Source organism: Odocoileus virginianus, chromosome 6 (assembly GCF_023699985.2).
Source record: "Odocoileus virginianus isolate 20LAN1187 ecotype Illinois chromosome 6, Ovbor_1.2, whole genome shotgun sequence".
Lineage (NCBI taxonomy): Eukaryota > Metazoa > Chordata > Mammalia > Artiodactyla > Cervidae > Odocoileus > Odocoileus virginianus.
This window is the reverse complement of record NC_069679.1, coordinates 25,631,032-25,691,979: the sequence shown is the minus strand read 5'-3', so window position 1 is coordinate 25,691,979 and position 60,948 is coordinate 25,631,032. Positions and strand designations below refer to the sequence as shown.

The window sequence follows — 60,948 nt, the reverse complement described above, 5'->3', positions numbered from 1 at the left end:
TGGAGGTGGGTTGTGGTGGTCAAGGAAGAACCTTCTCAAAGACGTAGATAGTAGTGGATACACGTGCTTATGGGAATGAGCCAGCTGAAAGAAAAGGATGCTTCAGAAGGAAGATGGGATGATCAAAGGAGCAAAGGCAGAGAGAAAGGGGCAAAGGAGATGGATGGTACCTACAGCAGCATCTTCAGACTCCTTGGTTCATATTCCCTGACAAAATATTAATTTTTAAAATGTTCCCTCTTCATTTTTGGTTATTGCCTATATTATTTCATAATTTTTAATAATTATAAAGGACACATTTTCTGCCTGTTGTATATGCTCTGTATTTATTTCTAAACTTATTTTTTCCCTTAATGTTTCATTTTAGGTAATTTCTATTGCTATGTCTTCAAGTCCACTGATCTTTTTTGTCTAAAACACCTAAAGTGTTGATTCCATCCAGGGATTTTTTTTTTTAATCACAGACATTTTAGTTTTCATCTCTACAAGTTCAATGTGGGTATTTAAAATATGTGCTCAGTTGCTTCAGACTCTTTGTGACCCCATGGACCATAGTCCACCAGGGTCCTCTGTCCATGGGATTTTCCCAGCAAGAATACTGGAGTGGGTTTCCATGCCCTCCTCCAGGGGATCTTCCTGACCCAGGGATCAAACCCATATCTCCTGTAACTCCTGCAGATTCTTTATCTGCTGAGCATCAGGGAAGCCCCATTTTATATATATATTCTCTAAGTCTCTACTTAAGCTATGTAACCATATGGAATGCAGTGATGATAATGTTTATATGTTCTTGGCTTTGCTCTCTCAAAGACTTCCTCAAGCAGAACATTCTCAAGTAGTCATTTTATTTATTTTTTTATAGTGCAGAAAATGGTGCCAGGGTAGTAGGAGTCAGAATGAAGGGTCACCTGGGAAAATGGAGGCTGGGGAGGAGAGATTGCTGGCCAAAGACTCCTTCTTAGGCTGATCAATATGAGAAGAGGGAACTTATGAAGGAAGCTCTTGAAATTTACTTCCAAGCTATCTATATCCACCTGCTATAAACCATTGGTGGGGACATTAACTGCTTCCTTCTTTGTAACAGAAGGGATGAGGAAAAAAGCCAGTAGGAGCAGGGTAGGTAAGCTGGGGACTTGGTGCCTTGAAGGTGAGGAAAATTCTGTCTGATGCCTGCAGCTTTCATTATGAATAATGAGTTTTTTGACTACTGAAAGTAGGTGTGCAGAGAGGTGAAGGGCATCTGATGTTGGAAGCAAGTGGAGAAAGTATGAAATGACTGCTGCAAAGAGCTGAAACTAGTAACTAGAATGGAAGCAGGCTAGGCAGAGCTGAAGTTGCAGGCGAGGCTGTGGTCATGAATCCAAATCCACATCATTCTGCCCAGCTGAGGGATTCTCTTTAGTGATCTTGAAGCTCTTATTTGTTGTTTGTGAATTTGGTAAACTGTTGATCTTCCCCTTATGTTGAGGTATAACATGAATAACCACACAGAGGCCTGATGATCACGATAAGTTTACCAAGGTCCTTCCAGGGCTCTTCAGCACAAGGTGGCTTGGGACAGCCCACCATTTACAAAGCACGTGGTGGCTTTCTTTTGTTTCTCACCTTCCCAATGAATTGAGTGACAACTTCTTCTCCTAAGCATAAATACCTCTACACCACCTCGAGCTACTGTCACCCCTGTGAACAAGGGTGAGGGTAGAAAGGGTAAGGAATGTCTGTTTTTTCCCATTCCCAAGCAGATCTTGATGCATGTCATGGATGCCAGAGAGCTCATAATTGCCCACATGTATTATCAAAGGCCAAGATAAGGCCACGAGGAAAGAAAAGATCAGAAACTCTCCAATGTATCCTCTCTCCTGATCCCCTTACCTGCCTTGTCATGGACTGGAAGGAGAGGGATGAGTTGGAGCGGGCTGAGGGCATTTGGCTTATAAATCTCTCCTGAGATGTCTCTTTCAGAATCAGGCTCAAGTTGAGATATTGCCTAAATATCATGGTATAGGGTAGGCCCCGTGCCTGTAAAATCTAAGATTCTACCAGTCAACTCAGTCTCTGACATTGTCACCGAAGTGCCACAGCCATGGAAGGATGGGTTTTCCCATAGTAACTAACTGTACCAAGTTACATTTTTAAAACATACAATAACACATTCTCATGCTCTGGGTATGAGTTCAAGGATCTGTGGCACAAATAGGAGAAATGACTGCAGGTCCCAAATTAGTGTTAATGCAGTGTCTCAGTGTTAAGGAGCCATTTCTTGAATTTTCCAGAGCCTCACAGCATGCTTCTAAGCTTCTCTCCATGTGTGTCCAGGGTCATACACTCTTTGTAACCACCATAATGATGATAGTAAATCTGCTGAAAATACTTCAAACCTTGATTTCCAAAGCTGGGGCAAGGGAGACTTTCCTGGGAGTCCAGTGGTTAAGACTGCACTTCCCCTACAGGGAACACGGCTTTGATCCCTTGTCGGGGAACTAAGACCCTGCCAAAAAAAAACACAAAAAACAAAACAAATACCAAAGTTGGAGCTAGAGATGCAGGTGGGATTACCCACTGCTGTGATGTTTGCTGTCGGTTCGAGCCACTCCAAGTTCGAGTCGCTGACTGGGATTACACTGAGTTCTTCCAGTCCTTTGGGCCCGCTGGTGTAAAGAACAAATCCAGTCAGTACTTTGGCTGCTCTAGCATATCTGCCTTCCTGAAGGGTTGTGTGGCCCTGGCCTGTGAGAAGGGCACCCAGAAGTCCCCGAGGAGGGCTCTTCGTTGTGCTCAGATCCCTGATGCCCACCCCAGCTATCCCTTCATACTCTCTCAAACATGTCAGTGGTTGTGTTCAGGCCAAGTTTCTGCGCTTCAGCCCCAGACACCAATGTCTCCCCCTGTAAGACACAAAAGAGGGTGTGGGGGAGCAGGTTCTTTCAGTCCAGGGCCCTGCTGTCCTCCCACATCACAGGGCAGAAGAGCTGCAGTGAGTCACCGAGAGGCAACTACAATGATGGAGTCAAGGCCAGACTTTTGCTTGTGTTCAGGAGGAAGGGTTCACCTTGCCCTCCCTCTGGGTGATGATCCCAGATGACCAGAGCTCTCCCGACGTGGTTGTGTGATAACAGGAGACGGTCTATAGTGCAGGGAAGCCAGGACTCAAGAGGCTGATGAGCAGCCCTAGGCCAGAGAGGCTGAATTCCTCTCTGACATGAGGAGAGAGAGGTCCCTCAGAACTCCAGGGAGATGGTCCACGTTAGTCCTAGTCACTGTCTTTCCTTCCTGACACCAAGAGTCAGATGGGTATCTTTATCTTGCAAAGAAGCTGATGTACCTGTCATTCCTGCCCATGGTCTTCTGTCACTTCCACAACTCCCATATCTCATTGATATGGCCATATCCCATATAAAGCCCAAACCCTCTAATTTGCCTCCAGTTCTGTCTCTTTGGCCCCAGAAAAATCCTTCCCCTCTGTGATGCTCATCTGTAAGATGACCTGGATCAGTGGTTTTCAAGCCACATTCTTCAGAGCCACCAAGAGCTTTCAGGGTTCCCCAGGGTCCCCTGAGAGGCACAGTAGAAAAGGAGGCTGATCTGGCTCTGGACTTCCTCATCCCCAGCACCCACCAGTGTAGTTGCTTTTTCTCAGCTTTATATGCAGTGTTTCCACACAAGGATTCTTTGAACGAAGGGTCCTGAGGCTCCAAAGCTTGAGAACTGCTGAAACAAATGATAAGGTCACTTCCAGGCTGAGATACTGAAGCCCAGCTCAGGAATCCTTCCTGGTTACCAGTCTTGGGTGCTTGAGCTTCAGCAATGCTCATGGTGACAGGCATATGGCCCTCAGCACGTGCTGTATGGCGCCATTAGTGACCCAATGATGCCTGCATGTATGGTGGGGTGGGGAGGGCTGTTTCCCCAGCTAGATGATGAGTTCCTTGAGGGCAGATGTCTGATTTTCCCTCCATGCCTCTGTCCTCTTATACTGCCATAGGTGGAGTGGTGCTCAGTAAATTTGTTGATGCTCCAGGTATCATGAGCTCTCATGTGAGATAAAACCTTCCAGAGAGACCCTTTGCTTTGGGGAAGGGGAGTCAGCCTTTTGTCTGCTGAGTGCCCCTAGAGAGACTTGTCCTTTGGGAACCAGAACCCTGACCTGCGAAACAGCTTCAGACTGCCATACCCTCAAAGAGGGCAGGCCTGAGTTCCTGCCTTAACTGGACTCTGCTCAGCCTCGACGGCCTTCAGTGCCTCTCCTGGCAGGGGCTCTCTGCACACTGAGGCCACGGACAAGGCCTTCTCCTGACCCTGAACTTGGAAATCAGATCAGCTTAGGTGCCTCATGGATGGTAGGCATCTCAGCTGGAGCTGGAAGGAAGTCCAGTGGCTGTGGGGAGGAACTCCAGGCTTGCTCAGAGTGTAGCTTCTTCTGGAGACAGAGGCCTAAAGTGGTACTCAGAGGCACCTGTGAAGACAGGTTGTTTAAAGGTGCCCAGAGCAAAGATCAAGATAGCTGTAGGTCAACGTCCCTGGAGCAGGTAAACAAGAGGAGAGTGGGAGCTTTGGTGGAGTCAGTTAGGAAAACTGTTCTGCCACCCACTCACTATGGGACTTTGTGAAAACAGTAACCTTAGTTTCAATGTCTTTATCTGTAACCTGGGAGCAAAAGGACCTAACCAACTACAGGCTACCTCCCACAGAAGTGATGAGATTCCCAGGACACAATGGGTATGGAAGTGTTCTGCAAACCAAAATAGGCAGGATATAAACGATTCTTACTAGTGTTAACAGGGGAGAGGACGCTTCCATGCCAGAGCAGCTTCCATGAGGGACCATTATCAATTCAGGGATGCTCTGGGACTCACCATCTCTCCACCACCTACTTTTCTCCCAGAAGCCATCTCTGCTTGACTGGGACAAATTTCTTAACAGATTGGGTAATGTGAGGGGGGCAGGCCATTCAGGACAGAGATCCCAGGCCAATTATGACTCCAGGAGGCTCCCCCAAAGAAAAGGAAGTGTCCTGATAAAAAAGCCTCTGGAAGGTGAGAGGCCCAGGAGGCTGCAGAGGTTTCCCAGGGCTCTTGGTTGATGAAGGGGCCCATAGGATCCCAAGGACTGGGTCCCTTAGTCCCACTGAACTTCATGCCCCTTGGCATGGGGGCCAAGTCAGCCTCCCCTGGTACATGGAGCTGCACACATAACCTTCACCCTTCCAGAGGGTGGGTCCTGGCTGGTACTGTGGGAGCAGAAGAGCCCTTCGCAGGTCAAAAGGAGAGCTTGGCATTTCACTCCAAAGACCACCCCTCATTCCAAATCCTCCAGGTGTGAGGAGTAAGCAGCAGCCCAGACCAGGGCCAGAACATCTGGCAGGGTTTAAAATCCACAGCTGGAGGGCGAGACCTTCCCACGCTGATGTGGGGAAACACTATCAGGCTCTAGCCTGGTGCTGCTCCGGCCATTACATCCCCAACAGGCTCTGTGCCCCAGGTGGGCCTCCCTGGGCCTCCCTCAGCTACTGTAGCCTGAAGTGTGGGTGCTGGGCCTGCGGACCCAAACATCTGGCAGATCTGGCTGGCTGTTAGGCAGCACCACAGGGCTGCCATCCCCCGGCCCACCACGGCCCTTCCAGGACGAGCTGCTCTGGTGTGAGGCAGGCAGAGATGGGTCGTAAACAGTCTCCTTGAGCGCCAGCCACAGCGTGTCCCGCTTCTCATTGAGCTGGCCTCGTTCGGGTACTGTCTGCTCTGTCTCATCCAGGTCCTCTGGGGAGGCACCCACGGAATCTGGAACGCGGGCACTGGGCTCGGAGGTGCTTAAGCAGGTCTCATCAGAGACGCTGAGCCCCTCCAGGGTGCTGGCTGAGGAGCAGAGGCAATCAGGGGGCTCCACGACCTGGGGCTTGGGCCTGGGAGGGTGGGCTGGGGCTTCTAATGAGGCCTGCACCAGCTCAGCCTTCTTCCCTGGGGAGCCCTGCCTGGCCTGGGTTTTGGGGCTGGGTCCAGCTTGCTTGTAGGGAGAGGAAGTCTGCAGGGCCGGGCACTGGCTGAAAACTGCCTGGTGGTCCAGGAACAGCTCCCTTGGGGATGCAGGGCCTGGCGGGGGCCGGGAGCAGTAGGGGCCATCGTGTAGCTGTAGATCTTCAGAGAGCACGGAGGGCCGGTGAGACAGCTTGCTGGTGGCTGTACTGGTGTCAAAGCTGGGACTCCGGCGTCGTGCCAGGGGCTGTAGCTCGTACTGCTCTGAGCAGGTCCCGGGCACCCCTCCCACCGACCCTGGTCGTGGGCGACCTGCCTTCTCCCCACCAGGCTCCCCAGTGCCGGCATCCCACGGCAGGTGTGCACAAGGCCAGAGGATCTGCCCACAGTTCTTCTCTGGTCCGAAGAAGCAGCAGAGAGATTGGAAGAAGAAGCTGGCGAAGCCGCAGCTGACGCACTTCACCATCATGAGGACGATGCCCAGCTTGCGATAGAGCAGCACCGTGGCCGGGAGCATGAGGACGCCGGCTGCAAACAGGGCCGCGGCCCCCACCGCCGTGGCGCAGCTGCTCTGGCGCAGCGAGAAGGCCACACGACTCAGGCGGTCAGGGTGCGGGCACAGGTGATAGGAGATGCAGTAGTTGACAGTGAAGTCCACGGACAGGCCCACTGAGGCAGAGAGAAAGAGGGCCTCGGCAGTGTTGAGCTGCCACTCCAGCAGAACCAGGAGCCCCACGGTGAGCAGCACAGTGCCTGCCACTGCTGCCACTGAGAACAGGCTAAGGGGAACATTCCAGGTGCCCAGCAGCAGTGTGGCAAAGGCCAGCGCCAGCGCCAGGCCCAGCACCACTGCAGGCTCAGTGCTCAGGCTATGCTGCAGGCTGTACAGCTCCAGACGGCTGGTGAACCAACCCCGGCGCAGGCCAGGGGGTGCCCTGCCCAGCTCTGCGGCCAGCCAGTGGTTGACCTCAGTGTAGAAATGGTGAGCCTGGCTGTAGTCTGGACTGTAGGGGAAGTTGGTCTGGAACTGCAGGACCAGGGCAGCCAAGCCGCCCTGGGTATTGAAGCGGGCTCCCAGGTCCCGGGGGCTCTCCGGGCCTTGCTCCAGAGCCATCATCTTGAGGCAGTGCAGGAAAAGCTGCGGGGCCCAAGGGAAGCCCGAGTGGCCACAGCAGAGGCCTGGCCCCAGGCGGGCACAGCCGGGGCTCTCCATCCAGCGCTGGAGAGCCTCCACGAAGCACAATGTGGGCCAGCCCTCCGGCTGGGCCCCGAAGAAGCTTTGATTCCGAGCTCCGCGGCAGAGGGCCAGCAGCCAGCGCTGGGCCTCAGGACCGCTGGCTGAGAAGGCAGGGTCGCTCACCAGCGAGCTGTTGCTGCGAGGGTCCAGGGGGTCGCCCGTGTCCACGGGCAGGATGCCCCACACCAAGACCACCGGCATGTGGCCGCCCTCGCCCTGAGGCAGCCGCTCAAACAGAAACTGCTGACGGTACTCTGCGTCGAAGCGCTCGAAGGGGTGGCTGGGCCGGAAGACCTGGCCGCGGGGCGGCGGTAGCGTGGGCAGCCGCAGGCGGGGGCTGACGCCGGCGATGTAGGCGCCCCCAGCCGCCAGCGCGGCGAACCAGCAGATCCAAATGTAACGGAACTTGATGACGCCGCAGGGCAGGAGGCGCTGGAAGAGCAGGCGCGAGGTGCTGGCGGCCGCCCTCCGGAGGCCGCGGAGCCGTCGGTGGAGGGCCAGTGCCAGTCGCCGGGGCGCGCTGCCGGCCCACGGGCCACGCGCCTGGGAGGCACAGCCGCGCGCCAGGTAGCGCTCGTGGAGCACCGCGGCGGAAGGCAGCCAGGCCAGCGTGAGCGCCAGGTGCGCCAGCACAGCCGTTCCCATATAGAGCGCGAAACAGCGCACGGCCGGGAGGCGGCTCAGGTAGCTGGCGTAGAAGGCCGCGCCCGTGGTGAGGCCCGAGACCAGCAGCAGGTAGCCGAAGTGGTGCATGGTGCGGCCCACGCGCTGCGCCAGCCCCCCGGACGGCAGCTGGCTCTTGCTGAGGCGCCAGAGGTCGAAGAAGATGAGGGTGTGGTTCGCGCAGACGCTGCTCAGCAGGACGAGGGCTGCCAGATTGACGAAGGGGAAGTAGGCCATGCGGAAGGCCACTCGATACAGAAAAAAGGCAACCAGCAGGGAGCCCAGCACCCCCAGCAGCACCATGAGCGTGAGGAAGAGCGAGCGCAGGTAGAGGGCCATGCTGAGGAAAATGGCGGCCAGGGCCAGCAAGGGGTACACCGTGTCCTGGGCCAGGTAGTGTCTCAGCAGTTCCTGCTTGAGGCCCAGATCCATGCCGGTGACGGATGTGTAGTTGTCGGAGAGCCCCCAGGGCATAGCGAGGCGGTCCAGGTAGATGCCCATCATGGAGGCACCCTTCAGGGTGGGCAGGAAGAGCAGGCTGTACTTGAGGGAGGGCACCTGGTAGTCAGCAGTCTGGGGACTCAGAAAGTCCCTGTCCAGCAGGAAGTGCAGGAGTTGGTAGACAGCACTGCTCTGGGAGCACTTGGTGGGAACCTGGGTACAGCGTGGGGGCTTGTCCTTTCTGGGTCCCAGACAGGAGGGCACCAGGGCACCACGGTGATAGTAGAGGGCACAGGCCCGCAGCAGGGCCAGCGTGCGGGTTGTGTCAGCTTGAGTAATGTCTAGGCAGGAGGAGCGATTGGAGAGCACAGCCACGTAGTTGCCCAGGGACCAACTTGGGCAGCACTCGTTGGCTGCCGTACGCTGGCACAGAGCCCCAAAGCTGGGATGGGAGCGGATCTGTAGGGCACACACAGCAGGAGAGAGCTCAGGGGAACTGCTGGGGCCCAGGTTTCTAAGCACTGTCCCAGGCTCTCTCACTTCCTTTGAGGCAGCAGGGCAGAGGCAGAGAGGTATCTTGACCTGACTGGTCAGGCCCCTGCTCCAGCAGCTACATCTTGACTGCTTCAAGGAGGAGCCTCAGGACCTTTTGAAAATCCCAAGCTCTGAGGGTCTGTCTTCCAGCAGCTATGTCTTGGCACTTCTGGAAGCAGCTGACTCTTCACTTTCCTCTTCCCCCACAACCTGGAGCCTCTTAGCAGGGTTGCAATAATTTTCTAAGCAGGGAATGCTCTTTCCTAGCCCAGTCTGGCAACCTTTGTTCAGCTGTATTTCCTTATGATCAGGTCCCTGGTGTCCCTGGCTCTCCCCACCCGCACCAAGCCCCGGCACCTCCTCAGCCGGCTCACCTGGTCACGTTCCATGCGACATATAGAATGAATGGCGTGCAGGTTCCAGAGGCTGCCCGCTGAGGTGGACATGAACACCAGCTGTGCATAGCTCTTCTCTGCAACACACAGCCCAGAGCTCAGTGCTTTGGCCCCAGATTCTGGGCCCACCAAAGGGAAGATGCTTACTCCAGGCCATATGAGGCTCAGATTCTCAGGATCCTCAAACCTGTGCCTGGCTGCCTGATGCTGGGCCTGCATCCCTCCCCTGTGCCACACCCCCGTCCAGCTTGACCCTTCCTGGCTGGAGCAACTGAGACCGGCCTCATCCTCCCAGCTGTAACCCTACTTCCTTGCCTTGAATGTGACTGGCCAGTCTCCTTGCCCTTCTGTCTGCCCAGATTTGTTCTCCTGGGCCCTTCAGTTCTAGTAGGTGGGGAGAGGGAGAACCACCATTAAAGCCAGGAACTGGCCAGGCTGCAGCTTACCAGGGGGGCCACAGAAGAAGCTCTCCTGCCCTCTGTCCTCCAAGGACTCCACCATCCTCCGAGGCCGGACCAACCCCTCTTGGGCACTGCTCCAGGGTGTGGCGGGGCTCAGAGTGGTGTGGGGGGTTGAGCTAAGGTAGAGAAAAAATCTGTATCAGGCACTGTCCAGAGGTGAGGGGCTCAGAAAAGGCCAGATACCATTACCCAGGGGGTTCCAGCAAGGCCCTCTGACCTGCCTTTTTTTTTTTTTTTTTTTTAGTTTTTTTTTTTTACTACGCTACATGGCATGTGGAATCTTAGTTCCCCGACCAGGGATCAAACCTGTGTCCCCTGCAGTGGAAATGCAGAGTCCCAACTGCTGGATAGCCAGGGAAGTCCCCTGACCTGTCTTTGGCTCCTCTCTGGAGACCTCGTTCTATCTCCGGTTGCCCCCAAAAATGGAAAGATAGGAATCCATTACCTGTTCAGCTCAAGGTCTGGGGAAAGGGAAAGCAGCTTCTTGGGGCCTGTGAGGGCCTGCAGTGCTCTCCAGACCACTAGCTTGTGCCCAATGTCCGTGTCCCGAGGCTCAAAGCCCTGTAGGGAGGAGGGCAGAGACGATCAGACCAGAAAGAGGGGGAGTTCTTCCCTCTACTCCTTTGGGTCCCTGGAGCAGGGAGGCCTGGCTTGCCTGCCTGTATGGTTGGACATGAGGATCACCTCTGTACCCTTTCTGAGCTCTCACTGGAGAGTCCACTCCCAGCAGGGCCACTCCAAAGTTCTGCCCCAGATCGATCTGAGGTGGCCAGGCATGGGGGCCCCGTCCCTCCCTGTGGCCCCTCACCAGTAAGGGCTTGGAGAAATCAGGTAGCTGGCCCCCCAGCAGTCCAGCCAGGGTGCAGAGGAGGATGAAAGCCAGACACAGCAGCAGCACGGCCACTGGGCACTCCGCAATCAGCTGGGAATAGCTGGGAAAGAGGAAGAGATCCCACATGAGTTGGTGTTGGGCATGGTAGCAGGGAATGGGTGAGCTTAGAAGCCACCAAGAAGGGATTGTGGAGCTAAACTGGGCCTGGTCACCCCATGGGTCCAGAGAAGGCCCAGGCCTACCTCTTTGGCATCCGGAAGGCCCGTTCCTGCCTATGGGAGAGAAGAAAAGACACTTGCTTGCTGGAGTCCTCTTGTAAGGTGGGAGGTTGGAGTAGGGGTGGAGGGTAGAGGAAGTTGGCATCGACCCTTGCAGGCCTCCCCACTCCCGAGTTCCAACCCTTCCTCTTCCTTCCAGGCTGCCTCCTCCATCAGAGGCAGGAGACACTTGGGCTGCCTCCTAGTGAAGGAGTCTAGACCCCGGGGAATTGGCCCCACTTTGAAGCCCTGCCCTACCTTTCAGGGCAGCTGGCCAACTGCTGGACTCCTCCTTACCTGACGCTGACCACGTGGTGCTGCACAGATGCTGGCTTCCAGGCCCCATCACGCTGTGAGGGGGCTGGGGAAGGGCTGAGGCTGGAGCCATGGGAGCACAGCCCTGCCCGGTCCCCAAGCCCTGGCAGGGAGCTTCCCCCCCGGTACTCCTGCGGTGCTCGGGGATAGGTAAAGTGAGCAGGGCCCAAGGGGCTGGATGGGCCCACAGGCTGGAGGGTGGAAGTTGCTGGTGGTGGTCCAGAAGAACTGGAAGGGTCCTCAAGGGGGCAGCTGTGGAGGGAGCAGCTTCTCTCTGGACTGGCCTCTGGGGCCACAGCCTTGCTCTGGGACCTGGTGGAGGAGGAGGCAGGGAAAATGGGAGTGGGACAGTGGTGGTCCATACCATGCCCCAGCAGTGTTCAGTGAGCTGAGATGGATGGGGCTTGGGTTTTTCTGTTACTGGTTCTGGCAGGAGGCAACGAGGATGGGGACTCTGGGTCTACACCTCCAGCCTGCTTCTTAGGGTTCATTGTCATTCTCTTGTTGGTCCCTGCACCCCAAACACATATGATCTTATTTGCGCCTTTAAAAACCATACAAAGGAAGTACTTTCCTTTTACAGATTTGAGAACTGAAGTTCAGTGAGCCCTGAAGAGCTGGGCCTTGAGCCCAGCTCTGTCTGCTGCAATCGTCTCTTCATTCTCTTGTCAGATGCTGATTAAGCACCTGCTGCACTTTTGTTCCCACCTTAAAAGCCAGGGAAAGTTTGGCATAAGCAATTACTGCCTTTTTACCAACGCTGGGACCTGGGGAAGAGGTTTGCTGTGCAAAGGTGTGCACAGTTGGGAGAGGGAGTTAGGACCCCCAAGGAACTTGTCAGGGAGTAGTCAGCAATAGATTCGTCTTTCCAAATTACTCATGGGGGCAGTATTCTGTGCATTGACCCAGCCCCACTCCTTGGGTGCAGGGGGAGTTGGAGTCCTACCCCAGTGGCAGGATTGCTAGACCTAGGACAGAAGATGGTCACAGAACCAAGTGCCTGAGAACCATGGATGATTCCCAGAGGGTTCTGGGCCCACCAGTGAGTCTCCTTCCTTCATCCTTCTGGCTCACCTGGCCTGCTAGAATTTGCATAGCTCCCATGGGACAGTCAGATGTCTGCTGAGCCAACCCTGGCTTCCAGTCTTGCCTGCTGCACTGCTGAAGGGGCCATGGGCCAGAGTCCTGGCTGTGATGGCAAGTGGACATTGCCCACAGAGGCTGGGTTCTGCCCAGAAACCAAGTAGAAGAACTGAAAAAAAAGCAAGCTCCTTCTCTTCCTGCCAGAAAGCTGGGTGTCAGACAGTCGAGGGGCAGGGGATAACCCTCATGCTGAGCCTAAAATGGGGGAGCAGTGGAGGTGGGATCCTGGCCCCATCATCCTTTAGCTCTGGGTCTTGGGAAAGATACACAGTTCTTGGAACATTGGCATCCTTGTCTGCTGAGTGAGGGTATGAGGATAAGGTCCCCCTCTCAAGTTAGTATGGGAATTAACTGAGGTAAGATCTGTGAGGTGCCTGGCATGGAGCCTGGTATGTGGAAGACATTTGCTTTCCTGCCTCTTCATATTCAGTGCTGCAGGAAGTGTGTAGATTAAGAAGTATATTTATATTTACAATTTGAACTCTTTAGGCACTTCAGATAATATGTCTCCATTTGAGAACTTCTCACACCTTAAGAATCTCTCTACATACATAATTATAATTACTTTTCTTTTTTTTTAATATTTATTTGTTTCTGGTTGTGCTGGGTCTTAGCTGCAGCATGTGGGATCTAGTTCCCTGACCAGGGATAGAATCCAGTCCCCCTATGTCAGGGGCATGGAGCCTTAGCCACTGGGCCACCAGGGAACTCCCAGTACTTTTCTTTTTGTTATCAAAAGCTGCATTAGAATTTGTCTCATGATTTAAACCACTACTTTTTCTTCTTCTTCTTCTTCTTTTTACTAACTGTGCATTTAGAAAAATAGGAATTTGACTGAAGTTCTCAAGCAAGACCTCAGATGACCCCATAAAGTTAATGACATAGCAACCAGTGTCCTGGCAGATAAATCCCTCATATCTCCCTCCCTATGGGCCAAAGGGAAGCTGGAAAAATGACCTGGGTTTCATATGTATAAGTGGGGATATCTATTTCTTTAAGATTTTTACTCTTTTCTGAGCACTTGCCACATGCTGCGCCCTGTGCTTGGTCTGGGTTGGACCTTGAAGGCATGAAGGTGACCCATTTTATTTTGTATACTTTTTGGTTGCACCCTGTGGGGTGTGGAACCTTAGTTCCCAGATCAGGGATTGAACCCATGCCCCCTGCCTTGAAAGGTGGAGTCCTAACCACTGGATCACCAGGGAAGCACAAGGTGACCCATTTTAGTCTTGGTCTCCCTCTTTAGACTAGGGCCTGCTTTCCAGAGTCATGAGGGTGGGGCAGCCAGGGTGCCTATTTCAGCTGCCCGTGATCTTAAAGCATCACTGAGCTTGGGCTTGTCTTAGGAGTCAAGTCCCCACTTGGAGTGTCAGTTTCTTTTTCATGAAGGGAAGCCAGAACTCCAGGGGGTTGTGGCTGAGAACTTAACTCAGTCCTCCTTAACCAGCCTACCAAATCTCATCAGCAACCCCCTTGCTTAGCAGGCTCCTGTTCAAGGGGGATTTCAGTCTCCACCATTGGTTTGCTTCTACTGGGATCTCCCTAGCCCAGCCCCTTCCTGTCAATCCCTTTTATCCCTCTCCAGGAACCTAGGATCAGCTATCTGCCTTGCTTCTCCTGAGGGCTTTCTTTCTCACCCTCTCAGTTCCATGGCTCTGACTGGGATGAGCAGTTTCCTGGGCTGCTTGCCTGGGCACATTGGCCTGTAGGCCAAGTGACTGGAGCAGGTAGGAAGGTTAATGAAAAGTGAAGACACAGGTCTGACTCATGGCCATAGAAGTCAGGGCCTGGCTAATAGTGCCCCAGACCCTCACTTGGGAGCCCTGTAAGGGGCAAATATACAGGAGTATTAACCATGCCCCAAGCCCACAGACATATAGCTATATGAACATCCATGTGATCAGGCAGAATGATCAGGACAGATGAGGGAGCAGTTCATGCCACCAGGAAAATAAAAAGTAATTTTAAAGATGCAAAGAATGAGCTGTTTCAAATTGCCCTGTTGTCTGTACATTAGTAAATTGTGTGTGTGTGTGTGTGTGTGTATACGCGCGCGCACGTGTGTGCGTGCATGTGCTGTCTTATTCACTCTCTAGAGTGCTGCTTAGTTCAGCAGGAATAATTTTTGTTTCTTGGACTGAAATGAGTCCCTTTGCCTGATTTGTCCAGGGTCTCTGGGGAGGTGCAGAGAGGGGTCAGAGGTCTCAGGGAGTTACTAGAAGACAGCAAATAGTTCCTGTGTCCAAGTATGAGCCCTGCGTGCAGGGGAAGTGAGTAGACCAAGATAGGGCTGAGCCTGGGTGAAATATCTGAGGCAGCAAAAGACTCTCCAGCCCCTTCTAAGGATGCTCCTGGCCCCTGCCCTGTCACTGTCTCTGCCTTGGCCATCCTTGGCTCTTTGGTTGGGCCATAGTGCCAGGCAGTCCCCTGGTCCAAGGAGCACATTGATCCTGTCTCTCATCCCATTGAAGAAAGTTCTGTGCCTTTCAGTCTGAAAGGTGGCTAAATCTATCCAGGCTGGATTGACAGCAGAGGGAAGGAAACATTTCTCTCTGCTTGTGGGGTCTCTTCTTCACTCTGAGGTACAGAATATACATTTAACTGGGGCAGTCTGGAGATAATGTGTCCACCTCTGCTTTTGCCCCCAAAGAATGCTTCGTATTTCAGTCCAGGCAGGAGAGAGAGGCAGCGTCATGTCAGGTGAGGGATCCTAGGGGCGGCAGAACAAGCAGGGCACAGAAATTGCGCCATATTGTTACCTGGCTGGGCTGTTCCCTCACACATATGGTGGAGGAAGGGAGAGGAGAGGCACCAAGATCTGGGCTCTCAGCGGGTAGGTGTTCCTTCTGTCCTGCCAGCCTGGTGCTCCTTCAGGGAAGGTACTGACCGCGACCTGAGTCCCAGAGCCTGCCAACCCATCACATCCAAAGAGTGCAGGTGGCTGCCACATGTGGGGACTCCAGCCCACACGTGCGCAGCTGGCATGCAGGGCGGCAGACCGGAGACTGATGGTGATGGACAAAGACAAACCCTAGTTTGGTGGCCGAGTGTCTGCCCTCTCCCTAGGATATACACCTTGGTGAGCCCATCTATAATACACACGCATCCTCGAACACATTGACATGCTGGAACCCGGAGTGAGGTTGCTGCAGGCTTGGGGCTTACAGAGAAGACGTGGGGGCAGGGGGAACTCGGGGTCTTAGAGGTAAGGTAGAAACAGTGGGTGGGGCAGGTCCCGGGGGCAGCGAGGGCGAAGGGGGTTGATATTAGGGGGTATCAGGGAGAGTGAAAATCGACCCGGCAGAGAGAGGGCGTGGCCTGGGGGCCAGGAGTCTGGAGGCGCCAGAACGGGCTCTGGGAGGGTCTGGGGAATGAATGGGGCGACATATGGCGGCTACTGGGAATATCTGGGGCGCGGGTTCTGGGAAGGACTGAGAGCTGGGTCTGCGGAACAGTCCGCCCCTACCTGTCCGGGGAGCTGCCTTCTGGGGCCAAAAGCTCCCCCTCGGGCCGCTGCTCCCCTTCCGGACCCGGGCCGGGAACCGGATCGCTGCTGCTGCTGTCGCCACCACCGTCCATGCCCGTGGGCGGCGCCGCTGTCCGGGCGCTGGTGCTGAAGCGGCGGCGGCGCGGCGCGGCGGTGGCGGCGGCGGGTTCCTGCGCATGCGTCGACGCCAAGCGGGCCGGTCGCTGGGCGGGGCCGAGGAAGAGCTTGGCCAATGGGCGCGTCACTGGGGGGCGGAGACAGAGGCTTCCCGCCGCGGCGCTGTAGGAGCTGGGGGCTCCCTGTCTTTCTTTAAAAGACTCCCAGAGCTGGTGCTGTGGGCCCCTCTACCCAGGACATGTCTGACAGCTGCTGTTAGGAGTCTGGCCATCTGGCTGTAGCTCGCACACCGGCGTTTCTAGGGGGGATCGGTCTTACGTGAGGGAACAGGAAACGCGACCCCAGGCTCCGTGTCGAGATCCTCATTACTTGTAACGCTGATTCTTCAAGCCCAGAAGAGCAAGCAGCTCCATGCCGGCACTTAACTGCTCAGGATGCTGAGGGGTTGAAAATTTGGGCTACTTTTACTCCCACATTTCTCTGAGCTTCCCTCAGCAGACTCTTACCACTTCCTTCCCAGTGAGGCTAGGCACCTGTTCAAGTTGGGTCTTTCTCCAAGTTGGTCTGGACCTGGCTCTGTGCCCCTCAAATGTGGAGCCTCGATTCTGTTATTCAAGTGCGAGTATGACCCGGAAGAGAGAGAAGCGACTCAGAGAATCCCCAGCTCCTTTTCTTATAACTACCCCACTTCAACCTGGAAATGTACTCATTAGCCACTCATTTCCGAGTTCTTGCTGCCTCCCCTATCAGGGAATGGATGTGAGAGAGGGGCAGTGTGTTGGGAGGTGGAGAGGCATGGTTGGAGAGCTGTGGTAGCACTAGAATAGGTAGGGTCCCTGTGAGAAGCCTAGGAGTTGGGAAGTAGAGAGGCCCCCAAATGTGGAATTTGAATGGGTAGAACGGGTTTTACAGCAAGCAGGATGTCTGTATGTTTGGGAGACGCCTTGGCTGAAGAATAGGGCTGGGAAGAGTCAGAACCCAGTAGTGTCTGGACTCTGGGTATCCCTAAACTGTGTGCAAACACCACTCTTTGCAAAGTATAGACGAGTAGGGGATGAGGGTGGGGGAGTCTAGAGGTGTAGAAGTGGTGGCCCTTCCCTGAGTAGCCTAATTTGGTTGGAGAGATAGAAGCTGTCCCATTAGTTGATGCCAACTGGGTAGGGTGTGGTTGGGCCCATGAAATGGTCAATATAAGCTGCAGAGAAGGGAGCAATGTGCAAAGACAGAGAGGACCTCATCCTAAAGGGCTTTAGGGAAGGCTTCATGTTGATGGTAGAGCTTTAGTTGGCTTGGAAGGAAGGCATTCCTGACCGGGGCTGAGGTGGAGCTGGTGGTGATGGGGAAACTGCAAAGTTAAGCAGTCTGGAAAGTTCTATATATTTTCAGGGGATAGTCAGTTCAGGATCCGCTGAAGGCTTCTGTGGATCCTTCTAGAAGGAGGCATGCACAGCCCACCGTGTCTGAGTGTATATGATGTGGTAGAGGTGATGAGACCATCCTTGAGACCTTTTAATGGGGCATGGGGCAGAAGTGAAAACAAAGAAGGGGTGACCTTATTTAGTCATGTGCTGTGGACACCACTGAACCAAACTACTGAGTATGCCTGACTGGGTACCAATTTCATAACTAGGAAATTCAGAGACCACTGGGCCCCCTGAGTGTCAGGTTGGATGTGAAGGAAGACAGGCTCTTTTAGGAGTAGAATGTGGCCTCTAGGAGGCTGTTTATTAGGAACAGAAGATTCTGGTTCAGGCTCCATGCTAGATCAGGCTCCACATTCTTGGGTCCTTTTCTTCTGCTTCCTCAGTGATGTGGACCAGGGGGATGCCCAGGGGGCCCTGGTGGGTGGCCCCTTCCAGGACAGTGCCCTGATCCAGGGTGGGGACAAGGAGGGTGGTTTCCAGGGCCAGGGGGGTGCCCAGGGCCATGGCTGTGCCCAGGGCCAGGAGGGTGCCCACCTCCATGGCTGTGCCCAGGGCCAGGGGGATGGTGGTCCCCAGGGCCAGGAGGGTGCCCACCTCCATGGCTGTGCTCATGGCCATGTCCCTGTGGAAAACCAGATGAACAATATTAGAGTCAGAGGTCAGTGACAGTCTTACCTGAGATCAACTCCTCCTCTCCCTTCCCCTTGTCTCTCTGCTGCTCCTCCTCTAGAGGGCTCAGGATTTCTAGGCACTAGTAGGGGCTCATGGTAGAGGTCTGGGAGACAGAGATAGCAAGTGACAGCTCCTAGTTTTAGGCCTTTTGCCTTGATGAAACCAGAGCACAGAGCAGACACAATGGGAGGAAACTAGATTCATTGGGTTCTATTCCTTGAGCTGAGATATGACTCCCACCCTCTGGACCTCGGTTTTTTTTTTATCTGTGACTAAGAAGCTGAAGTATCTCATCTTCTCCCTTCCTTCACCCAAGAACCCGTGAAGAGTGATTAGAGGTTTTGCCATGTTGACTACTTAGAAATGAAGGTAGGGCTGGGGGAAGCTACAGAGGAACTCAGTGAGGGCCAGGGGCACGGAAGAGACAGGAGGCACAGTGAGGAGAGATGCAGGAGCCAAGGGGAAGGAGGAGTCAGCTGAAGGGTGGGAGGAGACAAAGGTAAGGATGTACTAGTTCTCTTTGTAGGTAGTACATGTGTGCAGGTAAAGATATGTACTGCCTCTACATAAAAATAATTATGTCTGTATACATGAGCCTATAAAGGCCTTCTGTGTACACAGGTACATGCCTATGGGTGCATGTGCCTGGCTACGTGTATAAATGTCAATAGGAGTATATGTGAGCCCGTGCCTGTCCCTGAGCAGGTGCCAGACTCATGAAATCAGGAAGAATAGAGGGTAAAATCAAGGTTTTATTGCTTGAGATAGAAGAGTCCTGGAATGGGTGGTTTAACCTTCTGTCTTGGCTGGAACCACTCCTGAGGCCCCGAGGCCAGAAGAGTTTCTTTGCCTGTTGGCACAGGCCCAGGGAAGAGAGGAGACACAATTTTGCTTCTGGTGCTGGGCACTGGGGGCCTGGGACCCCCAAAGGAGCAGGCAGTGGAGGGTTATAGCCCCACTCTGTGTGTGTGCATAAGTTGCTTCAGTTGTATCTGACTTTGCGACCTGACTCTTCTCTTGCCTAGAATACTGGAGTGGGTTGCCCTGCCCTCCTCCAGGGAATCTTCCTGACCCAGGTATCAAACCATGTCTCTAAGTCTCCTGCATGGGCAGGCAGATTCTTTACCACTAGCGCCACCTGGGAAGTCCCTAGGGGTTGGATAACTCCCCAGTTTCTGCTTCTGCTTCGTAGGACCTGATAATGGCCTATAACCTGCGGGAAAGAGGCAGGCTCCAGGGTTAGGAATCTTTCCTGTGACAATATTAAGGCAGCCACTGCCCCATCCAGGCTCAGTGACTCCTGGAAATTGCCACTTCCCATCCTGCTTGCCTCTTCTATGACTTTTGTGGTGAGGGCATTCCAGGCCTAGGAGTTGGGTCTGCTAGTGGTGGGGGGCTGGGGGAGGGGAAGCAGGGAGGAGGGCAGGCAGAGGCAGGTCATGGGAGGCCTGCAGTGTGGTTGGGATTTGGGAGTAAGCCAGCCATCTGAGAGGGCTGTGGGTAGCCAGGAAAGCAGAGAAGCATGGAACAGGAGGGGAAGCAGCAGGAGAGAGGATGAGCCGCTGAGGCAGGGAGGGGATGTGAGAAAAGGAGAGGGACAGATGGGAAAACTGGGGAGGAGTGGAGGAGAAGGCTGCCGCCAGCAGGGGATGGACTTGCCCTGTGATGCCCCCCACCCTGGGGCTAAGACCTCCCTACCCTACATTTGGGGGATGTCCGGGCTACATTTGGGGGATGTCCAGGCTACAGCCAGATGGTCTAGGAAGGGGACTGACAGCAGGGAGGGAAAAGGGAAAAGGGAGATGGCTGGGGAAATTTCCTACCTGTGGGCCTGTGGGAGACGAAGGAGAAAAAAAAAACAAAGAGCTTTGGTTATTTGGTTCTGCAGTGAGAATCCTGTCTTCTTCCTGGTGCTGATTTTGTGCCCACTTTCCACTGTCCTCCCCCAACAAGGCTCCTCAGACTTGACCAGTTGCCTGACCATCATTCCTTCATTCATTCATTCACTCGACACACACACATATGTGTGTGTGTGTGTGTGTGTGTGTTTGTGTGAATGCAAAGCTCAGTTGTGTGTCCCTGTTTGCTCAAGAGTTGGCTGAGTTCTCCTGGGTGGGGTGGGGCTGGTTAGGAGGTGTGGGTTCTTGTTCTCACTCTGTCAGCTGACTGCCTCCTTGACCTTTTTTTTTTTTTTTTTTTAATTTATTTGACTGCACTAGGTTATAGTTGCAGTGTGTGGACTCTGAGTTGTGGCATGTGGGATCTAGTTCTCCAAGCAGGGATCAAACCTTGACCTCCTGCACTGGGAGCACAGTCTTGGCTACCTGGCCCACCAGGGAAGTCTCTCAACCTTTTTTAAAACAAAATAATTTAATTTTATTATTGGAGTATAATTGTTTTACAATGTTGTGTTAATTTCTGTAACACAAAAACTGTACAAAGTGTACCCTCCCAACCTATGTCTAACTCCATGACACTAAAGGAGGCGCCCTGGTTCTTTTATTTCCGCCTTCAGGTGGGCCCCACATAGCCTCCTCCTCTGCCCCCTCTCCCCAGATTCCACATTTCTCAACCTGATCTCTGCTCAGCTCCTCAGCTGTTTCTTTGCTCCTGCTTATGACCTTCTGGTTCCAGCTCTCAGACTTTGCTCTTGTCTCCTGCCACTTGGAAATCTTTCTTGCTTCACTCTGTGTTACATTCCTGCAGGAAGTTCGCTTGGGTTGGACTGTCCTGCCTGCCTTGCCTGCCCAGCTTCAGGTCCAGTGTGCTCATTCTTGCCATGACCTATCTGACTGGTCCTGAGTATTTTGAAGTGCTCTGTTGGTGGGAATCACCTACTTGATGAGATTTATATTGAGGGCCATCATGGTCTTTTGTTCCTTTTGAGGGGAGCCAATGGCATAGCTGCCGAGAGCTGAGTTCTGAACTCCAGATCCTGCCACACCTCCAGGGCCTCACCCTGAGAAAGACCAATAACTTCCTTGGAGCTCGCGTGTAAATGGAGGGAGCCCCTGCCTATTTCATTCCTGAAGCCGAAGACCTAGTAACATAAAGGATGTATGGGCATGTTTCTTAAACTGTAGAGTATATTAAAAACATAGGGTTTGTTTTCATTTTGGAACCCTACCACCACACACACACACACACACAGAGCTCTCAATAGATGTGACTGACTGATTGCCCCTGACTTCATGACCCTCCCTTCCTCCTTATTCCTTCTTCCACGCTATGGCTTCCCACCACAGTACTTACGTGGCTCCATCTTTTTGGAGCAGGCACAGGGAATGACAAAAGGAACACCTATGAATCAATGGGTAAAGTTTAGTTTACTGTAATCTAAACCTCAATCTCTCCTTCTTCCTCCCAGGGATGTACACACATAGTCCCTTAAGATATGAAAGGGATAAACTGCTCCCTCTGGCTTAGCTTGGGACTCAGTATGGAGTTGGGCACTGAGTAGGTGCCAGGCATGGGTCTTGAGTGAATGCAGTGGGCTTATCCATATGGTATGTAGACAGAGACATGAGAACATTATGTATCCCTGAACCATATACCCTTACATGTGACCTCTCAAGATCCAACCCCAGACTCACAATCATGTATTAATTCATTTCTACTTGGGTCAGTTTCAATCATGTTAATTATTTGTGTAGCATGCCTGCCCTGTGTCAGGTCATAGTACTCAGTCAGTCCCTAGAGACTCTTGTCCCTGTGTGGATGTCTGGCATAAAGGCAGAGGGGGAAGCTTGGAGATCAGTGCACCCAGAGCTGGGAGGACTGGGTTAGTGGGTGGGGGCTTCTGGGGGAGGCAGGGGACCCTAAGACCTGTGCCTCCAAGGCACAAATGAATGGAAACCTTCCCTGATCCAAGCTGCTTGTTCCCATCTCTTCCCACTAGGAGTGGAAGCTGGCTTGGTGGTCTGAGTCAATTTGTCATCTGCCAACAAGTGTGCTATCAGAGGATGGAGCTTCTGGGCTTCTGAGGTACTCTGGTGCCAAGGCTGGCATTGTCTTGCATGGGGCTGGTGCATAAGTCATAATGGGCAATTCCAGAATGGACCCAGTGCAAATGCAGTATATTCATTTTTCTTCTGACCCACAACTCAAAATATAATACATAACATACAGACCAAACGCCTGACATCAGGGCACTCTGGTTGTTGAACATAGAAGCACAAATGTTCACACACACATACACATACACACATACATCTATACTGCAACAGCCCAAGCCTCTTGCGAGACAGGACCCTGGTACATTTTGAGTCACCTATGTTGTTGGCTTTTACTTGGGCCACAAATGTTGAGCTGAGGTCAGCCTCTGAGCTATGCTATGATCCTTCTTGCCCCATCCTCCTTCCCCTTAATGAGTGATGAGTCTCGAAGAGATTCGTGGGACTAGTTCTGGGGGACGGAGTGGTAAAGAAAATGTTAGGGCCAGCCAGGATCTGACTTGGAAGAAAGAGAAAAGACTGGCCTTGGGGAAAAAAAACCCATCCCATTAAGAAATGGGCAGAGAACTTGACATTTTTTTTCCAGAGAAGACAAACAGATGGCCAGCAGGTACATGAAAAGGTGCTCAACATCAGTAATCATCAGGCAAATGGAAGCCAAAACCACAATGAGATATCACCTCACACTCATTAGAATGGCTACTATCCAAAAAACAAGAAAGATATTGGCGAGGATGTGGAGAAAAGGGGATGTAAATTGGTACAGCCACTACAGAAAACAGTATGAGGTTCCTCAAAAAATTAAAAATAGAACTGCCATATGATCCAGTAATTCCACTGTTGGGTATTTATCCAAAGAAAACAAAAACCCTAACTTGAAAAAATATATGCACCCTCATATATTCATTGCAGCATTATTTACAATAGACAAGACATGAAAACAGTCTAAGTGTCCATCAACAGATGAATGGATACATAAAATGTATATTATACACAATGAATAGTATTTAGCCATAAGAGAGAATGAAATCTTGCCATTTGTGACAGCATAGATGGATCTTGAGGGCCTTATGCTGAATGAAATAAGTCGGAGAAAGACAAGTACTGTATAATCTCACTAACATGTGGGATCTAAAAAAATCCACAAACAAACAAAACTTTGAGCTTATAGAATCAGAGAACAGATTGGTTGTTGCCAGAGGTGGTGAGTAGGGTTTGGGTGAAATGGGTGAAGGGGATCAAAAGGTACAAGCTGTTGTACACCTGATATCGATATTGATATTGATAATTATAATTGTACCTCAATTTAAAAAAAAAAAAGACAGGCCTTAGACTGTCCCTCCCCAGTTCAGGCTAAGGTGCTTGAGGGATAGGAGTTGGTGGCTCTGGAAGGGAACTAATACAATCCCTTCAACCTCAGTTAAACCCCTGTACCTGGCACATTAGAGGCTGCAAATTCAATTCTAACTCAAGTAGAGAGCAGAGCTAGGAGTGGGAGCAGGGCCAGGCAGGGGGCAGGCACCTAGACACACAGCACACAGACCCACATTGCATTTATGAGAGATACAGACCAACACACACACACACACACACACACACGACACCCGCACAAGACACAGTGACACAGATACCAGTTCAGTACACAGACACACATACCCAGGGAGACCATGATCACACAGGCCCACAGCACAAGCTCACAGAGCCCCTCCTGTCCCCTCCCACAGCCCACAGAACTGGACCCTTACCTAGCAGTGCAGAGCAGGGGGCAATAGGCAATCTAAGGCACTGTCTGTCCTCAGGAGTATTTGTAAAGGATGGGGAGGGGCTGGCATGGTCAGGTCCACAGGGAGGATCCGGGCAGAGGGTGTGGAGGAATGAACAGGATTGGGCTAAACTTAAACAGGGCAAAGAGTGGTTGGAAGCAGGGTGTGTGTGTGAGTGTGCGTGAGTGTGTGTAAGGAGGCGGGGTGGGAGGGAGCAGGGAAGAGCCCAGTACCCCATCAGTCTGGTAACAAGCTGCCACAGAACCAAGGCAGGGGGCCCACCCCATGGCAAGGCTGTTTAGCATCCAGGGGCCATCTCTGAACACTGACGGAGCTCCTACTGGATGTCAGGCCACGAGGTGCTTCACACTCTGTAGTTAACCCACTGACTCATACAGAACAGTGAGCTTATCGCCTGTTCCCATGGGTGGAGGAGGAAATGATGCGCCTGTGGAACCTTTGCCCTGCACAGCAAACCCCAGGCCTGAGCTCTAATACGTGCCAACCCAGCTGAGGGAGCTGCCTGGGGGTGGCAACTGAATGAGTCAGGAAAAAAACAAAACAAAACAAAGCTTGTGGTTGTCAAAGAGGGGAGGGACACATCAGGGGTATGGGATTAACAGATACAAAGTACCATATATAAAATAGAGAAGCAACAAAGATAAGCAACTATACTCATCATCTTGTGGTAACCTCTAATGGAATATAATCTACAAAAATAATTGTAAAGCAACTACATTTCAATTTTTAAAACTGTTTTAAAGCAGGACTAGGGATAAGATTAATCATGTGCCAGGATATTGAAAAACAAAAAAACAAAACAAAACAAAGGCGGGACTTTGGAGATGGAATATCGACAAACAGGAAGGGGTTTTGCAGTCCAGGCTGCCAGCTCGCCAGCTGTCTGTGCTCTGTAAGCCCCCATGGCCTGGGCCTGCAGAGCCCTCTGGCCTCTGCTGTGTGCCACACCCCTTGACCTCACTTAGGCCCTTGCAGACAGACCAGGTGCCCCTGTTACAAGCTCCCCTCTCTCCCTTGGTCCTTTCTTTCCTGTCTCCTGCGCCACAGGACTGTCTGCTCACCTTTGTATTCCCGGGGACTGGCCTTTAGCAGATTTCCTGGCTCTCCACAGGTGTTATCACCAGATGGCAATCTGGTGAATGAAGGCAAGGTTCAAGGGTAGTCGTGTGCTGTCTACTCAGTTGCTTAGTCATGTCCAACTCTTTGCAATCCCTGGATTGTGTAGCCTGCCAGGTTTCTCTGTCCATGGGATTTCCCAGGCAAGAATACTGGGGTGGGTTGCTATTTTCTCCTTCTGGGGATCTTCCTGACTCAGGGATGGAACCTTCGTGTCCTGAATTTCCTGCATTGGCAGGTGGATTCTTTACCACTTTCACCTGGGAAGCCACTAAGTCAATACAGCTGATAATTTAAAAGCTTAATTCATGAGGGAAAAGTATCCACTCTATAGTCCTGGAAGCAATCTTTATGTTCATCAATGCACACCCATCACTTGAATCTGTTTTAGGTAGTTACTGTTGGGTTATAACTGGTCTTGATTTCTGTGGTTTATATTTTGTGCTTATTTTTCTCTCTTTTTTTACAAATTTAAGCTTTTTTTTTTTTTCCTAGAGAAAGGAGCAGGAGGATCTCTCCCAGAAAGGCAGCTCCTCGGCTGACGTAAGTTCAGGCTGCCTACCCTTGGGCTCACCCGTGCTGGATGGAACAGGCCAACTGACACTCCCACTCTCAGCCAGGCCAAGGGGTTCTGTCAGGCCCTGTTTCAATCCAGGAAAACAATGATCATGTGAAATCTAGAATACACAGGAGGAAGCAGAGAGGTTAAAGCAGTTGCTGTCTCCAGGTTGGCCTGGAAAAAGCCTGACTAAACTGGATGCACTGAATTTAACTGCATTAAATTCATTTTTAAAAAGTAACCTAGGACTCCCCTGGTGGTTCAGGGGTTAAGTATCCACTTTTCAATGCAGGGGACACAGGTTTGATCCCTGATCAGAACACTAAGATCTCACATGCCATAGTGAAAGATTCCATATGACCCAAGTATCCTGAGTACTGTAGCTGAGACCTGATGCAGCCAAAAAAATAAGTAAATATTAACAAAAGTGAGAAGGGAAAACCTGGGCCTCACTAAAGTTTATACTTGAATGTTCATAGTAACTTTGTTTGGAATAATTAAAATGGCAGAACTTCTCAAACATCCATCAACACGTGAATGAATAAATGGGTCATGGTACTTGAACTCCATGGAAAGCGAAAGAAAGTGAAGTTGCTCAGCCATGTCTGACTCTTTGCAACCCCATGGACTGTAGCCTGCCACGTTCCTCCGCCCATGGACTTTTCCAGGCAAGAGTACTGAAGTGCGTTGCCATTTCCTTCTCCAGGGGACCTTCCCGACCCAGGGATCAAACCCGGGTCTTCCACATTGCAGGCAGACGCTCTACCATCTGAGCCACCAGGGAAGTCCCTGAACTCCACGGAGCACCAGAGTAAAAAGGAATGAACTGTTGATACACAGGAGAACATGGCGGAACCTCAAAATCACTGCTGGTGAAGAAGGTAAGACATAAAGCATCCACACTATATAATTGTCTATAGAATTCTAAAATGGTGTAAAATTCTAGAAAATGTGAACTAACTGATAATGATAGCAGATCAGTGGTTGCTTAGGGAAAACATGGTAGGAAGGGGAGGGGCTGGAGGGAGCCGTTAGGAAGGGACACAGGACAGTTTTGCGTTTTAGGGATGTGTTCATTATCTTGATTGTGGTGATGTTTTCATGGAGTAAACTTATTAAACTGTACAATTTGTGCTGTTTCCAGTATATCATTTTGGCTTCCATCAGAGCCGTAAAAACAGAAGCAACATAACCACATCAGAACACAATTTGAAAAATGGAGAGGCGGAAAATAGTGATTCTCCTTTATTTCCATGGTGGGCAGGAATGGAAAGTATTTTGTGTGTCAGCTTCTTTTAAAATACCAATTATCTCACATCAGGTCTTGGGGATACGTGTTATTATCTTCTTTTCTCTTCTAGATTAGAAAAAGCCAGGATTCAGAGAAGTTAAGACATTGGCCTGAAGTCACCTAGCCAGTGTGTAGTTGGTCCCAGTTGGGGACCATCTGAGTCTAGAGACTGGGCCCCTTTTCCAGATTATGTTTTCTCTCTTTTCAGGAATGCTCTTCTGAATAATTCCAGCCTGCTTTGGTAACACTGTGGACAAAGGACTTTGGTTTATGACTGGGTGGGGAGCTATTTATCCATCATGCACACATTTGCTGTGAGCCTTCAGGGAGCCAGGGCTTGGAGGGCCGGCAGAGGTTCACAAAGGCAGGGGCCTGGAATGCTCACACCCTGCAGCCGGGGCTGCCTGAATGGCACCACCCACGGCCACCACACCCTGCCCTCCCCAGCCCTTCCAGCCCCCTCTTTCAGGAACCGTCCTGATGACATGAACTGTCACCTCCCTTTAGCTGTAAGTTGCAAAAAGAGGCCTATGACTTCATGGACTCCAAAGGGGAGAGGGGGCTGCAGGGCTGAGGAGGGCAGGAGTGGCTCTGGGCTCAGTACCCCGGTTCCCTGTGTCTCTGGAGTCAGGGTCTGGGTCATGACAGGCAGGTAGGCAGTAGGCAGTACTGAGGTCTTGGGCCAAGGAGGGACACCCATCTTGACGGGGCGGACAGAGAAGTGAGGATTGTCTGAGTGGGTCCTCAGACAGGTGGCGTGCAGGCCTTTGGGAAGCGAGGAGAGTGCCCATAGCAGTAGTGGGCACACTGTAGTCAGTTGACAGCAGAGCGTGATGTGGGGCTTCCCAGGTGGTGCTAGGAGTAAAGAACTTTCCTGTCAGTGCAGGAGATGTAAGAGACATGGGTTCGATGGCTGGGTTGGGAAGATCTCCTGGAGGAGGGCGTGGCGACCCACTCCAGTATTCTTGCCTGGAGAATCCCATGGGCAGAGGAGCCTGGCGGGCTACAGTCCATAGAGTCACAAAGAGTAGGACACGACTGAGGAACTGAGCATGCACGATGTTCATGGGATCCCCCTACCCAGTCCTAAGATGTTGTGGGTAAGCAGAGCCTAGACCACTGTGAGTCCCCCCACCCTCTGGCACTGTGCACTACAGATAGGTCAGCTACAAACTGGCACTAGCCAAGAGCATTTGCCAGTGACTGAACAACAATAGCAAGGGCATTCGCCATCTGCTCTGTGGAGGAGATTGAACCCTGTGCAGCTGCCGACCTTCAACAGCCCCTGAGAGGGATTCAGGGTGGAGACTGAGGCATTCTGTGCTCCAGGGAAACTGATGGAACAGGTCTTTACATAGTTAGATATTTGCAGGAACTGATGTCCAGATCCCAATCCTTGCATCTCCTCATATCTAGAAAATCACTAAATCCCTTCATGGTGACATCAGCTTCTCATGACTATCAGAAAACCTTTTGTAGAGTAAGTGCTTAACTGCACTAAACACAAAAGAAAGCCTTTTGTGGCTCAGATGGTAAAGAAGCTGCCTGCAATGTAGGAGACCCAGGTTCGATTCCTGTTTCAGGAAGATCCCCTGAAGGACATGGCAACTCACTCCAGTAGTCTTGCTTGGAGAATTCCGTGGACAGAGGAGCCTGGCGGGCTACAGTCCAGGGGGTCGCAAAGAGTTGGACACGACTGAGCAACTAACACTTTCACTTTTCCACCGTCACCAAAATCATATATACTGACCTTCCCCCACTTCCTCTTTGGAACAGTTTCTCAGAGCTATCTGAGGTGCTGTCTCCGGGGCTGCAGCCTTCGTTTTGCCCCAAATAAAACTTAACTTGCAACTCTTACATTGTGTGTCTTTTTAGTCAACAGATACTAAGCGCCCACCAAGTGCTTGAGTTTATTGCCTGGCAGAGAGAGGTGGCCCTTCCCTGCCAGAAGGGCACCAAGTGGAGAATAAAGGCACTCAGGGGACAAGAAGAGACATTTCCAGGCTCAGGGAGAGGAGAGGCTGAGAGGCCAACGGTGGCGGTCCTAGGGAGCATGTGGATGGACAGTGAAGGCCAAAAGGCAGGATATTGGCCCTTTCTGTGACCCCCTAATCCCTTTCAGCAGAGCCAGCAAGGCCTCTGCTCCTGGACTGTCCTATAGGGTGGGGAGGGAGACAGGAGAGCCAGACACATTTGCAGGGTTTGGGGAGAGGGGCTAGACAGGTTTCCCATGGCAGAAGGGCACAGGTGGCTTGCTCTGGCTTGGGCTGGAGAGATTGCCATGGGGACCAGGCAGGTTTGGTGGGAGACCTCCACCTCACTACAGAGACCTCTGGGCAGATCACTGACCCTGATCTCCAAAAAGTGAAAAACATCAGCCCTGACTAATTCACAGATTTCAAAGCCTGATGAGATCAAATGACACGGGGTATGTGTGAGGGCTTTGGCAGTGTTGGGTGTAAGTGCAAGGTGTTATTGTGGTGATCGGTAGTATCAGCACTGATGACCCATTTGTCTTCCTGGCCTCACTGTTCTTCCCCTTGCCTTACACTGGGATCTTCCTTCAGGACACATCTCTACCTTTGGCCTCCAGCTTCACTCAGAATATTTCACTCACAGGCTCCTGAGAGGTTCCCTCCCTGCTCCAGCCACTTGCCGCAGCCTCCTGCCCCAGAAAGTGACCAAACAGCCAGGCTCACCTAGGACCGAGGCAGCTCTAGACACAGGACTTTTCGTGCTGAGTTGGGTTCCATTCTAGGCAAACCTGACAACAGGTCACCCTACTGCTCTCCCACCCCCAGGGTGATTCTGCTGATTCTTTCCCATGGTGACTGGTGTTCTAGGCATGTCAGCACATTCTCTCTCACCTCTCACGCCTTGAAGCCTCTAAGCTGGCTGACACCACCCATGCCACACCCCACCATTCCACAGGCCCTTTCATCTTCTCAGTGGGACTGGTGACCTGCTCTCAGAACTGTGCCAGATCTTTTCCCCATCCCTGGAGTATATGAACCCACCCCACATCTCACCCCCCTGAGAGCCAGCCCTCCGTGGTAAGTGTCAAGGTGGGGAGAGCCTGTCCGTCCCAAACCAGCCTTCCAGCCTCTCTGCCTGTCGGGAGGAAGGAGCACCCAGGCATCCCCGCATCCGTGAGGGCCCCAGGCTTCAGTCCTTGATACTGTCTTGGCTGCCCTGCCCCATCTGTCACTGAACGCACGCACCCGTGCGCCCCCGCTACACTCTGATGTTGTGAGTTGCTTGTGCTCACTCTTGCCTGTAGAGTCCCCTGCCCTGCCTGGTGCAGACCCCTCCCTCCAGGATCTGGACTCGGCCTCCTCCCTGGCTTCCTAAACCACTGCATGGCCTCTTTGGCCCCTGCTGTGAAACCTTCAGTGAGCCCCTGGGACTCCTCTGCCCCCTTGGTCTGCCCCCCAGTGACCTCCCGTTTAGGACTGCACCCTCCTAAGCTGATGTTCCCTCACTGGCAAGAGGCCACTACTGCTTCTCAGGCTGCATTCGTGCAACATTCTCACCGCCAGCCCCTTGCTGAGTCTTGCTCTTCCCCTGGAAGCTTATCTTCTGGAAAACTCCTCAGTTGGTCTGGGTCCCATGTCACCCTAGCTTCAGGCTAAGGTGACCTGGTATCCTCAAACGCCTCTGAGGTGGAGCCTGGATCTTCACTTTTTGTTCCCCTGTGCTGAAGGGGCTGAGTGAAGTAGATCAGGAGTTCAGTCCATATCAGAGCTCTTCTCCCACTACTAGTCTGGAGCTGGAAAGCTCAGGATACCCCAGCCCAGGGTGCGCCCTGGAGAGCAGACTGGAAGAGGGGTCCCTGGACCATCTTTCTGCCACCCGCTGCTTCAAAGGACTTCTGCTCCACCCTGCTCTGGCACCAAGATTGCTGGGAGAGATATCAATAATCTCAGATATGCAGATGACACCACCCTTATGGTAGAAAGCGAAGAGGAACTAAAGAGCCTTTAGAAGAGGGTGAAAGAGGAGAGTGAAAAAGCTGGCTTCAAACTCAACATTCAAAAACCTAAGACCATGGCATCCGTTCCCATCATTTCATAGCAAATAGATGGGGGGAAAATGCAAATAATGACAGACTTTATTTCCTTGGGCTCCAAAATCACTGCGGACAGTGACTTCAGCCATGAAATTAAGGGACACTTGCTCCTTGGAAGAAAAGTTATGACAAACCTAGACAGCATGTTAAAAAGCAGAGACATTACTTTGCTGACAAAGGGCCATCTAGTCAAAGCTATAATTTTTCCAGTAGTTGTATATGGATATGAGAATTGGACCATAAAGAAAGCTGAGCACCGAAGAATTGATGCTTTAGAACTGAGATGTTGTAGAAGACTCTCGAGATCCCTTGGATAGCAAGGAGATCAAACCAGTCAATCCTGTAGGAAATCAACCCTGAATATTCATTGGAAGGACTGATGCTGAAGCTGAAGCTCCAATACTTTGGCCACCTGATGAGAAGAGCCAACTCATTGGAGAGGACCCTGATGCTGGGAAAGATTGAAGGCAGGAGGAGAAGGGGGTGACAGAGGATGAGATGGTTGGATGACATCACCGACTCAATGGACATGAATTTGGGCAAACTCCAGGAGATGGTGAAGGACAGGGAAGCCTAGTGTACTGCAGTTCATAGGGTCACAAAGAATCGGACACGACTGGGCAACTAAAAACGACAACAACAACCGCTCTGGCATGTGTGTTCTTGGAGCCGTAGGGCCCAGTCTGTCCCTGGCAGCTGCAGGCTGAAAAGAGCTCATCCGTCTGCCCCTACATCACACACTCTGAGTCCTCCTCACCCAGGGCCAGGCCTGGCCTGAGCTGAGAGGCCTAAACTAAATCTCTAGTCGATAGGAATCATAACAGCAGGTTCTTGATCCAAGAAGGTGCTGGAGGTGGGTAGTTATGGCTATGGGCCCAGTTGGCAGGCTGCCTGAGAGGGTGGTGAACCAGCCACAGAAGAGACATGACCCAGACCTGTGGTTGAGGTATTGGGACAATGGGCCTATTCCTGGGCAGAGAAAGGGAGGGCACAGCATGAAGTGTCAACAGAAACAGTGTTGTTGTAGCAGCCAGGAAGAGCAATGGGCAGGAGGCAGATGTCTACCTGCTGTTTTTTTCTGAGCCACAAACAGGCTGAGCAGCCCAGGTAGTGGGTGCTACCTCTCTGGTCTCATCACCAATAAGATGGGGCTTCTACAACCTGTGTGGCTTCTCTAGTTCGATGAAGTTGGGAGGTGGGGTTGATTCAGACTTGCTGAGAGGAGCTGGCAGCAGAAGTGGGTGAAGAGCCACCCCCCACCTCCAACCAGGCTTTTTGAAGCCCTGCTGCCCCCTAGTGGTGACACAGACTAATAGCGGCATGGTTCCCATCCCCTGCACCAGGGACCATTCTGCTGGTCACGCCCTGACTTCTCCAGACAGGGAAAGGAAATTCACGGTGGACATTACCGACCACCTCCTCCCTCAGGTGCGAGTATTCTGGGTGGAGGGAACAGCAGCCCCAGTCGATGCACAGGTACCCAGGGCCATGCACAGGACAACGTGGGTTACTCACTCATGTGAGTTACTCATTCATTCTGCAAGCCCCCAGGAAGGCATTGTAGTTTTCAGGGGCACTTGCCAGGCCCTGGGGATTTAGAGGCCCTCAGTACACCACTCCTGCCCTTAGAGAGCCTCTCCCCAGTAGGGAGCAGACAGGCACACCACAGACTCTGGACAAAATAGGAGAATGTGGGGGCTGCTCTGAGGATGACATTGTGTGAGTAACACTTGGGAAGCACATGGCCTGCAGCCGTGGGGCTGTCTGACTATTGGTCTGTCCTCATCACATGGGTCTTCAGCCCGCTAGATGTAGAGGCCTTTGCCACGAGGTTAGGGGAGTCTTTTCCTGCAGGCCCTTCCAGAGATCTGGGTCACCCATCCTGTATGATGGCTGGATTTCTACCCAGCCTGCTGCTCCTCGCTGCTGTCTGGCCCCCACCCTGGCTGGGAACAGGCACAATGGGGAAAGCAGACCTTGTCTCCTCTATCTCCATTCCTCCTCCCCAGACCTGGGTTCCAAAGATCATGGAGATCATTAGGTCTCAGCTGCATCCCTCACTCCCAGGCTGGTACTCTGAGGGCCTTCCAGCTCCAACCACGGGGCATGGGAAGGTAACAGGAGGCCCAACTACCACCCCACCAGGGCCCTGCTCTGGCTGTCAGAGACTAGACTGGAACTCAGTAGGCAGCACGTGGAAAGGGTAGAAGTGTGTGTGTGTGTGTGTGTGTGTGTGTGTGTGTGTGTATAGCCTGGGTGCGTCACTGTAGCTGGGAATGTAGACGAGTCTGACTCAGTGGGAACATCCGGCATGAAAGGAAGAGAGAGCGCAGTGGCATTTCCAAGCAGGATGGGAACTCTAAGGTGGCGGAGAGTGGCTGCCAGGTCAGCGGTGCTGCTCCAAGGCCTGGCCTGGAAAGAGGCTCAGTGTGGTGGGGAGGGGAGGGCAGATAGGAAGGGGTGGTTCAAGGGGAGCAGAGGTTGGATCTCTGGCTGCCTGGGCTGGTCTCGGTAGGAAGGAGAGGGCAGCAGGGCTTTCTGCCTTGGAGACAGGAGGGGACAAGGCATCCATGGGATTAGGGAAATAGGCCCCAGTCAGTCAGGACTGAGGGGGAATGCAGGAACCTCTGACCTGTCCTTCAGGGCCTGGAGGTCGGGGACCTGTTACTACAGAACCAGACCCCAGGTGCTCCTGATACAGAGACCACCCCTCCTCCTGGCACCCCGAAACTCCTGGTCCTGGAGGCCCTAGGGGTGAGATTGCCAGGCAAGCTGCTGTCCAGGGCAGAGACAGCAGCCTCGGGTGTACCGGCAAGATCTGGGGAGAGACTTCCCCAGAAGAGGCTGCTTCCAGTCTCAGGGTCAGAGAGGCTGAGAGGGCCAGCCCTGGAGAGCAAGGCCAGGAAGGGCTCCGAGGTAGGAGCCGAGGGAGAAGGCTGTTGGCCAGGCCTGAGCTGTGGCGGCGTGGGCCCTGAGGGAGGCGCCCCACACCAAGGGGTGACCTGGACAGTTGCGCGTCCCAGGAGCATCTGTACTTGAAAGTACAGGGCAACGCTGAACCCAAAGGAATGAATGACTAATGGTGTTATTTTAGGTATGCGGTAGTACTTGATGGCCTAGGGGAGGTGAACTCCTTGAGCCCTTCGAATTACTTAAACCAGAACTGGTGAGGAGAGTGAAGGGCCAGGGGACGCTCATTTGAGTGGAGGCCCTCGGACCAGGCAGGGCAATGGGCTGGACTATAGGCCTCTCTCTACTAATGGGAGGGACGGAGGCCTACTTGGCTGCCCATCTGTCTGCAGGCAGGCCCAGGCTGGGGTCCTACTGGAGCATAAGGCCCCCTGCGTGCACTCGCCCCGCCAGGCAGAAGTCCCCGCCAGTCTGTCTGGGGACACTGGGGCAGGGCAGGGAGAGGTGCTGGGCAGGGCCAGCTGGCTGCCGGTGCCCTGGTCCTCGCCCTCTGAGAGTGGATGGTGGGGGCGGTGGCCGCGGCGTTCCTGGCTGGGAGCCCAGAGGAGTCTTTTGTAATCACAACATGATCTCGTGTGCTGAGCGGCGAAGCCGGCAGGGAGAGGCCGGCGGAGGGAGGCCCGGCTCCGGTGCCTCCAGCTTCCCTCCCGCTCTAGCTCCCCCCAGGACTGCTCTGGAATTCTCTCCGTGCCCGCCGTTGCCATGCACTCAGCTGTGAGTGGCACCATGCCTTTGGCGGGGGGCTTCTTGGGGCTGGGACGCCAGGCGGCCACACTGTGAGGGCAGCTGGGGACAGCCGGGCCCGGGAGGAAGAGGGCTGTGCCTAGGCGGGAGCGGGGGGCGCTGGGCAGGGGTGTGGACCACGACGGAGCCCATGCAGCCAGACAAGGAGGGACCCGGGGATCACAGTGTGCCCAGGGGGCTCCCCGGCGGGGCCCACCCACAGAGCTGACTCTTGCCGGCAGCTCTCGGCCTGGAAAGGCTGGGCCTGTGGGAGCAGCTCTTTCCCACAGACTGGGCGCAGGCCTGAGAAGTGGGGTCCATGGCCTGGGAGCCCAGGACAGAGCAAGGGCCTCTCTTTTCACTGTGGTTCTCGGCCTGGGAGCCCAACAGCTCCCCCCTCGACCTCCTGAATCCCCTGGCAACTTCCCAGTCACGGCAGGTTCCGCTGCCAGAGCCATTTATAACTCCCATTCCAGGCTCCGCTCCGCAGCTGAGCTCCCTGGAGAGCCGGGGGGAGGGGCAGCCACTGCTGGGAGCCACGGGCCTGGGTATGAGGCTCTGACCTGAGCCCCCGGAGAGGACCCAGAGAGATGGCAGGCAGGCCTAGCAGGGTGGGGGCTTATGGCCTTCCATGGGCCGACTGCCCGTGCGACCCTTGCTCTGGGTCTAGGTCTGTTCCTTGGGTGGTAAGAATATGGTAGAATGGGCGGATGTAAAAGTTGAGGAACTGGTAAGGGATGGGCCCAGCAGTCAGGAGCTCGGGCCCCCTGCCCTCTGCAGGGGCCTCACGGGGCTGAGTCCCCGATGAGCAGACAGGAGGAGAAGGATGCAGAGCTGGACCGGAGGATAGTCGCCCTTCGAAAGAAGAACCAGGCTCTATTGCGCAGGTACCAGGTGAGTGGGCTGTGCCGGGCGGGAGGACTGACTGGGCTGGCACTCCTGGGCTGACCTGCAGACTCCAGCATGGTGGTCTCTCCCTGCAGGCTTGGGTCTGGGACCGGGGTGAGGGTGGGTGTGTTCCATCTCAGAGGCTCTGCGAGGGTCTTGGGGATTCTGTGATATGGTGCGTCTGCCCCCTGGTGTCCCACTGGTGTCTCTCTGTGTAGGCCTGTCGGCGTCTGTGTATCTGTGCCTCTGGGGGGCCGTGGCCTGTGCTGACCCCGGGGCCCTCCCACAGGAGATCCAGGAAGACCGACGGCAGGCAGAGCAGGGGGGGATGGCTGTGACCACGCCGGAGCTCCTTCGTCCTCACGGCCTCACTGTCACCGTCAGCCAGGTTCCTAGAGGAAGACCCACTGGGGAGGCAGGGTGGGGTGGCAGGGAGGTGGCGGCCCAGCTTGTGCCGGGGGAGCACAGCCACCCCTGCTCCTCCGCTTCTCCCACTTCTCTTCAGGGGCATACCTACCAGATCCCAACCTCATGCAGCCCAGGCCCACTGCTGGCCCCCACCCCAGAGAGTCACAGCTGGAAAGTGACCATGCCCTCTTCCAGCCCCAGAGCTCTGCACCTGTGTCCCATGCACAGGCTGCCCCTAAACCCCAAGTCCCCGGGCACAGAGACGTTGGGCTGAATGCCAGGAACAGCGTCTGAGAACAGAGCCTCGTTGTCTGAGTGCTTTGGATTTCCCAGCTCAGAGATGGGCCACTGTGGCGTCCTGGGCCCCTGGGTGGCCCCAGGCCTGGATAACCTAATGCCACTGGTATGTGAACGCCTCGCAGAGGCAGCTCCTCAGTGGGCATTCCAGGGAGGGACAGGGCTGGAACCCAGCCTGGGGAAGCACCCAAAGGGCCCAACCCCCAACTTCTGCCCAGTGCTGCCCATGTGGCCTCACGGCATGGCACCTCATTCTGCAGGGGAAGCGGGTGGTCAGCCGGAACTGGGCAAGGAGTGCCCTTGGACCTGGAGCAGCCAGTGAGATTCTTGAGGATGAGCAGGCAGAGGCCCACACTGGCACCTTCTGTTTGGGGGAGCGGGTGGATCTGGCCGTGACCATGGAAAACAAAGCCGAGGTGAGCAGGGTGGGTAGGGGAAGCCTATGAGCCAGGAAGCCTCCTCTTCTTCCCTGCCTGTGCTACGCTGCCCATCCTCATCTCCCCCAGGCCAAGCGTATAGTAAGTGAGAAGCCCACCAGAGCACGGAACCAGGGAGCAGAAGGGTCACTTGGAGGGGGCTTGGGCCGGAGCCCCTCCATGCCGACGGCCATCAGCTCAGATTCTGCATGGAAGGTACCTCCAGGGATGGGGACATGAATGTGGTGGTCCCCACTTGGGGGAGGCATGGAAGCTGAATCGAATATGTCCCTATCTGTGGGGATGTGGCCCAGGCAGCACCTGCAAGAATTCCCACTCCTTCTTCCCTTCTCTGACCAGTCTCCACGTCTGGTGGGTCATGCAGTGAGAGACAGTGTAAGTGAGAGACGTGTCCCAGCCCCTAACCCTGCCTGGACCTCTGGTGGCAAGCTGGTGGGGTCAGGAGGTGGGTCCAGGGTGTGAGACTGGCCTTGTGCCAGGTGTGACCTCTAGATGGCAGCAGTCCCTAGCCTTGGTTCTTGCTCCCAGCAGCTGTGTGTCCCTCCACCCTGGGCCTGACCACACACTCCAGCAACCCCCTGGATAGCACTATCATTATCCCCATTTCACAGATGAGGAAATGACCAATGGAGAGGTCATCTTGCCCCAGAGACACAGCTAACCCTGGATGGAAACCATGCCTATGGCAAACAGGATTTAACCTACATGGAATGGATCTAATTTTGGGGTGGGGACGTCAAAACCTTCAGAGAGGAAGGGGTTAGCAGACTCTCTGGATCCCCATCCCAAACCCAGGGCTGTTTCTGCTTCCACCCCATGGTGCTTAATGTCTTGTCCCTGCAGGCTGTCCGGGAGCCCCGGAGTCCAGCCCTGGTCCCAGGCCCAGCTCCCCGCCAGGCACTGGGGGGCCCCCTGGAGGTGGGCTGGGACTATGTCCAGTGGAAGCAAGAGCGGGAGCAGATCGACCAGGCCCGCCTGGCACGGCACAGAGACTCACAGGGTGACTGGCGCCGCCCGTGGGACCTGGACAAGGCCAAGCCCACGTGGGTGGCAGGGCCCGGCAGCTGCTGGGTTGACATGCTGTGGGGCTGTGGCAGGCTAACTGTGGGCGCCTCTTGCAGGGCGGCTGGGCCCCTCCCCAGGGTGTGAGGATCTGCCTGGTCCTCCGGTTGTGCCTGGGGCTACTGGCTCTGTGCAGGCGCTGGGCTTCCCATCTTCCTTGGGCCCACGCTCTCCCTTCTGTCCTTAGGCCTGGGCCTGGGGGGGAGGGGAGGGGAGGCTGGCCCACCAGCAGCTCTGCAGCCTCTGTCCTTCCCCCACCAGCCAGCCTGACTCCTTCTCTCTGCAATGCAGGCGACAGGGCTCCAGCAAGCCTCGGGAAGAGGGCCCGGCCAGGGTGGGCAGCACGAGGGGTGAGCCGAAACCCCACCACCCCCACTCCTTCTGCAGTTTTTCAGCCCTTGTTCCCTCTTTCTCTCTGTCCTTTGTCTCTTGGTCTACCACCTATTTTCAGAGCTGGAAAGAAGCATGAAAGAACATCTTCCTTCCTCCCCTCCCTATCAGAGGAGGCACCATGACCTTCCTTCGCATCCCCTAAACCCACAACCCCTGCCCTGGGTTCTGACCCCAGAAGGTCTGGAGAGAAGGCTCACTAGGAAGTCAGCACTGGGGTTCTTTTTAGGTGTGGGACCCTCCTAGGTGGCAGCTGCTCCTTATCTATTATAGGGATAATTCCACTGCATCTCTGGTCCCTCATTTCACATGTGAGGAAGTCAAGGCTGGAGAGGCTGCTCTGCTGGTCACTTAGCCAGGATTGGCAAAGCAAGCACAGGGACCCAGCTCCCCTGACACTGCCCTAACCACACCCTCCCAACCCCAGCACCCAGGCCAGACGTCTTTCTGGGAACCAGAACACTTACAACTGGACCAAGAGAAGGACTAACTTCCTGGTCCTGAAAGAGCTGATGTTCCTGCTTTGGCTCTTTTGTGATCCCACACTTTCCCAATTTCCTCTTCCCCCTTAGGTCCCAGGAGCCAGCGAAAGCTACAGCCTCCACCACTGTCCCCTGATGGCAAAGGTGAGTTGAGAGAGGAGGAGGATCAGGTCCCAGGAGCAGGTGACCCCCTGCTGCCATGACCCCCTTCTCTCTTGATGTGTACCATCTCTTGCAGGCAATGCTACTCGGGGTGGGCAACAGGGCAGACCCGTGGTGGCGCTGGCCACACGCAGCAAGGCTCGAGGGACAGAGAGGCTGACTGGCAGGGCCCGCAGGTAACATGAGACAGGGAGCAAAATCGGGGGAGATTCTGGGCTCCTGGATTTCCTGGCCCTGTCTTGCCTCTGGGAGGTCAGGCCGGCCTGGCCCAGGTGCCTGCTGCAGCCCCCAGGGCCTCTGCCTCTTGGCTGACTGCTGCCTGGTGGCAGGTTAATGAGATGTGGGGAGAGACCATCGGCAAAGGCAGCTGCAGCAAGAGCCTGGTGCCCTGGGAGGCCGGCGGTAATTACAGCAGTTCCCTTCCCGGGGGAAGTCAGGCACGCCTTTCCCAGGCAGCACAGGCCGGGACACGCCCATCGTCCCCATAGAACTCAAGGTGCTGCAGGCTTGGCCATAAACAGCAGCTGGGGACCTGCTATAGTGGGCAGTGTTCAGAGGAAATGGCTGGGTTTGGGGGGGAAGGTCAGGCTGGAAGGGAAACATCCTGGAGCCTCGTTGTGGCTCTGACCTTCCTCTGAGACCCCTGGGCACTCGTTTCCCCCTGGGGAACGTGGGCTGCCTGCTATGGAGCAGGTGACGTGAGGTGCGGTGGGTTAGGAGTGGGGTCTGCCATGTGCTGTGTTTCTGCAGGTGGGAAATGAAGGAAGACAGGGAGGAGCCAGAGAGCCAGGAGGTGGGTATTTGGACATAGGATGGGGCGGGCTAGGGATGTGAGCCCTAAATTCACCAACCAGTAGAGCCAACCTCTTGTTTTCAGGGAAGCCAAAGTACCAGAAAGACTCCGAATGAGAAGGAACAGGAGCAGACTCAGAGCAGGATGGAGCCGGGCGGACCCACCAGTGCCCCGGGAACCACCCCCACCGCAGCATCAGCATCACCAGAGGGGCTGAAAGAGGAGTCGGGAGATTTGGCAGCCAGTCCAGCCAGTCCAGCCAGTCCAGCCAGTCCGGGCTCTCCACCAAATTCAGACTTGGTTCCCCTCGATCTCTCTCTAGGAGGCGCCAGTAGCTCTGGGCCTCAGGAGAGCGCCTGTGTGCCCAGTTCAAAGCCTGGGGCCCAGGAGAGCTCTGTGTCCCGGCTGGAGGGCCATGAGCAGCCCCTGGGGTCGACCGAGCCCCAGGCCGAGCCAAAAGCCCAGACTTGTTCTGGGCCCCCCAAAGAGGCAGGGCCCCTGGAACCCAGAGAAGACAGGCCTGGCAAGGCTGGGACCCAGCAGGGCCTGACACCTCGGAGCAGGGCCCCTAGAGGAGGCAGCCAAAGGGCGAGGGGTGCGGGAGGTGTGAGGAGCAGGACAGGGGGTCCTGGCCCTGCAGGAAGATGCTGAGCAAAGCTCTTGGGAGCAGGGGACCAGGCTGGGGACAGGAGGGGAGACACTGTCCAGAGTCTTTGCGCCATGGGTGTTTCGTGGCTGGTGGCTGTGGCGGCCTGGCTGAGCAGTTTGGCAAACTTTCCAGGGGAGTGAGACCGTGAAGGCCAGGAGCCAGCCCCTGCCCTCATAGGCGCCCCCCGTGCACACGTGTGCTCTCACCCGCAGGTATGGCCCCTGGTGCATGCCCACGCCACGCCTGGTCTGTGAGGCTGGTGAGCTGTGTCCCAAGCCTACTACTGCCCAGGCCACAGGCTCCCTGCCATGACGAGAGGACAAGGCTTGGAAGCACTCAGCAGCCGGCTCACCTAGCTCCCGTCACCCCTCGGGGCCTGGCCACCCTCTCCACCTGCTGGCTCCTGGCTCGTCAGGTACTGCCAGCTCCTCAGCTGCTGCCAGCCTCAGCAGCTGGCATGGCTAGCCCAGGCCTGGGGCCCTTTCCTACACTTTCCCCGGCCTTGCACCCATGTGACGCTCAGTCCCAGAATCACTGGATGACCCATGGGGGATCTCACAACCACCTGGCAGGCTGCTACCTTTCGGGAAGAGGAGGCTGAGGCCCAGAGGAAGGGAGGCCACAGCCGGCAGGGATGGAGCTGGGGACAGAAGAGCAGAGCTCGGGTCTCCTCTGTGAAAGGGAGGATCTCTGAAGCAGGGTGGGGTGAAGAGGGGACAGATGGCTGCCTCTCTCCACCGCAGGGTGGGGGAGCTCACCTTCGGGGACCTCCTCCCCCACCCCCAGGTCAGACCTGAGTGCACCCTGAATGGGGGAGGGGGAGCCTGCCACCTGGGGTCGTTTTCTGCCATCTTCCCACCGCGTCCCTGCAGTGTGTCATGCCAGAGGAGGTCTCAGGCAGGGACTCGAGGCAGAGAAACAGCAACTCGAGCTAAGTACGACATCAGGACTCGTCTTTCCTACTTAGTCTCTGTTCCCCCCACCACTGAGGCCCACGTCTGGTGAATTATCCAGACTCCGCACAAGCTGTGGCTTCCTCTCAATTCAACAAACATTTCCTGAGCACCCACTACCCGCAATGCAGCCGGTGGGCGATGGTGACTTTGCCAGCAAGAGGGAGGGAAGAAGCCTCGTCATCCGGCAGATCCAGGCTGCACAACAGGAGCTGTTCTTGGCTGTAGGTGCCCGACAGGGGCTGCAGATGATGGTAGGAGCCCAGAAGGAACCATCCCACCGCTGTGTGCAAAGGTGGGCGCGCCTCTCTTTCTCATCAGGTGTCCTCTTTGCCCCCAAACCCCTGCTTGGATCTCCCCACATAGCCCAGCCATGGCTGTTCCTCTCTGCTGAGGGTCCCAGGCTTCACTGGCTTCTCTGGGTTCTCTCGGGAGTGTCCAGATCATCCCCAGCATTTCTCTCCACTGTCAAAGGGAGGTCTGAATTGTGGCTCAGCTGTGAGGCCAGGCTTCCTCACTGGCCCTTGCTCCACAAACCACCCCCTCTATTGAGGAGGAGGGTGGAGGGGATGACTTTTCAGCAGATCAGACTGTTTCGAGCAGTGCTTCTTACACATTAAGGTGCAGACGAATGCAGACTCTAACTCTGGGCTGGGCCTGGGAACCTGCATTTCTCACAGGCTCCAGGTGCTGCCTTTATTGCGGGTTCCTGGACCACACTTTGAGAGGAAGGATTTGGATTAGAATATATGGAGGGCTGAGGACAGAGACAGACTCTAGACTCTCAAGGGCTGGCTGCTGGCTCTACATGGGGTGGTGGCAGCCTGCCCCTGCGAGGTGGGAGCTTCCTGGTCTCAGAGTAGGGTGAGAAGCTGAGGCTTTGGGCTAGAGGCTTGAGAGCTGTGGTGCCAACTTCCTGTAGTGGGGAGTGAGAAAGTTGATTGGGAATAGAGTGAGATGAAGCTGACTGGAAGAGGTAGGGATTGATCAGAGGAATTCTGGAAAGGTTTGGGAACATTCTGTGCATGTAGAGAGAAGACCCCTGTGAGATATGAAAAGGCAAGGGTGAAAGATTCCAAGTTTGAGTTTTTCTCTTGCCATCCGGTCACACGTTTGTGACTTCAGAGCATGAAACTGGCTCTGGAACCCATGACTCCCAGGGATGGAGCTGGAGTAGAGCAGGTTCAAGCTGAGCCCTTGAATTCAGATGTCTCCCAAATTGTGAACCAGAATTTGGATTCTAAGAATTACAAACTTCCCCCAACCACCAATGCTGCCAACTATACAGATGTGCCTTCATTATAGGGTATGTGCCAAGTCATGTTTGACTGTGGGTTGGAGATGTAGTTAGGGCAGAGGTCTGCTTGAGGCCTCATGACAAGACCTAAGTGGGAGAGGAAGCTGGTCTAAAGGTCTATGGAAAAATGGGCTTCTCTCTCTTCTGGGTATTAGGAGGAAGGGATGTCATGGGAGTGAGTCACTAGCAGTTGGAGAGAATGGAGTCTGGCATAGGACATCTTCATTATAGGAAGAACTGTAGCACAAGGCAAGTATCATTGAGCTTTTCTTAGAAAAGGCGAGCCCTTCTTTAGGAGCAATGAGCCAGCACTTCTGGTGGCCACAAACCCTGCTCCAGGATGAAACCAGCTAAGGGGCAGGAGGGAAGAGTAGACATCCCTCCACAAAGCTCAGGGCCATGGAAGGCTGCTCTGTTTCTTCCTGGATCCTTTGGTTAAAGGCCTGGTTGGGAGCCTTCTTCTTGGATGTCCTTCTCCTCTCCAACCAACAGACAAGACTGCTCCTCAAAGGTGGGAAGTTCCTCATGGGACATGGAATCAGGAGCCCAGGCACAGAGCTGGGAGAATTGACAAGGGAGAGTGCAGAGGGCAGTAGGGGGCCAGCGGGGACATGACAGCTTTACCCAAGGCCTCAAAACAAGGAAGGCAGAAGTGGAAAGCATCTCTGTCCTGGCGCCAGTCACCTTACAGAGGGGAGTGGCAGACCACACTGTGCGGGAGGTATTTGGGGGATGACAGGCAGCATGGTAGAGTGGAACAAACACGGGCCTTGGAATCCAAGAGACTGAATCTGAATTCTAGGTCTGTCACCTGCTAGCTGGATGGCTCTGGTCAATTTTAATGTCTAAAAGCCTCAGTTTTCTTGTTTGCAAAATGGAGCTAGTAATACCTATGTTGAAGGATTGTTAAGAAAATTAAAGATGAAAATATGCAAAATACCCCATGCACACAGTAGGCACTCTGTTAATAGTAGCCTGGCACGAAGAAGACACTCAGTAAATGTTTGTTGAATAAATGAAGTAGTGATTTGTTGTGATCTTGGTCTATTTTGTTTTCTATCTTTTCCATTGCCTTCTCTTCTAGTCTCATCTTCACTGGGGTCAACACACTCTCAAAAGAAGGGAAGGTCTGTAAAGGGTACTCGACCTTCTAGGACAGTAAGCTGCTTTTACTTCCCTGGGGTGGTCTGGGTGAGTTAAAAGCAGCAAGAAGTGACTCTCCTCTTACAGGAAATGTTCTTTGCCCTCATCCACCCACTGGATCACAGGGATGTCCTAAACATTTCCCCCTAACGTTGACACTGGCTTTTGCAGTTCAGGCATTTCCTCTTTTCTTCTGTTTACATCAGCAGCAATCTCACAAATTTACTCCCCAGAAATAGACTCCTTTGTGGAGTTGGCTTCAGGCCTCCTGAAGTTTTACCACCCGAAGGAGTAGCATGCCTGTGTTTTCATATAATCAAGGGATGGGTAACTGGGGATCTCTGGAACTAGGGGATCCCCAGCTATCTAACAAGGTCCAAATTTGGAAGGTTTGATCACCAATCAGTTCCAGCCCCAAACTCTAGCCTCAGGGACAGGAATAAAAGGAAAAGATGGCACTGGCCCCAGAAAAGAATAAAGGAAATGCCAAAAATCCCAATATGGCCATATCTTCTTAATTGGGGGTTAAGTCCCGGGCGGGGAGTTCAAGGGAATAGGAGAAACGAAAGGCATTGCTTCACTTCTGCCTCTTGAGTCATTTATCAGTGTCCACAGACCTACAAGCATCTTGTCCTGATCGAGGGCTATCAGGGCTTATGCAGGAGAGCAGACACAAGGTGACCACAGCCCCGCAGGAGGTTGGGGGAGAATGTGAGGCTGGGGAAAGCAGTGAGAGAAGCTGCAGAAAGCACAGTCCGAGGCTGCTTTCTCTCAACGAGTCTGCCAGTCTACGTCACGGCCTCTCATTAAGCATCCACTTGACGCCAGCGAAGTGAAATAGCACAGACCTGGCACCAGAAAGAACAAATGTGGCACCCACTGCTCCTTTTAAGGACTGGCTCGAGGAGCAGCAGGCCCCAAGGCAGGAGGTCAGGCAAACACATCAGTATCTTTGTGGGACGGGGAGAGAGGACTCTTTTAGGCCTGCCTCCTTCTTAACAAGCTTTCCAGGGCAAGTTCTCCTGCAACCTTCAAAAAGAACCAACAATGAAGGCCTTTTCCCTTTTAAAACTCTAGGGACACAGTGCTTCCTCTTCCCCCAGCAGGGCAGCTGGCTTCAACCAAGAAGGAGGGTCAAAAGTCACCTTTGATAACCATCTGTCCAAACAGTAATACCCTAACCCCAACTTACTGAATCAGAGGGAAAGACTGGACCAGTGCTTCTCACATGTTAGTGTGCATTCGAATCACCTGGAAGCCTAGTTAACGCCCTGCCCAGCTCCATCTCCTGACTTCCTCATTCAGTCATTGTGGGATGGGATCTAAGCCATGGCAGTTCTTATAAGTTCCCAGGTGATGCTGATGTTGATGGTCTGGGCTCTGGTGTATAATGTCTACTCCTTGCTCCTTCACATTTCTTTCTATATAGGCTTTTTGCCCAAAGGGACAGACACTCCCTTGAAAATATATTAATTACCTCATGTGAATATACTGTACTTTTATTCCCAAGATCTCCAAGCCCTGTCACATCTATTAGCTCCATCTGCCCTCATGAATTCCCATTTGGTGAGAAGGAAAGAGAGGGGTGAAGGGTGATAACTAATGCAATATGGAGTCTGTAGGTTGTGTCTATTCCAGTTCAGGGGTCCCTACCCATAGCCCGCTGCAGGGTCAGCCCGGGTCCTGGTGATACTGTGAGCTGCCTACAGCTCAGAGACTGGCTGTGACTCAACACTGTCCAGACACCCAGACTACTAGCAGGGAGCTTAAGGGGACAGGTGGCCTCCAGGACGAAGTGAGAGACCTCAACTCATCCTCTGAACACTGAGCTGGCAGAGAGGGAAGGCTAAAAGGAAACAACCACTTTTTTGAACAAGTTAGTTTGGGGACTTCTGAGGCTCACTTGGCACACTGTAGGCAATAAAGAGTTCTTGAAATAATGGTAGCAGTTTACGGAAAATGTTCTAAGGAAAGTTAGAATCTTATTGCTGGGACTTCCCTGGTGGTCCAATGACTAAAACTCCATATTCCCAATGCAGGGGGCCCAGGTTTGATCCCTGGTCAAGGAACTAGGTCCCACATGCCACAGTTAAAGATCCCTTATGCCGCAACGAAGACCAAAGATCCAGCAAGCTGCAGCTAAAGACCCAGTGAATCCAAATCAATATTTTTTAATAAAAAGAATCTCGTCACTGATTAACGGATAGGCTATCGCAAAAACAGATTACTGAAGTTAAGAAAACAGAGAAGTAACAAGAGTAGATTCCTGTTGGAATGACTATACATTCCTTGTGGGCAAACACTGTACAGTAAATTTCTGGTCTCATGGTAGTTTAACAACTGTTTACAGAATGGCATTGGGCACAGGGAAGCTGGTTTGGCTCTGATGGTTCACGAGCGCAGTGTGCTGCTGGGAGCCGTGGCTGTTTCTGCTCTCAGGATAGAAGGCCTGGTAAAGTCTGGGTGTGTGGTTGAAAAAAAAGAATTTTGTCTTTTAAAATTAGCTACTGGAGGGAACAAAGAGCATAACACGGGGTTTCTGGCAGTAGAAACCCACAGGCTATGTCCTGTGGGACATAATGTGACCAAAAACTTGTCTGTAGAGCAGATATTTTTATAACTCACGATTAGGCCACAGAGCCAGGACAAAGGAGACAATGAAGGGGTTACATAGTTCATGCTGCTCTGTTAACAGCACCACATGGAACACAACTGTGGACTTCTGGCACCTGGCAAGAACAGGCGGCCAAGCCCAAGCCCCTCAACTTGGCAGTGAAGAAACTTTGACCAGAGTGGCCAGTGAGGCTGTCATCTAGCAATTCATCCTCTGAACCAAGGTTATCGACTGTGGATATAGGTACACAAGTGGATCATGATGGGGACACCACAATGATACCAGGGCCAGTTCTATCCAACACAGATCAAGCAGATGATTGACAAACCTGAGTGCCTGTTCCTGTGTGCCAGGCCCTGAGCTTACTGCTGGTCTTTGAAACAAGACCTCTGTGGTCCCTCCCTCCGCCGAGGGAGACCAATGAAGAATACGGTGGTGGCCCTTCTGTAACTGCACTGCAATTCCAGAAATCCCTCCATTCTCTGCAGACATGAAGGGGAGGACAGTTACTACCTCTTTTAAATAGCTGTGGTAGCCCTAAAGCTTGGGACCTGAACTTTCAGTTCCCCTTAAAGAAACATGTAGAAACAAGTTGATGCTCTCCACTCAGCATTTCAAAACAGGATATAAATACTCAATGCAAGAACACACTATCTTAGGACTCCCTAGTGAAAAGCAAAAAACAAGGTAGACAGAAAAAATTCCAAAGCTGTGGTCTCATATGTGTGGAAATCTAGAGCTGTTAGCAATAAAAATGTTCCTTATGCTGGAAACTTCAGAGAAACCCTTCCTCAGCACAATGGGGGACAGAAATGATACCCACACAAGCCCAGTTTAAATGGCTTAGCAAACTCCTCACCCCTCATCCTCCAAAATACTTTCATAAGAGGTGGTTATTTCATCAAATTCAGGCTGTCAGGAAATAAATCATACAGTCACTTGTAATATAAGCAATACCTAGAAATGGTCCAGGTAGTCCTGGTGCAAAGCAGTTAAAAGGAAAGCAATCTTGCCCAGACTTCTTCCTGGCTCAAAACCTGATGGGCAATTTTGCAGCTAATTTCTAACCCTTGAAAATAAAACGATTCTGACCGCTGCTCCCCGCCTCCAGGCCCTGTTCTGGTGGAACAGTGCCCTTCACTTCGGTCAGCAGGTTCCTGCTGCACACACTGCTATATGTGCCCAACGTGTGAAGCCGTGTGCAACTGCAGAAGCCACATGTTCCTGTCTACAGAAAGGAGGGGCTGGCTAGAACCTTGGAAACACTTTTCACTCCCCTTCTGCTCTGCCTTACCAAGCCCTCTCACAGAAAGCCATTGTGTAGGTTCAAGAAGGAAAGAAAAGAAGGGCGGACTTTTCCTGGCTCCCCTGCGGACTACAAGGTGATATAAAAGCACAGCAGTCACCCCCAACAGCTCTGGAGAAGTGCAGGCCTCAGGGGGCTGCACCAACACTGGCTTCTCACTCTGGTTCTTGCAGGGCAGCATTGTCTAATAATGAGCTGAGCTCAATTGCTTGCTGTGTATTTTACAGCACAACTAATCCCTCATATTTGTGCTTTTCACCCACATGTCTTTTATTGTTTGCTCTGGGGAAGAAAAAGCCTCACCTTTGAAGCAACCCACACCTTCTCTGCCCTGTGGCTCTCGCTGCCTCCTCCTTCTCCCTTGTAGACAAAGCTCTGACCAACCGCTGCAGACGCATCCATTTGTCTCCCCCAGTATTAGCGCTTCTTGAGCTTTCTAGGGGCCAATGGTCTAAAGGTAAGAACAGTGATTCTATCAGGCAGCTGATCCTCTAGGTCTCAGCCAGCTCAGTGTTTATAATAATTCTTAAACGCATGCTTACTGGTCCTTTAGCTTCCTCAGTTAGGCATCTGCTCAGAGTCCTTTAAAAGAAGAACTTTTTTCCAACCATTTTGAGGTTAGCCAAAGGTAGCTGAACTAGCTATCACTGTTCTTCTAACCCTGTGATTGTTTCTGGACTAAGATGGATTCCTGCCACCCTTCACTGATCCATTTGGTCAAACTACCAGGCACAGAGAACATCGCAGCAACTGCTTTTCCTCCTGCACTCATTCATCATCATCCATCCACCACACCTTAGACCACTGCCTCTTCCAACCTCTAATTTCTTCCCTAAGAAGTATGAAAAGAGAAACGATCAACTTACACAGGCTGACGTAGAGTTCTTAGAATGTATTTTTGTTCACCTGAAAAATAAAACTTTTAAAAAATATACAGGACTTTTTGAGTACAGGTATATCTTAAATGGCTGAATTATAAATAATGTCTCTGGTCACGCTCACAACTGGGGCTGGAGCTGATGTCCCAATTCCAGTGAAGGCATTAGAGTCAGGAGGCCAACAGCTGAACCCACGAGTGGTCTCTCTAGACGCCGATCCATCCCAGAGTGGATTCAACAGTCCAGAATGCAGGGGTCAGAATGGGGACAGGGGACTGGACTCCCAGATGTTCTCCTGCCAGTTCAAAGGATTCTTGGAATAAGAGATCGATTTACAAATTATTAAAATATAGGACTAAAAATTCACACAATAAATATAAATTACAGGCTATTATTGAAGTTATAAAGTGGCATTTTATGTTTCTTCCCCCAGGCCCTCACCAAAAATTTTAAAAGGTCTCAAAGGCTTCCTAATGACTGAAGTCAAGTGCTCGGAAATCTCCTTCAGCCAAGACACCTTGGGGGTGCTACCAGCCTGCCCCTAGGCAATGACAGCTCAGCTGCTTTTATCTTGCCCACAGCAGGACAGGGCTGAAATCGAGGCTGTGGTCCTGTAAACCTGGATCAGAGCTAACAGGAGTATAGGCCAGAAAACTGGAGAGACAAATTGTTTCAGGACTCAGGTGGATAAGTTGTTGTTGTCGTTGTTTTAAAGTGCCTCATTTCCCAAAAAGGAAACACGAAGGGGTTTGATATCTTGTCACTACCCACACTCAATTGCCTAAAAGCAAGTGGTGGAAGGAAATGGAATCCAAATTGAGGATGTAGAATTCTTGTGGCCCCAGAGCTAGCTTTACATCTGTCATTTCACTTGGTGCTTCTCATCTCAATGAAAGTATAGGCTGCATGTAAGTAGGGCTTATCAGGAGAGGTAAAGGCTAGCCAGTTTATCCTTCCCATGGGTGGTCTATTATCTGGCTATCAAAACACAATCCTGAGTTTGAAGCCCATCTTTCAGCCTTTTGGGTTCTTCAAAACCAGAGGATGTGCTCAAAGCTCTGGGTTTACAACAGATTTTGTTCACAGGGCTACACTGTCACTACAGGCTGAGGGCAAGACAGAAGGTGAAGGTGATTACAGAATAAGACCTGACCTTGAAGAGCAGGAAAAAAAAAAAAAAGATAAAACACTTGTGAGCCATTCTACTTACAAAAGCTTGCTCTTCCTAACCTCTGTGAGGCCAAGGGTTGAAGCACAGAGATATTGCTCTTTCCCTTCCTTTCTTCCCTGGCGGGTATCCAGATACTTAGGGCTGCAACAGAAAGCCTCTTAGGTGGGGGCACTAGGGTGGGAAGAGGAGGGGACCGGTACATTCCCCGCCCTCCCCAAACTGCTTCTACTTCTCCAAAGGTTTTCCATCGTCCTTTCAACAGGTTTGAGAACAATTACACTCTTTTGTGTCATAAACCTATCTTTCTGAAATAGGAGGGGGAAAAGGTAAAAAAATGGGTAATGTAAAAAGTGTTTGTGCCCTTCTGGCTAGCTGCACTTTGGGGGCCAGCAAATAGCCCTTGCTTAACCCCATCAGTCAGTAGCTACCCAGGGTGTGGGAGGATACATGTAGTTCTATGTAATTATAGCTTCTAGTGCATATGTCAACAACTATATACAGGGATCTATAAATTAAATGCATCTGTGGCCACTGCAACTAGGTTGACGTACCTGAGCTCCACTACTTTCGGTGCCCTCCTCCTTGCAAGAGCTTCGGCTTATTAAAGAAGAGCCCCTACAGCTCCCTCTTTTCTTTAAGTCTTGGGGGAAAGCCCGAGTCACCCCTCCACGTAAAATACATAAGAACTAGCGGCGCAGAAGGGTTCAGTGCTGGGATCTCCCCACCCCTCCCCCACCCCCCTTATGGCTCAGGGCCCTGGCGCAGCACCGTCCGTAGGAAGACCAAACCCGGAGCCCCCGGGGAATAGTGGTCCCTTGGCTGAAGATGAACTGCAGGCCCCTCACCCCTGGGGCTAGCCGGCGATCATCGGGGGAAGAGCGGCGTTCACTCCCGTGGGGGTCACTTCCGCGGGCTCCTCGCCCGGTCCTGCTGCAAAGTCCTGCCTCCGGGCTTGGGGAGGATGGTTTCCGGCCGCCCCTGCCACCGAGGGGTTCAACGACTCCCCGGCGCCGCCGCCGCTTCCTCCTCGTCCTCCTCGGCCCCCCGCGGCTGCTCCAGCGGCCCGGCCTGGGGGCTGTCGGCAGAGGGTTCCGGAGACACGGGCCGCGCCGCCTGCAGCGGGGGCGCGTCGCGCGGCGCCTCGCGGCGGGACAATCCCGTGTTGTTGGGCCCCGCCGCCGCCCCCGAAGTCCCGGACGGGCCGGTGGCGTTGGAGCCGCCGGGGGGCGGGCCGGCGGCTCCCCCCGAAGTCCCGGCGCCCACCGGCTGCCAGATGAGGCTGTAGTAGACGGCGAGCACGATGGCGGCCAGCGACACGGAGAGCACGTAGGCGAACACGGTGGCGAGCCGGACCCACTTCTTGTTGGTCTTGGCCGCCATCTTCGCCTTCTTGTCCCCGGTGTAGGTGGCCGGCTTGCCCCGCTCGGCCGGGGCCGCGTCGCGCTCCTTCATGGGGGGGCCCCGGCCTTTGCCCCGGTGCTCCACGGCCCCGGTTGGAGGGGGCCTGGCGGCCTGCGAGGACTGGGCAAGGGGCGGCCGGCGCCCTCGGTTCCCCGCCGCTCGGCTCTCCGCAGCCGCTCCTCACGCCGCCAGCCCGCAGCCCGCCACCGCGTAGCTGCCGCCGCCGCCGGGGCCTGGACCAGTCACCGCCGCCAGCGCCGCCGCCGCCGCCGGCCCGTCAGTTGCTTCCTCGCTGCCGCCACAGCCACAGCCGCCACAGTCGCCCGACTCCAAGTCCCCATCCGCCGCCGCCGCCGCCTGCCCGGCCGCCGGCCGCCCGGTCTCTAGTGGCCGCGCGGACAGCGCTCTCCGCTCCAGCCGGGCTCCCCCGCCTCGCGCGCCGGCAACAAGGGGCGGGGGAAAGCGCTGCTGGGGGCTGCCTCTTAAAAGGGCAACGGCGGGGGTCCGGAAGTGCCGCGCGGGGAGGAGGCTGGCTGCTGGCGAGCGCCGGGAGTCCCCCGCCGGGACGCCCCGTTAAGAGAGGGTTAACAGAGGCTGTCTCTTAAAAGGGCAACGTCGCCGCAGCCCCGCACGGGCTGACGCCGCGAGGGTGGGAGCCTCCGGCGCTTCTTTAAAAGGGGAACAGCGTCTTTTGGGGCGGAGTGGTGAGCTGAAGCCGGGCGGGGAGGGGCGGTCGGAGCGCGGAGCTGTCAACTCTGGCGCCTCCCCTCTGTGTTCAGACTGCCCGAAGTGACAAGTTATGTAGCAGCAGCGACTTCGGCTCCCAGGCCTCAGTTTACCTCCAGAGGTGGGGGTTATTTCACGTTGGTGCTCTCGACTCGCGCCCGGCCCCACGTACCCTCGGGGCGGGTCTTTCAGACCCCTTTACTCCTAGCGAGCCTGGCCCACGTCTGGCGTAGGCAACCCAGGAACGTGGAAAATGCACTGAGGTTGCAGCCGGTCGGGTCGCTTCCTTTCCTAGCCCTCACTCCCACCCGCAGCCGCATCCCGCCTGGGCTTCAGGCGCTCTCCCGATTCTCTGTCCTCTTAGATTCCCGAGTTGGTTGCCCAGACCTTCCGGAGCTTTCGGGAGAGTACACGTGCTGAGCTGGTTCTCCAGACTCTCCTCCCACCTTAGTCCTGAAGTTTGCAACAGGTCCCAGATCCCGCTTTAGGGGCATTCTGGCTCTCGGGTTTAGGCTTGATCCATGGACTCGAGAGGCTCCACTGAACTGGTGGAGCGGCTTACAGGGCTTTCCCCTTCTCTGACCCAATTCAGGTCTCACAGCCTGAGCGGTGTTCCCTTGACACCCTTCCCATATGGGGCTTGTCATCCGTCCTTTAGGTGCTGAGGACCCCTCTCCAAGCTCGGACTCTCAGTAGCCACTTCTCTCTTTTGCCTTCTCTCCGCCCCCGCCCGCATTCCCTGTCTGTGAGATTTTCTAAAATTTCTGGTTCTCTCCTCTTGAGTTCTACTTCCTTTGTTCCCAGAGCTGGGTCTATGGACCGCCTGGGTATCTCAATGGGTGTGGGGGAACTGCCTTGGAGTGGTGGGGGTGGGGTGAAGACAGTCCTCATGCGGTTCTGTGGGTGAATCTTTCCTCCTGGCTCCTGGCTTCAGATTCTGTGGAGCTGAACCATCTTTATCTTTTCCATTTCTCCAGCTTCTTAGTTTCAAGACGCCATGCCCCCTTATGAAGAAGTCCCACCCCAACGCTGCTGCCCTGCGTCTTCAGCAGCCCAGAAGTCAAGTGGCTGCCAGAGTTGAGTGTGCTGATGAGCGCCTGGAACCGCAGCACCATAGCCAGGTGATTCCTGAAGCTCAGGTGTGAGTCTGCCACTAGCAATGGCCAGCCGGATTCTTATTTCCAAGAACAGCATGCCCTTTTACTTTTCTGAGAAATTTTAAGGACACTGAACGTGTGGAGTGCGTATTGCCTTCTGCAGGCTGATAGGGAAAAGACAACCACTCCTTCCCCATTCTGCTCTCACGGTGGCCAGAGCCCATCATGCAGGGTGACCTGTTAAGTCAGAACCCCTGGATTGTTTCTGGATGTTGAACTCTCTTCTCTCCCTTACTCTCTGACCTTCCTGGTGGGACTGTTCCTACCAGCTATACCAAGGTGAATTATTAGTAAAGGTTCCAAGTGAGTCCATCCAACCCAAAGCCTCCTTCCAACTGCTTCCTTGAATGCACTCAATTTCTTCTGTTGCAAATTAAACTTCTTTCTTCTTGCTTGGCTATCAGGAAAACAGCCTGTCACTTTTTTCCATACCGAAGAATAAATATACTTGCAGCCCCTATTCAAATCCTCTCACCCTATGCTTCTCCAAACTAAACAGTGCCAGCTTCTTTAACCTGTCATCAATAAGCTCTATTTATTATCTGGATTTACACAGTGTCTTTTACCCTAGGAACTCAAAATGCTTTCAGATATAATTGAGCCTGATCTCCGTGGTGCCTGAGCCATTAAGAAACCATTAGTGTATTGCTATTGCAGGCAACTAAATGGCCCCCTAGTGGCCTGAAAGTGAATATGCTCTTTAAGAGCCTCTCTTGGACTAAAGGTGGGCAGAGTCAGAGTAGAGAATCAAAGCAGCGTGGGGACAGAATAGGCCCCAAAGGTCCTCTTTTGTAAATACCGTAGAACCTTGCCCACAGCATCCTATGGAGCACCCTCCAGCATCAGCTAAAGACCCTCCATGTTGGTGTACCTTATTGTCTGCTCCCTAAGGCAGCCCTTTGAGGGTTTGGAAAGTTCTGACCAATTGTAGCAGCACCGACATCCACATCTTTATTATATGCTCGGCATTATGCCAGGGCTTCCCAGGTGGCTCAGTGGTAAAGAACCCACCTGCCAATGTAAGAGCCGCAGGAGACTCAGGTTCAATCCCTGGGTCAGGGAGATTCCCTGGAAGGGGAAATGGCAACCCACTCCAGTATTCTTGCCTGGAAAATCCCCTGGACAGAGGAGTCTGGTGGGCTACAGTCCATGGGGTCGAAAAGAGTTCGACACAACTGACATGCATGCAGCCAGCACTATGCTAAGCACTTACATTCCTTGTCTCATTTGTCTCACAATAATCTATCAGGTAGTTATTATTTATCTTCATTTTAGAGATGAATAAATTGCCTCCAAAAAAGTTCAACAACTTACCCAAAGTCTCATAACTAGAGAGAATTCAAACCTGAGTCTTTCTGACTCTAGGGCCTTAGATCCTGATCTCTGCTCTCCTCTGCCTCATAGGTAGAGCTGAAAGTTGTCTCTGTCATGGATGTTGGGAGTACTGCCCACATCACCCTCAGGATCAAGGCACTCATTCCTCCAGCTGCTAGGGATGTTGACTTCTGATGGCTCACAGTTGCCACTGTCTCTGGGCATTGCCCGTAGGCACCGAAGGAAGCTGCATCTTTCTCTTGGCTCACAAGACCAATAAACGGGGCCAAGTTGCAACAAACCTGGGAAGAGCGGGAGGAGGACTCCATCTCCAAGATGCTGCAGAAGTAGCTGGTATGTATGATAGGAGCCAGGAGAGAATGTACAGGCTGAATCAAGGGGAGCTGAATACTATTAATAAGTTGAATGAGGGGGAGTTTATTGATTTAGGAGCACTCTCCTGTGAAATAGGATTTCATATCCTGACAAGGATCCTGGGAGACAGGCTACCAACTGAAATGGAAACGCCAGAAGTATAATGGCAGAAGGTGGAAAGAGGATTCAAGAAACCCAGAGAAGTGGTCATGCTCTAGTGGATATTCTGTGTAAGGCCAGAAACCCACTTCAGTTCTGCAGGAGGGCCCACAGGATACTCTTGTTATCAGAACAAAGAGTAGTGCACTTACTGAGAAGCTGAGTTTTGGCTGTCCTCTGCAGGTCAGGGCTGACAGCAAGAGACCAAAACAGAACTGGCTCCCTAATAACAGTGGGGATGGCAGGACCACAAAATGATGGAAACTGGAGATTGGCACACCACTGTAAGGAGCAGCAAGTTGGACTGGCAGTTGGGGGGGGGGGGGGTGTCCTGATGGTAGAGTCATGCAGATGATTAATAGGATGTAACGTTACTGGGGCAAATTAGTGTGAAGAATTCCCTTTTCATATTTCTGCAAGTCTCTTAAATACGGTTTTATAGACAACAGCTGGATTCTCATATCTGCTGTGGTTGGCTTTATGTTATTTTTGTTAACATGTGAAGAAAATCTGGCCTCACAAACATATGTAGTTGGAAAAGAGCATTTTAATGCTCTTTTCAGCTAATTGTGGGTATTTTTTTTTGATACTACACCAAAACTCAACAAGTTTTATTTTCTTAAATGGTAGTTATAATGTAGAATATGAAACTCTTTCAATGAACTTTTGTACTCAATCACATTAAAGTCTATTGCTCTATCTTGTATTCTTTTATTTTTTTCAGCATTCACCAGCTTTATTTTAGAAGGTAATATATACTCTTGGTAAAAAAAAATCTTGCATTCTGGATGACTTTTCTACCTGTGCATGATTTTGTTACATCCTTTGGTCATTTGGAAAATACTAGGTCATTGAATTATACAGATCTTTCATATATTGATACAATTCATTATATAATACTAAAAATCAAATTTGTTGTTATCATCAAAAAAAGTTTTAAGTATTGGGAATCTGTCAACTTGATGATAGTGCATACAAGTTTCCTAAAATTCCAATTTTCATTTGAAAGCTCAAATTGTATCATTGGCAACAGATACTATCAGTTGTTTTCCTCAGAGTTACAGGCTTACTTGGCTTGAATTTGGGAAAATATCTGCCAAATAACCAAGTCCAATGACCATAGTTTCTCTGTCAGTTATTTTTTTCAAGTGAAAGTGATGTTTCATGAAAAACAAAAGGCTAGTTTAGCTTATTCTCAATTGTGCAAGTACTTTTTTTGAGAGAACCATTCTACTTCTGTGCGTAATACTCTATTTAATTACAGAGAAAATTAAAAAGACATGTATTTAAAGGTTATGATTTAATAAAATTTAACAAATTTCATTGTTTCATTACGGACATTCTTAAGTAAAACTGACTATTTTCTTCTTTTCCTCCTTCCTTCCCTTTCCTCCCTCCCTGGCCACTACCCTTGGTTTGATAAGGTGCCAGACATTTTATCCAATGTGACTTTTGCACCATCAGTGCAGATGTCAACACAGTTAAAAAGATAATGTCTTAGTATTATTACACAAATATTTTGACCATGTGAAATACCTGAAATGGTTTCAGTAACTCTCAGGGATCTACAGACCACACACAGAATTGCTGAGTTGTACAATGAAAAGAAATCAAGGATGAAAGAAAGGCCAGGAGACTGGTGATAGTTGCTCCAATGAAAAGTCACAATACCAGGCTTCCCTGGTGGCTCAGTGATAAAGAATTCACCAGTCGAAGCAGGAGACACAGGTTGAATCCCTGATCCTGGAAGATCCCACGTGCCGCGGAGCAACTAAACCCATGCAACGACAACTACTGAGCCTGTGCTCTAGAGCCTGGGAGCTGCAACTACTGAGCCCACGGGCCTCAACTACAGAAGCCCACGCACTGAGCCTGTGCTCCACGCCAAGGGAAGTGGCTGCAAAGAGAAGCCCACACATCACAATGAGAAAGTAGCCACTGCCCCACACAACTAGAGAAAAGTCTGCACAGCAACCAAGAGCCAGCACAGCCGAAGTAAATAAATACAACTTAAATAAACCCATAAAAGGATTAGAAATGTCAACTTAAAAAAAAAAAAAAGAGGCACAATACCTTGTCTGGTTTCTAGACCTGACTCCATTTTCAGATCCAAAACCCTTTGACTGAAGGAGAGACTGGGTCCCAGGAGGAAGGCTTCTGTAATACTGTGGCAATACAGTAATGATTGTCCTACTCCTTCCCCAAAGGGACCTATGGCTGTTTACTTGGGTAATTGTACAGGGGGGAAAGTGGAATAGCCAAACATTTTAAGGTCATACAGTGTCTGAGATCTGGAGACCTGAATTATCTTTATGGCTGCCTGATAGAGTAGCCCTACATAAAAATATGTGCAGGCCCACAGGCTGTAACAAATGGCTTGATGAGTTGGTTAGAGGCCTAGAAAGAGAAACAATGGAAAACTGGGAACAAGAAGAAGCACATGGATGTATCTATAGGAGTGGACACAAAGTGTGAAGACCCACACATTGTATGTTAATGGACACCGGAGAGGACCCACCATGGAGGAGAGGCTTTAGCCTCATTAGTAGATATAATGGTTTGGCTAGTTGACGTTAGTCAGTCTCTGTCACTGACCACTTGTGCTGGCCCAATGGGTACATAGATAAAGTGGTCATGTTGGCATAGATGGAGGTGACACATAGTGTATGGTGGCAGGGATAGGTCTAACAGAATGGGCTCCCATTCACCAAGGCTGACTTTTTATTGTTCCTGCCAAATCTCCAACCTGCCAACATCTGACAGCCAACCAGCTACTTGGTGATGAATTGACTACATTGTACTGGTTTTAATGTAGAAGGGTTGGTGATTTATCCCGACTTGAACTGGCATGTATTCTGAATTGTTTTCTCTTTCTTACTAAAGGCCTCAAGTAGCACTGCTCTCTGAGAGCTTAAAGAGTGTTTGATTCATAGACATGGGATCTCACTCAACATTACATCAGACCAAGAGTCCTACTTCACAGCAAAACAATGGGCACATAGTCACAGAAGCTTCTGGGTTTATCACATTCTTTGCTACCCATCTACTGGCGAAAAGAGCTGATAGAGTGAAGGAACAGTCTTTCAAAGGTGCAGCTGAAGCACCATTTTAGAGATGGTGGGACATCATGCTCCAGGATGAAGTATGCACCCTGTTTAATAATTATAATATGGCCCAGCAGTAGGATACAGAAGCCTAAAAAACATGGGGTTGAAGTTTCAGCAGTCCCACTCACCATCACTCCCAATGATACTTTGGGAGAATTTATGGTTCCTATTCCTACAGTTCTAGGATCTCTGGGTTTAGAGAATCTAGTTCCTAGAGGTGGAACATTTCCATGAGGGCACAGAAAAAAAAAAATCATGAACTTTAAGTGTGGCTGCTTCCCACCTTTTAGTTTCCTTGCGTCAAGAGACCAGCAGGCAAGAAAAAGGAGTCACTTCTTGCTGGGGGTACTGGACCCTGATCCTTGGGAAGAGAATGGCTGCTGCTCTATCATGGGGCCCGGGAAGGATATGTTTGGCACCCAGGCGATCCTCTAGTGTATCTCTTGATACTCTTTTGCCCAATTTTGATAGGTTTGGCAGTGTGGCTTGGAAAGGGCATGGTGATTAGAAGCTCAGGTCTGAGCCAGGTGCCACGGCCACTTATATCATGAGAGATACCAACTGAAGAGAAAGAGACTCTAGAAGGGGTAATGGAGGGTTGCTGGATATCAGCCTGACACCAAGACAAGCTTCAGTAGTGAGGACTATAATTCATCCTACTTGCCTCCCTGTAAGTTTCCCAGAGGAAACAATCACCAGAATTCTGGAGTGGCTCTTCCCAGGCAGAGGGTGCTTACCATATGATGCAAATATTTCTGAGCTGTGCAAAGGGGAATACTGTCCTGGTTGTTAGGGTGCACCACCCAGATCTTGCCTCTGGGACCAAGAAGCTTATCCCCAAGTTGGTAGGAGTGTTGCTGCTGCTGGCTCACAGCTGAGTCTCTCTCCTAGGTATTTCCTTCAACTGCCAAAGTGAGCTGTCTTTCCTGACTTCATGAAGGATAACCTACCAGGTTAGTGTTGCAGGAGGGCGTTCAACCTCAGTCAGGACCAACTCTGAAAGGTCCTCCCCACCTTAAAGCTCCCTGTGGAGGAGTCGTGATTGTGACTGCATCCTTGATCGTTTTCTTCCTCTGCTCAATCTTGATTCCTTCACTCCCTCAGATACATTGTTTCTGAGAGCACTAAGTAATTAAATAACTCCCAATAAACTTCCTACAAGCAAATCTTCATTTCATAATATTTCATGAGAAACCTGATCTAAGACAGTCACCAAAAGCACCTAAAATTCCAATCTTTGGGACCCAGGTGAACAAGTCTCATCCATTTGAAGGTGGACCTCACCATCATCTTGTATGCTATGGCTCCCTCTACCAGCCCTCACAGAGCGTTGGGTGCCTCCTACATCCTGGCCACCTCCCACCAAATGTCCCCCAGCTTGCTTTCCCCCATGATAAAGCCCCTGAGACTGAAGTTCTGGAGTACAATGTGGTCTGACATGCCAAGAATGAGGATGGGATTGAGTCTTCCTTGGTTTTAGAGCCCTGGCTACACATTGAAACCAAGGCTGAAGCTCTTTAGAAATCCAAACTCCTCACTTCCCCTTCCCCACCCACATATCCCAGGTCCTGATTCAGAAGGTCTGGGTGCAGCAAGGAATAGGCAGTGTTTCCAGAGCTTCCCAGGCGATTCTGATTGATATCAAAATGGAGAGCCACTGGGCTCAGTATTCCACTTTAATTCACCAGCCTGAGTCTGTCCGCTTTTTTGGCAGCCTTTTCATTTGACTCATATGGAACTGGCTGTCAGCGAAAACCCTCAGTTTTATTCACACATGCTTCTGCTAAGCCGCTACTTCCCCACCCTGTCCTTGTACAGTCGGTGCCTTGGAGCCAAGCCCAGATCTCTCAGTTAAGCCCTGTTCATTTTACCTTGTGAGGTTCAGGCTATTGCTCCAGCAGGTTAGGATGTCTGGGGATCCTGAGTGTGTCTCTCAACACCTTCCCTATCCTCACTGGCTTCCTGCTACTTGCAAAGTTGAAGGGCTGGTTCACTGGGCTTTGCCCAGGTCCTGATAAAAAGATGGACCAGGATAGGAGTAAGGATGGAACCAATCAATCAGTTCTGAGAGCATTCCTTATGCAGAAGTCACCATGCCTACCTGGAGAAGACTGTGTCTAACTTATTCCCATCACACTTTTGAAAACAGGTCCATTTTCACAGACAGATAAACTGAGGCAGAGAAAATGAGAAATGTGTCCAAGAACAGCCTGTGGGAGGAAGAGACAATCCTTTTCCTGCTGTTTTCAGCTCTCATCTCTAGGTTTATCATCTCTCAGGGGAAAGTGACAAGGTTGGCCCTTCTGAATGGAAAGATTTTTAGAGTTGGAATGAATCTTGGAAATGATCAAAAGCTTAAAGATCAGAGAGATCAGGTAACCTGCCACGATCTCATAGCAAACCTTTTCCCCAGATGAGATTGAAATCAATGTTTCTTGAGGATGGATCCAGGCTTCCCCTAGCTATACCTCCATGTAAGTTTTATCCAAAATGATACTTCAAAGGGAAACACACATGGGGACTGCTTCTTTTCCACTTTGAGGTCCCAGATGGTTTCTTTTATGATTCTAGGAGGAATTGGCATGGGAGGACAGGCAATATCTTCCTCTTGGGTCTCTGCAGAAAACTCTTGATCACCTGCTTTCTTCCCTAAGGGATTAGAAGCTCAGCACCTGCTACCCAGCCTTGTCCATGCCTGCATTCATACTCAACTCTCAGCATGCCTTTGGTGGCTGGGTCCAGAGCCACAGCTGGACATATAGCCAGACTAACGGACAGCTCCTGGTCCTTACTCGCATGCCTGCCTCATCAGCCGTGGGGGCTGTGATGATGTGAAGGTGGTGGGAGGCTTGTGCTTGTCCATGATGTGAGCCCTTGTGCTTATGACGTCATGAGTACAGGCTGCTTGACAGACAGTCTGCTTCAGGAGACTGCTACAACCAGGAGCATCCCTAGCTCAATCTGCCCTGGGAAGTGTAGGATCACACCTTGGGATCAGCCCCTGATCCACACAAACTGCCGAAAAAGAATCCAAAGAGCAAGTCAGTGCAGATGCTTGTGGAAAGGATAGCAATATATACTGAGGAGAAAGTAATGAGAAACTGATTTTCTCCTGTCTGTGTCTGCTAACAAGTAATATTATTAACAACAACAACAACAACAAAAATAATGATAATACTATTGTGCTCATGTGCAGGTCCTGTATACAGGACCCATTATATAATTTACACCCATTATATAATTTAATTCTTACAGAGTCCTGTGAGGCATAACGACCCCCATTTTACAGGTGAGAAAGCTGAGGCACAGGAAGGTTAGACATCACAAGACAAACCAGCTAGTAGGTGGCTGGGTTCATAGAGCAGTGATC

General features: G+C 52.4%; 3 protein-coding genes and 1 long non-coding RNA gene across 7 annotated transcripts; 1 reads left to right on the top strand and 3 right to left on the bottom strand.

The window, feature by feature from the left end:
* Positions 1–417: 417 nt before the first annotated feature.
* On the bottom strand, positions 418–15,892 carry DISP2 (dispatched RND transporter family member 2). 2 transcript variants are annotated; one of them, XM_020872377.2, is made up of 8 exons: positions 15,711–15,892; positions 11,084–11,413; positions 10,772–10,801; positions 10,506–10,629; positions 10,143–10,258; positions 9,683–9,813; positions 9,216–9,313; positions 418–8,766 (listed from the first exon to the last, which is right to left on the bottom strand). In XM_020872377.2, the coding sequence occupies exons 1-8, from the start codon at positions 15,821–15,823 to the stop codon at positions 5,500–5,502; spliced, it is 4,209 nt and encodes a 1,402-aa protein (XP_020728036.2). In that variant the 5' UTR covers positions 15,824–15,892; the 3' UTR covers positions 418–5,499. The 2 variants fall into 2 exon arrangements, with proteins under 2 accessions (XP_020728036.2, XP_070325110.1); XM_070469009.1 differs by lacking the exons at positions 10,506–10,629; positions 15,711–15,892 and having other exon boundaries at positions 11,084–11,142.
* A 4,651-nt stretch (positions 15,893–20,543) lies between these two features.
* On the bottom strand, positions 20,544–24,863 carry LOC110124039 (uncharacterized). The gene is made up of 2 exons (XR_011488077.1): positions 24,743–24,863; positions 20,544–21,244 (listed from the first exon to the last, which is right to left on the bottom strand). It is a non-coding gene; the product is annotated as an uncharacterized lncRNA (long non-coding RNA).
* A 9,399-nt stretch (positions 24,864–34,262) lies between these two features.
* On the top strand, positions 34,263–43,264 carry CCDC9B (coiled-coil domain containing 9B). Of its 2 annotated transcripts, XM_020872364.2 has the most exons (11): positions 34,263–34,400; positions 35,190–35,303; positions 35,587–35,685; positions 36,263–36,418; positions 36,509–36,634; positions 37,283–37,482; positions 37,793–37,851; positions 38,464–38,517; positions 38,612–38,711; positions 39,286–39,328; positions 39,413–43,264. In XM_020872364.2, exons 1-11 carry the CDS (start codon positions 34,389–34,391, stop codon positions 39,977–39,979), a joined length of 1,530 nt encoding a protein of 509 aa, XP_020728023.2. In that variant the 5' UTR covers positions 34,263–34,388; the 3' UTR covers positions 39,980–43,264. The 2 variants fall into 2 exon arrangements, with proteins under 2 accessions (XP_020728023.2, XP_020728026.2); XM_020872367.2 differs by lacking the exons at positions 34,263–34,400; positions 35,190–35,303; positions 35,587–35,685 and adding an exon at positions 36,007–36,108.
* Positions 43,265–48,167: 4,903 nt separating this feature from the next.
* Positions 48,168–51,343, bottom strand: INAFM2 (InaF motif containing 2). 2 transcript variants are annotated; one of them, XM_070469007.1, is made up of 2 exons: positions 49,379–51,343; positions 48,168–48,481 (listed from the first exon to the last, which is right to left on the bottom strand). In XM_070469007.1, exon 1 carries the CDS (start codon positions 50,789–50,791, stop codon positions 50,333–50,335), a length of 459 nt encoding a protein of 152 aa, XP_070325108.1. In that variant the 5' UTR covers positions 50,792–51,343; the 3' UTR covers positions 48,168–48,481; positions 49,379–50,332. The 2 variants fall into 2 exon arrangements, with proteins under 2 accessions (XP_070325108.1, XP_020728030.1); XM_020872371.2 differs by having other exon boundaries at positions 50,185–51,343.
* Positions 51,344–60,948: the final 9,605 nt, after the last annotated feature.

Bases quoted from the DNA above. Each gene is read 5' to 3' on its own strand.
- DISP2 (XM_020872377.2), bottom strand. From the start codon at position 15,823: ATGGACGGTGGTGGCGACAGCAGCAGCAGCGATCCGGTTCCCGGCCCG. The intron at 11,414-15,710 runs GTAGGGGCGGAC...CTCCTCCACCAG, and splicing joins GAAGGCAGCTCCCCGGACAG to GTCCCAGAGCAAGGCTGTGG. The intron at 10,259-10,505 runs GTGAGGGGCCAC...TCCTCCCTACAG, and splicing joins ATTTCTCCAAGCCCTTACTG to GGCTTTGAGCCTCGGGACAC.
- CCDC9B (XM_020872364.2), top strand. The intron at 35,686-36,262 runs GTTCCTAGAGGA...CTCATTCTGCAG, and splicing joins TCACTGTCACCGTCAGCCAG to GGGAAGCGGGTGGTCAGCCG. The intron at 38,518-38,611 runs GTGAGTTGAGAG...CATCTCTTGCAG, and splicing joins ACTGTCCCCTGATGGCAAAG to GCAATGCTACTCGGGGTGGG.
- INAFM2 (XM_070469007.1), bottom strand. From the start codon at position 50,791: ATGAAGGAGCGCGACGCGGCCCCGGCCGAGCGGGGCAAGCCGGCCACC.